The 72,089-nt window shown below is 36.3% G+C and overlaps 3 protein-coding genes across 8 annotated transcripts; 1 reads left to right on the forward strand and 2 right to left on the reverse strand.

Annotated features, from left to right (window-relative positions):
* Nucleotides 1–4,900: 4,900 nt before the first annotated feature.
* Nucleotides 4,901–21,193, reverse strand: nudt3a (nudix (nucleoside diphosphate linked moiety X)-type motif 3a). The gene is made up of 5 exons (XM_052091335.1): nucleotides 20,921–21,193; nucleotides 16,809–16,919; nucleotides 12,275–12,319; nucleotides 12,000–12,084; nucleotides 4,901–8,087 (listed from the first exon to the last, which is right to left on the reverse strand). The coding sequence occupies exons 1-5, from the start codon at nucleotides 21,017–21,019 to the stop codon at nucleotides 7,930–7,932; spliced, it is 498 nt and encodes a 165-aa protein (XP_051947295.1). The 5' UTR covers nucleotides 21,020–21,193; the 3' UTR covers nucleotides 4,901–7,929.
* Nucleotides 21,194–21,855: 662 nt separating this feature from the next.
* Nucleotides 21,856–41,764, forward strand: LOC127618726 (small integral membrane protein 29-like). 3 transcript variants are annotated; one of them, XR_007967486.1, is made up of 7 exons: nucleotides 21,856–21,965; nucleotides 24,777–25,028; nucleotides 25,386–25,411; nucleotides 28,211–28,316; nucleotides 35,278–35,360; nucleotides 35,732–35,854; nucleotides 36,069–41,764. XR_007967486.1 is itself a non-coding variant. In XM_052091337.1 (5 exons), exons 2-5 carry the CDS (start codon nucleotides 24,921–24,923, stop codon nucleotides 35,350–35,352), a joined length of 315 nt encoding a protein of 104 aa, XP_051947297.1. In that variant the 5' UTR covers nucleotides 21,856–21,965; nucleotides 24,777–24,920; the 3' UTR covers nucleotides 35,353–35,444. The 3 variants fall into 3 exon arrangements, 1 of the variants encoding a protein (XP_051947297.1); XR_007967487.1 differs by having other exon boundaries at nucleotides 24,820–25,028; XM_052091337.1 differs by lacking the exons at nucleotides 35,732–35,854; nucleotides 36,069–41,764 and having other exon boundaries at nucleotides 35,278–35,444.
* A 1,041-nt stretch (nucleotides 41,765–42,805) lies between these two features.
* Nucleotides 42,806–49,741, reverse strand: hmga1a (high mobility group AT-hook 1a). 4 transcript variants are annotated; one of them, XM_052091341.1, is made up of 5 exons: nucleotides 49,606–49,741; nucleotides 48,427–48,534; nucleotides 46,892–46,981; nucleotides 46,135–46,194; nucleotides 42,806–44,768 (listed from the first exon to the last, which is right to left on the reverse strand). In XM_052091341.1, the coding sequence occupies exons 2-5, from the start codon at nucleotides 48,514–48,516 to the stop codon at nucleotides 44,715–44,717; spliced, it is 294 nt and encodes a 97-aa protein (XP_051947301.1). In that variant the 5' UTR covers nucleotides 48,517–48,534; nucleotides 49,606–49,741; the 3' UTR covers nucleotides 42,806–44,714. The 4 variants fall into 4 exon arrangements, with proteins under 4 accessions (XP_051947301.1, XP_051947299.1, XP_051947300.1 ...); XM_052091339.1 differs by having other exon boundaries at nucleotides 46,892–46,984; XM_052091340.1 differs by lacking the exon at nucleotides 49,606–49,741 and adding an exon at nucleotides 48,820–48,941.
* Between the last annotated feature and the right edge of the window lie 22,348 nt (nucleotides 49,742–72,089).

Genomic DNA, 72,089 nt, shown 5'->3' on the forward strand with positions numbered 1-72,089 from the left:
GGAAGGCCAAGGAGGAGGTGGGAACTGGCTGAACAGTCAATATAATGTTTTTTGGGGGGATTTTCACCTCTTTTTCTCCCAATTTGGAATGCCCAATTCACAATGTGCTCCAAGTCCTCATGGTGGCGTAGTGATTTGTCTCAATCCAGGTGGCGGAGAATGAATCTCAGCTGCCTCCGCATCTAAGACCATCAACCCACGCATCTTATCGCGTGGCTTGTTGGGCACGTTACTGCGGCGATATAGCATGTGTGGAGGCTTCACGCAATCCACCACAGCATCCATGCACAACTCACCACACGCCTCACCAAGAGTGAACCATGTTATAGCAATCACGAGGAGGTTACACCATGTGACTCTAACCTGCCTAGCAACCGGGCCTATTTGGTTGCTTAGGAGACCTGACTGGAGTCACTCAGCACGCCCTGGGATTCGAACTAGCGTAAATATCATCTACTGTAGCCTACCATACCTTAATTTGGTAATTGAATGATTTCTTATACATTTCCACATAACTTATATCTATTATTTTGTGCATGTGATATGTGTTTGTTTTTAAAATTTGGTTATTTTTTGTACCTGTGCTAATAAACTGCAGTTGATACAGTCAGTCAGTTCTTGAACTTCATGTGTTGAAAGCAGGAAAATTGTGATGGCTAGATGACTGGGTCAGAGCGTTTCCAAAACGGCAGGTCTTGTGGGGTGTTCGCAGTATGCAGTGGTTAGTACCTACCAAAAGTGGACCAAGGAAGGACAACCGGTGAACTGCCAACAGGGTCATGGGCGCCCAAGGCTCATTGATGCATGTGGGCAGCGAAGGCTAGCCCGCCTGGTCCAATCCCACAGAAGAGCTAATGTAGCACACATTGTTTGCTGCGTATGGGGCTGCGTAGCTGCAGACTGGTGCCCATGCTGACCCCAGTCCACACCAGAAAAGATTTTCAGGAATGGCTTGCGGAACATGAAAATTTGTTGTTGACTTGGCCTCCAAATTCCCCAGATGTCAATCCGATTGAGCATCTATGGGATGTGCTGGACCAGCAAGTACGATCCATGGATGCCCTAACTCGCATCTTACAGAACTTATAGGATCTGCTGCTTGAGTCTTGGTGCCAGATTCCACAGGACACCTTCAGAGGTCTTGTGGAGTCCATGCTTTGAAGGATCAGAGCTGTTTTGGTGGCACGTGGGGGACCTACACGATTAAGGCAGGTGGTTTTAATGTTGTGGCTGACCGGTATATTATATATAAATTATATATAAATTATCAGTGGATAGGACTCTTCAACGGGAGGCATATCAAAAGATGTGTTGATGGTGGATTCAAATGGCCTGTGAAGCCATTCAATCTCCTCCTTCTTGGTAAGTGTGACATCTATCAGTTCCTCATGCTCCTGTGTCTCCTCAGTCTCTACACTGGCTTCTACCTAAACCTCATCTGCTACCTCAAGTTCTTCGGCTGAGCAAGGAACCTATCCAATGTCTCTGTCCTTCTCTAAACCAATGAAAAATAAGTGCACTTTAATAACTTTTAAACTATTCTCAATTTTAATATTTAACATTAGATATCTACTGCATTGTTCAGTGTATAGCATAAAGATATCAGACAATATATTCTGCTAACTTCTAAACTTGCCATCTATCTCACTCCTTGTCTCAACATCTGCCATCTGTCATTATCGGATAGTTCACCATTTACCAGAAGTTCAAGGAAGTCTACCACTGTATACTCTAAAAGTACATTAATAATAATATTATACATTTTAAATTGATGACAATAAACATGCTGTCAAATCAGATTTTATCTATGAAATGTGTCCACAAATGTCCCAACCTTGGCATACTGATACTAAATAATGAGGTTCCTTCTGACGTCTCTTAAGACCTGATGTCCATTGGGATGGACATTCATCTTTAAAAACATTCTGTGCTCTAAAACTTTGAATTATCTTCAAACTTACTTTAGACATTATTACTTGATAGTATTAAGATTATAACCTGTGCAAATTGATGAAGCTATCGTGGACATAAAATTGTATTTAAAAGGTGAAAAGGGTGCTTACTCCTTTACTTGTCTAGTCAGTGAGCCATGGCTGTGTTGTGTGATTCCTGAAGCTCTCTCAGATTAAGCTAGTGGTGATAACTTCATTGTGATTGGTTGATTAGGGACCAATCAGTGACCTGGCATTGTTCAAATTATTAAAGCATACATTTTTATTGATGAAATTTGACTGATCCTGCATTAAAAAAAACAAAAGAAAACCAAAACTACATCCAGTTTCATACAAACATAGCAAACAGCATTTTATAAACTCTATATTTGCATTTCTCACAGGCAAAGTAAATTCAAACACTGAATTTAAAGCAAATCTGCAACAATTAATATAAACAGAAACATGCTTAAATGTATAAACACTGAAGAGATATATTTTTTTTTACTATGGTAATAAACATTAATTTCCAAAAGATGTTGATAGTGCTAACATGTGCTGAACATTTCTATAATCTAACACAAGTAAGGGTATTCTCTGCTGGTACAAAAAGACATCTCATACTTTCTAAGCTTTAATGATAGTTCAAATTAAATGAAAAGCACTTCACTTTTATTAAACTTCCTACCTGGATTTTGAGTAAAATATACGAAATGATATAGATTACAGTACATGAAGTTTTAATGAACCTCAATCGTGAATGCAATAACTTTCCACTACACATAATATTGCATGAACGTAACAGTGATGTCAGGTACCACAATTATTGTAGTTTATCATTTTAGATTTATTTTAATCTTTTAGTAAGCAACCGTACACTACATTATATTACTGGATAGCGATCTAAAGTGCGGGTAATGCTCAAGTCTTGACGAGTGACAAATCTAAAATACCACAACAGGAAACATAATTCAAGATATACTTACTTATTTTATTCTTTGCAGCACAGAAAGTCTAGTCTGTAATCCTTCAACAGTGCAGATGTCTTCTCCTTTTAGTTGCTTGATAGGGAAATTTGAATCAGCGCAAATCCACAGTAATGGCCCATCCGTCTCAGCTCAGATTAAGCAGAACGTCATCATGCATCGGTGTTTCGTGCACATGCACATTGCATTAAAAGTTGGTGCGTAGTTGTTTGAGCATGTTATTTAAAGTTTTCAAATTCTGTTCAAGTTGAGGTTGTTGTTACTCATCTTATTGTGTCATGAGACAATGCAAGCTCACAGAACATGATTTCACAAAACAGATAGTCCATCTGACTAAAGCCCAAAATCATTTATTACAGAGTAGGTTTTCAAGGTCACTGCCCCAAGGTGGAGCTCCCATAGCATCAGCTACTGACGCAGCGTCTCGTTGCCTCCTTTCAAGGAACCAAGGTTACACTCGTAACTGAGATATTTCATCAGTATATAAACTAATGAGAGTGTGGAAAATTACGCTTTACTTTTTAAAACTTCACAGTGCTAAAAGGGGCTGAAGTTGTAGAAACACTCAAATATGCAAGTGTATTCCTAAAAGTTGTCAAAATACATTATTAGCAGACATACACATTTACAATTTACAGACTTACTCTTCTGGGAAAATCTATCTAAGTCTATCTAAAATGTTCTAGAATGAAAATATCCATCCCCAATACCACCTACAACAATAGCAAGTGACAAACCATGTTTCACAGCATTGATGTAAACTAAAAGTTATTGTCTATAAAAAAATACATAAATAAAAACGTGACAAACATTTTGTGTGTCATTTAATAAATAATCACTTAGAGCACCTTTAATATGTCCCACCATTCTATTTTTTAAAAGTAAATATGTCAACACAGGAAAGAAAACTGCTGTCATCAAGCCATTTGGGGTCAGTTATTCAAATTCAGCTAGAAGAGAACACAGACTTCTCCGCCACCTTTATGGTGTTCAACTACCAGTCAGCTGAGATACATGAACTTTCTCTTGAACAAGAGGGTCACAGTCAGGGAACTATGCAATCTTGGTTAGCGCTCTTCAATCCCGTAGCTAGCTGCTCTTGAGAATGGTTATTTCTGGCTGGTTTGGGTTAATCATTCTGTCATTTCCTTCAGGCGAGCTTGCTGTTCCAAGAGGGGAGAGAAGCTTTGTTTTAATGTAAAGGTTGATTTTTCCCATTCAAAATTGCCTTGTTACATGTGCTTTGGTGACACGTCTGGCTGAGTTGAGAATGCCAATTTTTTAATTCCTGGATCTGAAATGAATTTGAATTGAGGTTGCAAACATGATGTTATCAATTATAATTGGGGGTTATTATACAACATGTTTTCATATACACACCATATGGGGCTATTTCCAGGAACATTGCACTGAATCTTAGATCAAGTTAATAATGCTGACAAAACAACCAAAGATTTACTTGATTACTGTAGTCTTTTTTAGAAACACAAGAAAAGCATCTCAATGCAGATGTATTTTTAAAGTTGAATCATCAAGCACAGCAGGGGGTTGGATTAATGCATTAAAATTGGCCAACACAAAATATTTACATGGTTCAGTCCCTTTTACACTCTTCCCAGCATGCACTGTGGTATGAATAATATGGTTGCATTGTTGGACCATTCGCATGGTTTTATTTACATCGTTGTTGTTGATTTTATTGCAGTCAGTAACTTGTTGTCTTATGACTGTCTTATGAGGTCTGTATATGTGATTAAAGATGCTTCATGTATGTTTATTTCTCAAATGTGTCCGTGTAATGAGTAAAAATGTGTTGTCATTGGTTCAAGACAGCAACATTTCTTATAGCAATGTACATGAGATGCTCATAATATTGAAGTACACTATGCAAATAAAGGAAATGAAATAGGATGCTCTTAAGTTAGACAATTTAATCAGAATTAATAAATGATCTTAAAGTTACTTAATCTAAATAGGAAATGATTACAATGATTTTAAATCATGTCAGCTTAATTTCAATCATTTCAATAGATTTTTCACATTTCCAGGGTTTTAAATGCAGAAACTATTACAGGGTAAACTTCTATAGCATGTTATATATTTACACTAAATAATAATACATTAAAAAAGTTTACGTTGCTAAATATATATGACTAAATACAACACATCATCACAGTCTGTGCAAAGGAGCCAATTCTGAAATTCTTAATTTTGCCCACCCTGCTCATTATAGGAAGCCTCCAAAGCTAGTTACCTTGTTGAACTGCTTAAGCCTTCTATATTCTATTTTGCCTTGTTACAAATTGTTAATATACACTCACTGAACACTGTATTAGGAACATTGTGGTCTTAAGTGCCTGACGTGGTCTTCTGCTCTTGTAGCCCATCCGCCTCAAGGTTTGACATGTTATTCTTCTCATCACAATTGTACAGAGTGTTTATCTGAGTTATTGTAGACTTTGTCAGTTCAAACCAGTCTGACCATTCTCTGATCTCTCTCATCAACAAGGCGTTTCCATCCACAGAACTGCCGCTCACTGGATGTTTTTTTGTGTTTGGCACCATTCTGAGTAAATTCTAGAGACTGTTGTGTGTGAAAATCCCAGGAGATCAGCAGTTACAGAAATACTCAAACCAGCCCATCTGGCACCAACAATGATGCCACGGTCGAGAACACGGAGAACACATTTTTCCCCATTCTGATGGTTGATGTGAACATTCACTAAAGCTCCTGACCCGTATCAGAATGATTTTATACATTACACTGCTGCCACACGATTGGCTGATTAGATAATCGCATGAATAAGTAGATGAACAGGTGTACCTAATAAAGTGATCAGTGAGTGTATAACTACTGCTCTGATGGAAAATTAGCAATTGATTTGAACTGAATTGAGAACAATGGCACCTGTTAAATGATGTGCAACAGCATTTTTGTTTGTTGATATGTTTTATTAAATTGTGGACACAACCGTTATACAATCTTGAATCTAATTTTCCTTTGTGTGAATCCCCATATTTTGAATATTGTAAAACAAAATTCTTTCTGCAACAAAATCAATTATCTTCCAATAATGCTACATTTACAATTTGTAAACTCTAAATTAATTTAGTATATTTAACTGCCACAAAAATGATACTGAGTGTTTTGATCATTGTTTGAACATATTACACTAATAATGATTGTAATGATAAACCATATGATCTAATAATGAATCAACTGAATATTTGTTCATTTTAATATTGTTGTGCCACAAGCTTTAAGGTAATTACTGAGAAACATATTGGTTTATATACATACACATGAGACTGGGTTTATTTAGCTTACTAAACCACTAGAAAACAAAATAAATTTTTTTATATTATTAAACCAAGCCAACAAATATACTTGGAGCGGATTTTAGAAATTATCCACATCAAATGATCAATTGAGCTATCTGATTTAAAACATTTGTAAATACTGATAAGATTAAGATTCTGATTTAAAACCTCAAAATTACAGCATTTTTGTCTGAAGTGTATGTTTGTGAAAATCATGTGTACATCATATGCAACATTTTTCATAAATGAACTGAGATCTACAAAAGTGCCAAAGAAAATCAAAATGACACCATTATTATTAACAGTCACTGATAACAAGTGAGAAGAGGTCAGAGAATATCCAGTGTCTGAAGAGAAACTACAATCACATTGTAAACATTTTAAATGAAATACAGCCTCTTATGTGAGAGGCCATTTATTAGGCAGCTAACCTTGGCATCATGTCTTTTGACTTTTCACATTACTTCCAAACATACACAGAAACACACACACAAAACCTATGCTTGTAATCTATGAGTGGACAGATGATCAACTGACATGATCAAAACGGAAATAACTTGTGTATATTGTTCTGTGCATACTGACGTAAAACCTTGCAGGGTAAAAAAAAAATGATATTATGGAGGTAAGTATTTGAATCCCAATTTTGTTCATTTGCATTCTACTTGTTAATTGTCTAGAATTCAAATATGTTAGTCATAACTCCATACACTCAAACATCGACAGCAGCTGAGAAGATCATGTGTACAACTAAACCAATGACGGTCATCAAAATATCCTTTCAAAACATTTCTCCATTACGTCTTAAAAACCATAAACCTGGTACCGCAAGAAAACAAGTACACTCGGTACACTGGACTGACCAGCATGCTATTAAGCCACTTTACCTTTTTCACCATTTGGTATTAAAGGCCCAGAAACTCCACTACACCAAATACATTACTATAATTCACTACCCATCAATTTCCATGATAAATTAAGACCTGGATGATTAATGACAATTGAGTTCTTGAAAACTAATCAGATAGTAGCTGCATTTTGAGAAAGATTTTAAGACTGGCTTAACAGATTTGAACAGTTTTTGGTAAAAGGTGAAGACCTTTGTGTTGTTGGAAGGTTTCAAAAATAATGATCATCGATATGCAATAACACCACGCACAGCACTAAACAAAGATTAATATTAATCGAATGGCCCCATCCATTGCTGTTGCCAAGCAAACATTGACATTAGCTTTAGTTTAAATCACGTAAATCTAAGACTCCCCTGTATTTTAAGATCATTAATAAGACGTGCTCATGCAAAAATTCAACCAACTCGGGCATATAAACCGCAAAACACTGCAGAATGAAAGGGCCAAACATTACCACAATATCATTCCAAACACTTCCGACAGTTTTCTCTTTAAACACCTCCTATTATTTCAAGACACAATAGTAATAACATGCAATGATTCGTGAAAAATGAAAACATTTAAGAAACAGTCTTCTGATCTTTTATATCTCAAACATCAAGTGTATATTTTCCATCTGAACACTAAAAAGGTTAGTAAGGCTGTTTTCTTTCATCCTAACATGCTGCCATTTAAGTGCTGAAATAAAAAATTGTGCCGATAGTGGTTGCAGGAGTTCGGTCAGTAAGAAAAGGTAGAAAAACGTTGAGAAATGTTTCGATGTTTCTGTGTTTGTTGTAGTTATCTGATACTGGACAGAGAGTTTTGATTGATGTTATAAGTGCCGTTACTGCTCATACAGTCCTGCTGAAGAGCTTCAAAGTAAGACGCTTGCACAGGTTTATGACACTGCAGCACACGCCGAGCATCTTCTGTCTTAAACCATTCCCTCTTCCTACCTGTGGGTGAAAGACATCAGAAAATCAGGAAATAAAATGTCACGACTGCTTTGCAGTAATGCTCCATTCACATTGTGTCGGAATTACCGTAATTGGGATTACAGTTGGCATTACGCAAAAAATAAACATTTCAAACATTTGTATGCTACATTCATTGATGTCACATGACTTCATCACAATGCATGTTTTATTCAATGAGTGGCATTAAGCTATCATTTTGGTTATCAATAAATAGTTAGTTTCTTAATCAAATTTTGTGTTATATTTAAATGCTTATTAATATGATGTTATGGGTGTTTCTTTCACTTTGGGCACTTTTTTAATTTTTTTATTGATTCAAACAGTTAACAAAGAAAAAGCAAAACATATAGTCACAGAATCAACATTTAACCCCCAATATTGGAAAAGCTGTTACAGGGCAGTACACTGTCAGAGCCAAAGCTTCGGATTTAGACCAATTTACTCTGTATCCTGAGAACTTAGAAAAGCAATGAATAATTCTGTGGAGGCAAGGCATCCCAGGAAATTAGCAGTTACAGAAATACTCAAACCAGCCCATCTGGCATCAACAACCATCCATGCGATTATCTAATCAGCTGATCGTTTAGCAGCAGTGCATAAAATCATTCTGATACGGGTCAGGAGCTTCAGTTAATGTTCACATCAACCATCAGAATCAAAAATGTGATCTCAGTGTTTGACCGTGGCATGTTTGTTGGTGCCAGATGGGCTGGTTTGAGTATTTCTGTAACTGCTGATCTCCTGGGATTTTCACACACAACAGTCTCTAGCATTTACGCAGAATAGTGCCAAAAACAAAAAAACATCCAGTGAGTGGCAGCCATAACGGATGGCTTTTCGCCAGTTATGTGCGGATTTAAAGATAAATAAGCATATAATCAGAAAAATGTAACAAGTGAATGCATGAACATGCTGTATAAGGTAAATAAGGCTAAAATTACTCAGAATTCTGCTCTAAACGTCATAAGCACATTTTTGCGCTTATTATCTTTAAGTAAAACACAGCCGTAAGAACTGATCTATGTCCTTGTGAAATCAGAGACATTTGACAAATGGTCAAAAGAGACGACAAGGTGAGGCGGCGATGTCTCGCTTGTACATTTGTGAACGGATCACCCAAAATGCATCTTAATACCAGTGTAAACATTGCCTCAGGCAGGAAAGAATGGTCATGAAGTTGATACACTACAGTCCTGAAGTGTTTGCACAAGCACAATGAATAAATAAATAAATATTGGTTATCGATACCTGTCACAATGACCTGTAAATTATCAGATGTCAGCCCAGAAATTCCATATCGGTGCATCCCTATTTATAATGGATTTTCATAGTTTAATATTAAAAGTATTGGACAAGGCTAAAACAATAAAATCAGTACATCATATTAAAGGAATCTGAAATAGGGATGTGCAAAACTACCAACTGTACCAACAACTAGTCGGTGTTAAGGATAATAATGTAAAATTAGGCTTTGCTATGTTCACGTTACCCTGATCAGATGCCTTTTAGAGGGATATACAGACGCAGCACTTCAACCCCTGTGAGATAAAAGTGCTGAAGTTTGAGAAACACCCATATTTATGTAACAAGAAAAATTTTTTAAATAAATCACAGCTGTAATTACTCCCAATTTCATTCATCCCACTGGAATGGAAGGTGAAGTCAAGCATATTGCATTGTTTGATGAAGTATTCTGTCCAGTGTTCAGTTGTGAACAGGCAAATGTGAGCTGTTAACATTCTTTGATTTAGGAATTATTAAATACTTGTTTGCTAGAAATATAATTATTTGCCAACTACTATTTTCAACTGATGAGGCCATTTTGTTTGTTTTTACATGATGTCATAACGGTAAAATGTGAGGAGTCTGAGCTTTCATAACATTTACAAGCTAATCTCTTTCAACGAATGGTTTATACTAGAGGTCCACCGATATTGGTTTTTTCAGGCCGATGCCGATCTTTTGAAATCCGGGTCAGCCGATGGCCGATTAATGCTGCCGATTTATTTTGGCCGATATGTGCTTGTTTTTAACCTCTTATTTGAACCTTTTATTTGAAAGATAAAATGTAACACAAATAATTACTTAAGATAGACAATTTCTCAACAAATACATTTATTGAAGACTTGACCAATCTGCACTTGTACACTTAAAATGAAAAATGTATAATGTAAAAACATATTGTATAAATAATGTTTGTTTTATAATGTAAAACAAAGCAGGTGTTACGAACTGCTCCGAGACACGAAGGTTGAGATCCAAATGCAGCTTTAATTAAGGGGCAATCCAGACACGTAATCCAATATTCAGAGCATCCAAGAGAAGCACAGGCATAACTAGGGATGGGTATCGTTAAGGTTTTAATGGTATTACTATCTTACCGATACTGCTTATCGATCCGGTACTTTAACGGTATTCTTAACGTTCTTTTGTTATATATATATATATATATATATATATATATATATATATATATATATATATATATATATATATATATATATATATATATAAATAATTTTATTTCAGGAAGGTCTAACATTACTGTTCAGGTGTGGTCTAAAAAGAAATCTAATAAAGTAATCAATTGTAAAATAACACTGCATAGTTTATCATAGATAGATTAATGCTTATTAATGCAGAAGTTATTCATCCCAAAGTAGCCTGTACTTTGCTCGTCTCTTTGCGGTGTGTTTCGGAGCGCGCGCCGCCTTGGGAATGGTAGCCTATCTCTTGCGCTCTTTTTATTATTAAACGCGTCCCGCAATTTAGCAACAGTAGCATTTTACAACAATCACCGATCGTGCTGATTCTGACGTTAAGTTTGAGTTTTAGGGAGAAATGTCAGTGCACCGCTGTGAAGGGAAGGATGTTGTGCTAGACAGAATGCGGCTTATGTATAAATATTCTTTTTATAATCTTTGGAAGGCGAAATCTAAAATAAAATCAGACTAATAATCACAGATCTAAACCAGGCTATGTTTGAATGTTTAGTTCTGTCACTCATTAAGCAGGGCTCGTGTTTTGCTCGCTGTAGCACCGCGTGAGATATCAATATCTCTCTCTCTCTCTCTCTCTGACTGCGAATAGCTAATTGCATCACAGACAAATGGTTTCATATTATTATACATAGAAATGGCTGGCGATATAAAATAACTTTCTCTTTATAGCAATAATAAATGTATTTTCTTAATTTCTCCAGTACCGACAGCAGAACCGATAACGTCCGAGCTTACCAAAGCCAGTCCTTCAATAGCCTATACTGCGTTGGTATATTTTTATTACTTATTTATCTGCATTGAGTGACAACCCTCTCAAATATAAGACACACAAACAGAACAAATAAAACTCTCAGATTCACTGTCTGTAATTGCAAAATTCTTGCTTCCTTATTGTGACATGATAGCAACCCTTCTGCTGTGATAATGCAACTTCAACTACACTATCAATATCCAAAGTAGCCGAACGTCATGTCAACTATCGCGTTTGTCACGTTTTTTTCTTGAAGTTGGAAGTAACATATCAAAACTTTTTAATTAAATCTAAAGAAGTTATACAAATTTAACCCTTACTGTTTTCTCCAAGGAACTTAGCTCCTTCCTTAGGCACTGGATGAGGTCTGCTCACTCTGCTGGAAAATGACTCTAGGGGCAGCGTGCGTCGAACACGTGTTCCACAACAACACTAGGCTGCCCACAGATGCGCCTGCCTAATAATCGGCTTGATATGCGTGGATATTGGCCGATGCCGATTATGTAAAAAATGCAAAAAATCGGCCGATTAATCGGCCGGCCGATCGACCTCTAGTTTATACTACAGTATTTAGAAACTCATAATCCTGTGAAGGCTGCAAAAGTGTAACAAAAGCAATGTTTTCTATCATACTCTTACCGATATTTACTGAATCTTCCCAGTCTTCCAGCACTTCAGTTACGATGAGAACATAGACATATGTTCTGTGCTTTCGATCTCTGTTCTGAATAAATAAATGAATAAATAAATAAAACTACTTAATCTAACATTTTATCAACACAGCTGCTAGTTTAAACGCATCACAGGAAATGTTCAATCATGTGCTAATTATCGCAAAATAATATTCACATCGTATTCAGTGACAATTCATTTTTTACCCCCCTTTGCAGACATTACAATCCAGAAATACTCACCTCAAAAATGCCTACCAGTCTTCCTAACGTGCCTTTAACTCCTGCCTGTGGAAATTAAATAGAAATAATTAATCACCATCAGGAATTTTCTTATGTCATCTTGTTTGTCAAATATTGAGAAATGATTAATGTTATTAAATTACATTGCGTCAAAGTTTGGACACAATTTACAAAAAAAAATAAAACATGACCTTAAAAACCTTTCCATCTAAAGGCTTACACTTTAATAACTGAAATTCTTTTGAGGACAGATATACAGTGGCAAGAAAATGTATGTGAACATTAGCATAACATTAGCTGGTTTTCTGCATGAATTGGTCATAAAATGTGATCACAACTTCATTAAAGACACAAGTATAGACAAACACAATGTGCTTAAGCTAACAACACACAAACAATTATAATCTTTCATGTCTTTATTGAACACATCCCATTGAACATTCACAGTGCTGTAAAAAGTAAGTGAACCCTAAGATTTAATAACTAGTTGATCCTCCTTTGGCAGCAATAACCTCAACCAAGTGTGTCCAGTAGCTGCGGATTAGACCTGAACAACGTTCAGAAGGAATTTTGCACCATTAATCCTTACAGAACTGCTTCAGTTCAGCCATATTCTTAGGATGTCTGGTGTGAATGCTCTCTTGAGGTCATTCCACAGCATCTCTATTGGGTTAAGGTCTGGGCCCTGACTGGGCAACTCCAAAAGGTGAATTTTTTTTTATAATTTTTTTTAAGCTATTCTGTAGTAGATTTACTTTGACGTTTAGGGTCATTATCCTGCTGCATCACCCAACTTCTACTGAGCTTCAGTGGGCGTACAGCCACCCTGATATTATCCTGTAGGACATCTTGATAAACTCGATGATGGCAAGCAGTCCAGGCTACCAAGCAGCCCCAAATCATTCCTCCACTGTACTTCACCGTTGGGATGATGTTTTCATGTTGGTATGCCATACATGTTCTTCCCAACAATTCAACCTTAGTTTCATCAGTCCTCAAAAGCATTTTCCCAGTAGCGTTGTGGAGTGTCAAAGTGGCCTTTGGCAAACCTCAGGCATGCAGCAATGTTTTTGTTGGAAATCAATGGCTTTCTTTGTGGCGTCCTACTATGGATTCCATGCCTGCTTAATGTTTTCTGTATATTAGCTCATGAACAGAGATGTTAACCAGTTTCAATGATTCCTTCAAGTCTTTAGCCGTCACTCTAGGGTTCTTTTTTCTTTTACCTCATTGAGCATTCTGCGGTGTGCATTCTTGGCTAGATGGCCACTTCTAGGGAGAGTAGCCACAGTACTAAATCATCTCCATTTATAGACAATTTATCTAACTGTGGAGAGATGGATATTGAAGCTCTTCGGGATAACTTTGTAATCTTTTCCAGCTTTCCAGCAAGAAATCTTGATCTTAGGTCTTCGAAATCTCTTTTTTGCGAGGCATGGTCCACGTCAGCAGATGCTTCTTGTGAACGGCAAACTCAAAATGCTTGACTTCCTTTTATAAGTCGAAGTAGCTCTAACCCACACCTTCAATCTTGTTTCATAAATTGGATGCCAGGTTCGCCAACTCGTGACTCAAGTTAGCTATTGTAGACATCATTAGTTTAGGTGTTCACATACTTTTTCCCAACATACACTGAATGTTTGAATGAATTATTCAATATGTACAAGAATAATACAATAATTTGTGTTATTAGTTAAAAAAGATTGTGTTTGTTTGTTATTGTAATTTAGATGATCAAATCAATCCAGATTTTAAGACAAAGTTATACATAAATGGAGGAAATTCCAAAGGTGTCACACACTTTTTCTAGCCACTGTAAATGGTGCCTGCATATACATTTTTTTTACAAAACTAGAATTTCAACAAAACATTTCTGTAACTCTTTCCATTTCTTACCATTAGTAAATGCATTGTCTCAATAACTAACAAGCCTTTTTTATATTCTACATTTCTTATTTTTAATACATTTTTACAGCATATATTAATCTTGAATCAAATTAATTTCTGAAAATACAACCAAGATTAATAAGAGCTGTAAACATTTTGTTTATTGTTAGTAAGTGTTAACGAATGTAAGTAACTAATGTTAACAAATACAACCTTATTTCAAAGTTTTAACGAAAAGGTTTTTTAAAGGGTGACTTTTGCCAGATGGTGAGGAAAAAACAGCCAACATGTATCCAGCATACTTGACATAACAAAATAATGAATGCTTCGCATCAAGGTTTATTTTGCAAAACTGTCTGACTGCTCATTGTCCCCTTTAATGCATGACTACTTGCCAAATATATAAATAAATGGACACAAAACATTGATTTGAGTTGAAATTATTTTATCAGTTTACTTGTAGCAATCACAGGGTAATAGAAGTAGAAAAGTGACTTAAGATGATTGTTATTCAGAAATATCAGATCGCTAAGTGCCGTGATTGAAGAATCATAATCGAGTATTCCAGAGAGCTGTGGAATAATATTTAAAAAGATTCTCAGGACTCATCTCAAAGTTGCTTGAGAGAATGATCAGATTGCAAAGCTGTAATCCACACAAAAAATGGCAACTATGAAGCTGTTGAGAAGGTGTTTTCAAACAGTTGTAGTGTCTAGGGTTGCAACGGTATGAGATTTTCACAGTACGATAACAGTCTCATAAAATAATATGGTTTCAAAGTATTACACAATTATTATTATCAGTTACAATAACACTTTAAAGAGTGAAAATAGAAGGTTTTTGAACAAACGCTTTATTAAAATTGAAACTTGAAACCATTTCTTTTTTATTGAAGTATGTGGAAAAAAAAGACTCCCTTTTGAAAATAAAATAAGAAAGCTAACAGAATTATAATTATAAACCAAATTATAAACATGATAAAAAATATCATGTAACTATAACATGTTATATAACTAAAGCATGTTAGTTTACATGTTAGCATAGCATGTTAAATGAACTAATAAATGAAAAATAATAAATCATCTGTGTGAGCTTTTAAAGTAATATCCTATAATGAGAGGTCCTGCAAAGAAGAATGGGAGAAATTGCCCAAAAATAGGTGTGCCAAGCTTGTAGCATCATACACAGAAAGACTTGAGGCTGTAATTGGTGCCAAAGATGCTTCAACAAAGTATTGAGCAAAGGCTGTGAATACTTGAGTACATGTGATTTGTTTAATTTTTTATTTTTAATAAATTTGCAAAGATTTAAAAAAAAACTTCTTTCACGTTGTCATTATGGGGTATTGTTTGTAGAATTTTGAGGAAAATGAATTTAATAAATTTTTTAATAAGGCTGTAACATAACAAAATGTGGAAAAAGTGAAGCGCTGTGAATACTTTCCGGATGCACTGTATCCGGGTTGCATTTCCTTTTATGTTGCATAGTTTTGTTCATGGTTTTAAAGTACAAGGACATGCATCAAGTGACGTTATTTTTGTTGTTGATGTCAACAACAAAAATAATTGAAGAGCATATTTACTTTTATGAGCCCATTATTATCCCGTTTGTTTCCTAATTTCAAACCTAAATCAAACAGAACGTACAAATTACACTGGAGGAAAGGCTCCTCATTACCATGGTTAGGTCAGTGTAGCTAGTCTTAAATAATACTAATAATAGTATTTATGAAAAATAAATACTAGCTGAAACACATCTTGAAACTTTAACTACAACTGCCACTGTGGATATAAAATGAGGTCTAATAGAGTCTACACCTTTTAGATTATTTCATATGAAACTATAACATTTTGTCAAAATATACTTAACAGTTACTTTTACTCATGTAAAATCATGAAACAATTTTGTAAAGGTGATGATGTATAATGAAAATTTTTTTTTGCTCTTTTCCTCTTCAGTGTTGTTTGGCACTGTGCTTTGGGCTGCCTACCATTAGAGAGGTTCGACTTGACTTCCTCCGTAACGCGTTAAACTAGAAAAGTTTCACTAGAATTAAAATCGGTCACATCAGTTTTGAGGTCTGTGCTCCGCAATATCGAGGGAAGCCCGGTGGTTGCACACACGTCCCAGAGAGAAGAGTAGATCATGATTGCGAGCTGGTTCCAATACACTCGTGCAAAAGTGAGAAAGCTGATTGCGAGATTATCATTAAATCTCCCTCGGCAGTCCTAAATAGGCTATCACTTGGGCGGCCGAAATATCTTCAATGGGAGAACCATGGCATTGTTCTTTCCCTGCTGACCGACCCACGAGTTGAGAAACACTGCTTTAACTCACTCACTCACACACACAAAAACTCACTTATGTCAGACCCCCTCGCCCTTCTCTCTGATATTTTCTCCGCTGTATGTGTGTCGCAATTTGACGAGTCTGACAGGCAGATGAGGAGGAAAGGAGATGCGCATGCACAGGTGAGATTCTTCATCCGGTTGCACTTTTTTCTCAATACCGTAGATAAGCAAATGTACATAGTATGATAACTGTCAATTTTCAAACCGTGGTATCCTGTGAAACCGGTATACCGCTGCAACACTAGTAGTGTACATGCTCTATAGATATGCAGAAATGTGTTTTTAAAAATGCCTACCTCTTCACACACTTCCCTGACAGCAGCGACACTGGGCTCTTCCTCTGGCTCCATCCCACCTCCAGGAACAATCCATCTATCAGGATGACTGCTGCTGCTCACCAACAACACCTAACACACAGACAAAACACATGCATCAGGGTTTTGGTGGGCATTGGAGGGCAAAGTGCTCTCACTGCCCCACTCTTCCCATACTGTAACTTATCTCCAGTGTGCATGAGGCTACAATTAAACCGTTCTACATATCCTCTGAGCTTGTCTTGCATCTGTTTTGAAAAGGATGAGAAGGGAGATAGGGCAGTTCCCTTGGGTGACCAAAGGCAGGTGGAAATAAACTGGTATGGAGAAGGTGTGCCAGGGCAGAAACCCTCCAATCTCCAAATTTTGGGTGAAGTACCCCTTTAATACCAGGCGTAAATGGGATTTAAATTCCAACATCCCTAAATTTTTCCTTCACTATTCCAGATGAAACTGGAGTTTGGCATGTACTGTTCATTGAATCTGCTAGTTTAGGACATGTGAGGAGTTTGTTTCTCAAACTAGAGACTCTGATGTACTCGTCTTTTTGTTGTTGTGCACCTGGGCAGCCCATTTCTCTCTCTGTACTTGTCAGATCCAGTTTGCTTTCTTCTTTCAAGTCAGTTGTTGACATCAACCACAAAATAATATAATTCGATACATGCTTGAAAACCATGAACAAAACTACACAAGATGAAAGAAAAAGCGACCCAGGCTAAATTAAATAAAGGTTACTTTTTACTGTATTGGGTCGCCACTTGATGTCTAAAATAAAATCTGGTTTGTGAAGCATAGCCTGTTGAGAACCACTGCTCTATTGCGTTGTGTAAATAAAATCTAAATGAAGATATGACCTTATGTGAATATTAAACTGCAAAGGACTGTGATTTATTCAGTCTGCACCTGCTGCAGTTCACAACTCCGTTCTGAGTACACATGAGTTGTTTCTGTGCTCACTCCACAAACTTCATCACGTACACAGAACAACAGATTTGTTGTGCTCAAAAACATGCACTGACCATGTTATATTCACAGTAAGGCTGCAACTAATGATTATTTTGATAATCGTTTTAATCTAACAATTATTCGACGATTATTGCAACATTTAATCATTAGCTCTTAACGATTATTCAGCTTGTGCCCGACTTAAAATGTTGCATTAAACGTGCTTACTAACAATAAAGAGAATAAAATCATCTTTTAAAAATACCTCTAAATGACATTCACTGAATTAACGTGAAAACACATTTTCAGTAAAAAATACACTGCAAAATTCTATTGTTATCTAGTGTTTTTGTCTTGTTTTTCATTTAAAATTGTCTTCAAATCCTTAAAACAAGATACATTTACTTGAGAAGCAACATATAAGATATTTAGACGTGCTTTAAGACAATGTATCTTAAATAGAAATGTATTTTGTAAATGTGTATTTTTTCACTTTGTTATACTTCTGTGAGTTCAGTAAAGACAAAAATACTTACATTCAAGATCTATTCTTTAAAAGCAAATCTAAATATCTTATTTGCTGCTTCTCAGGTGAAAGCATCTTTTTTAAAGGATTTTTAGATATTTAAAAATATTGGTATTTATAATATTATATTCAACATTCTCAGATAACAATTTTTTCTAATGCAGTATTTTTTCTACAAAAGCTCAATGGAGTTAAGATCCATAACACTCTTTTCCAATTATCTGTTGTCCAATTTCTGTGTTTCTTTGTCCACTCTAAACTTTTCTTTTTGTTTTTGTTTCAAAAAGGGCTTTTTCTTTGCAATTCTTCCCATAAGGCCTGTACCCGAGTCTTCTCTTTACTGTTTGGAATGAAACTGGTGTTTAGCGGGTAGAATTCAATGAAGCTGTCAGCTGAGGACATGTGAGGCGTCTATTTCTCAAACTAGAGACTCTGATGTACTTATCCTCTTGTTTAGTTGTACATCTGGCCTTCCTAATATTGACCTTAAGACATGCCAGTTTATCATATACTGTGGCAACTCAAAGAGACAATGTTAAGCTTAATTTAATGAACCAAATAGTTTCAATTGTGTTTGATATAATGGCAAGTGATTTTCTTGTACCAAATGAGCAATTTAGCATGATTACTCATGATAGTGTGTGTTGGAGTGACGGCTGCTATTTTTTTTTTTTACATCAGTAATGTCCTGACTATAATTTGTGATCAGTTGAAATCCACTTTGGTGAATTAAAGTACATATTTCCTTCCAAAACCGCAAAAAATGTTAATTATTCCAATATTTTGGCTGCCAGTGTAATATATATATATATATACATATATATACACACTCACCTAAAGGATTATTAGGAACACCATACTAATACTGTGTTTGACCCCCTTTCACCTTCAGAACTGCCTTAATTCTACGTGGCATTGATTCAACAAGGTGCTGAAAGCATTCTTTAGAAATGTTGGCCCATATTGATAGGATAGCATCTTGCAGTTGATGGAGATTTGTGGGATGCACATCCAGGGCACGAAGCTCCGTTCCACCACATCCCAAAGATGCTCTATTGGGTTGAGATCTGGTGACTGTGGGGGCCATTTTAGTACAGTGAACTCATTGTCATGTTCAAGAAACCAATTTGAAATGATTCGAGTTTTGTGACATGGTGCATTATCCTGCTGGAAGTAGCCATCAGAGGATTGGTACATGGTGGCCATAAAGGGATGGACATGGTCAGAAACAATGCTCAGGTAGGCCGTGGCATTTAAACGATGCCCAATTGGCACTAAGGGGCCTAAAGTGTGCCAAGAAAACATCCCCACACCATTACACCACCACCACCAGCCTGCACAGTGGTAACAAGGCATGACGGATCCATGTTCTCATTCTGTTTACGCCAAATTCTGACTCTACCATCTGAATGTCTCAACAGAAATCAAGACTCATCAGACCAGGCAACATTTTTCCAGTCTTCAACTGTCCAATTTTGGTGAGCTCTTGCAAATTGTAGCCTCTTTTTCCTATTTGTAGTGGAGATGAGTGGTACCCGGTGGGGTCTTCTGCTGTTGTAGCCCATCCGCCTCAAGGTTGTGTGTGTTGTGGCTTCACAAATGCTTTGCTGCATACCTCGGTTGTAATGAGTGGTTATTTCAGGCAAAGTTGCTCTTCTATCAGCTTGAATCAGTCGGCCCATTCTCCTCTGACCTCTAGCATCAACAAGGCATTTTCACCCACAGGACTGCCGCATACTGGATGTTTTTCCCTTTTCACACCATTCTTTGTAAACCCTAGAAATAGTTGTGCGTGAAAATCCCAGTAACTGAGCAGATTGTGAAATACTCAGACCGGCCCATCTGGCACCAACAACCATGCCACGCTCAAAATTGCTTAAATCACCTTTCTTTCCCATTCTGACATTCAGTTTGGAGTTCAGGAGATTGTCTTGACCAGGACCACACCCCTAAATGCATTGAAGCAACTGCCATGTGATTGGTTGATTAGATAATTGCATTAATGAGAAATTGAACAGGTGTTCCTAATAATCCTTTAGGTGAGTGTATATATATATATATATATATATATATATATATATATATATATATATATATATATATATATATATATATATATATATATTAAAAAAATGTACATTGACAAATATGTTCAAAAACTTTGTTGTAAATAAATTATGTATGCTCTCATGTAAATGTTTAAGATGCAAGGGAAGTATTTTAATTGACACCACATGACATTTTAAAATAATTAAATCTAGTTTTTGTAGAACACGGCTATAAATGTTGTATGCATACGGAATAACTACCTTTTAATGTTTCAATGTATTTACATCCTCCGGGTACTTCCAAGAATAACATGGTACAAACATGGTACATGTGATGTAGCATGATAGTATCATATTACTTTAGATTATTTTAGCGACTGTTTGAAACGTAAACAACAGCTACCATGGTACATTTGACTAAAAGGTGAGTCTTTACCCACTCCAAAACAAAAAGCATTTGAGCCGATTCGACACCCTTCTACCTCAAATACACGCTGGACTTAAACATAACTTTCCTCATATATTTACAATAACTGTATTTAAAGCAAATAATAGATTAATGAAAGCTGCCTGACCTCCTCCTCGCGCTCGCTCCTGAAGCACAAGCAGGCCGCGCGCTTTTTATAGCCATCTCTGTCATACGTGCGAGTCTGGTTAGACTTCAGCTTGATCATCGCTCTGGACAGATGAAAGATCTCAACTACTGTCAACTCTGCTGCCTCTCACTCCAATCCCGCACCCACAAACCCTTCTACAAGCCTTTTGCTATCATAAATACACCCTCCGGCGCTTCATTTTGATAGTCTAGTGAGCCTGTCTCGAACAGACGCCATTACTCTGAGCTTTGCGCAAATTGCGTAGCGTTTTACACTGCCCACAGCGAGTTTCCTTCTGTGAATATGACGTTTCGCAGCAGAGGCGGAACCGGTTTAATGCGCCATATTTTACATATCTTTGTTAGTGTGAAATATCTTTTAATCTATTCTCTCTGATATTCAATATATTAACTGGCATTCACAAATGTATCTTTATTTTACTGAAGACAACATTTGTGGCTTTAGAACGTCATCACATGATATATTTAGGGGGGAAAATCTATTTAAAGGGTTCAATGGGGTATGGTCTTTCTGTGCCGCCACTTCTCCACTATGAGGCGCTGTTCTCACAGATGACCTTAGTTCAGTTATCAGCTCTTTTTTTTTTTTTTCAGAAAAGCTTTGCTTTTATTTTGGCATTGCATTCATTCTGTTACATTGTGGTGTAATTAAATTAGTTTAGATTAATTCAACATTCAGTCTTCAAGGCCTTTTTTCTTTTGTAGTACATTTTTACCAAAAGAAGGTGAAAACTATTTTTAATTGTTCTTATTATAATTCTGATCAAATGTATTATAAATAAGCAAGACTTGTACTATCGATGTGATCTGATCCGCAAGTAGCAGTATATTTGATTTGTTTGGTGACATCTGGTGGTCAATAGTGTTCATTGACAGTGTCGTAACCCCTTTCAGCGACACCACCGTCACCATTTCGTTTTCATTACTGGACTTTCTTTACGTAAACACTGATTGTGGAGTTTAATGACTTGTGTTTTATTAACCGGATCAGGACTCATCTTACAGTTAAGTGCAAATCATTCTGCTGTTTTGCGTGTATCTGTTTATTTGAATGCGTTGTCGATGAAGTTTGACTGGTCATTATGCTTTCACGTGAGTCAGCAGCAGACATCGCAGTGCTCAATAACGTTTATAATTACCTTGACACTAATGGTATCTTATCAATGCTGGTCACCATAGTAATGTAACAATGTAAACAGATGACAGCTGCAGCCGATAGCGCACAATAATAATAATAATAATAATAATAATAATAATAATAATAATAATAATGTCATCAAATGCGTCTTTTTCCTCATAGTAATAACATTGACGATTTGGTCGTTAATATTTTTTATTTAATGGGGACTGTGTTTTATGGGGTTTATTGCATGGATTTCCATTAAATACAATAAGATTATATGTTTCCATAATAAGAAGAAAATACCTTTATTTCGCAGAATACATGTCGTTAAAAGATTGTTTATTGTATAGTTATTCTGCATACGGTTCTCATTGTCAACGGATTTATTTTGGATACAGAGCTTTATTTTTGCATATAGTAGTATGCCTACCGTAGTATACTTGGATATACTATGATAACAATATAACTTCATCTTGAGATTTGGGGTATTTGCAAGGTTGTTGGGGGTTCTCAAATTGTTGTAACCTTCATGTAAAATGTATTAAAATACTTTCCTTGCACCTTGAGTACACAGGAGTGTGCATAGCTTAATCATTAATAATAATTAAAAAAAAAAAAAACATTTTCAAATATATTTTCAAGGAACATATATAGGCTACACTGGCAGCCAAAAGTTTGGAACGATGTACAGATTTTGGTCTTATGGAAAGAAATTGGTACTTTTATTTTCCAAAGTGGCATTCAACTGATCACAATGTATAGTCAGGACATTAATAATGTGAAAAATTACTATTACAATTTGAAAATAATGTTCCGATTTTCTTAAACTACTTCAAAGAGTTCTCATGAAAAAAATACTCCACAGTTTTGCAGATCCTTTGGCATTCTAGCTGTGAATTTGTCCAGATAATGGGTGAAATTTCACCCCACTCTTCCTGTAGCACTTGCCATAGATGTGACAATCTTGTCGGGCACTTCTCACGCATCTTACAGTGTAGCTGATCCCACAAAAGCTCAATGGGGTTAAGATCCATAACACCCTTTTCCAATTATCTGTTGTCCAATTTCTGTGTTTCTTTGCCCACTCTAACCTTTTCTTTTTGTTTTTGTTTCAAGAGTGGCTTTTTCTTTGCAATTCTTCCCAGAAGTCCTGCACCCCTGAGTCTTCTCTTTACTGTTGTACATGAAGCTGGTGTTTAGCGGGTAGAATTCAATGAAGCTGTCAGCGGAGGACATGTGAGGCGTCTATTTCTCAAACTAGAGACTCTGATGTACTTATCCTCTTGTTTAGTTGTTCATCTGGTCTTCCACATCTCTTTTTGTCCTTGTTAGAAACAGTTGTCCTTTGAAGACTGTAGTGTGCACCTTTGTATGAAATCTTCAGTTTTTTGGCAATTTCAAGCACTGTATATCCTTCATTCCTAAAAACAATGATTGACTGATGAGTTTCTAGAGAAAGCTGTTTCTTTTTTGCCATTTTTGACCTAATATTGACCTTAAGACATGCCAGTCTATGGCATACTGTTGCAACTCAAAAACAAACACAAAGACAATGTTAAGCTTCATTTAATGAACCAAATATCTTTCAACTGTGTCTGATAAAATGGCTAGTGATTTTCTAGTACCAAATTAACAATTTAGCATGATTACTCTAGGATAAGGTGTTGGAGTGATGGCTACTGGAAATGGGGCTTGTCTAGATTTTATCAAAAACATTTATTTATTTTTTTGAATAGTGATGGTGCGTTTTTTTTTACATCAGTAATGTCCTGACTATATACACTTTGTTCAGTTGAATGCCAGTTCAACTTGGTTTTTGGTTACATGACAACAAAATGGCTACCCACATGTTGTACGCCACACAACTTTGATTTGGTGGACAGAAGTTTTTAAAATATTATTCACATTAAAAAAATGTCCTTCGCATTTTTATAAGAAAGAATAATTTAAGATTATTCCAAACGACATATGCCAAAAATATATATATTTTTTTTCAAGAATTTCAGCTTTTTATGAGGCTTTGATTTTTACCATCTCTAGACGGTTGCACCACATGACATCGTTTTACTTTATGGCCCAGAAAAATTATAAAAATGAATATGAACTTAGTTGCTTTTATAATGTATTTTCAAATAATGTAAGAGATCTAGATGAAAGAATTAGCTTTCCCTCATTGGCACACTCACATGGTAAATGCCCAAACACCATAGCATAACCACTGTTAGTGACAAGCTGAATCTAAAAAAAAAAATTATTAGAAATCCAATTCCAAAAACAACTGATACTGAAAATGTTTAACAATATCAAACACATAAAGTAAGCACACTGTACATAGACATTTAATAGTATTCTCAATCAAAAACCATTAACAAAATCTCAAGTGCCTTGGAAATTTCTAGTGAATATACAGTCTAGAAAATCAATTAATTCTTGAAATCACAAACGACTGAAAAAGTGATGAAAATAATAGTTCTAAAAGGTTGAGAACCCTGAATACAGTCATTTGTTTGCTGCAATACACCATTGAATCACCAATGAATCTAACAGAAAAAACTCACTTGTGATGAAAATAATGTCAAAGTGCAAAAAAATGATTATTAACTATAGATAATATTAATTAATAATGATCTTATTTATTTCAGACCAATCTGATAGAAAATCATCAACACTATTTTGTCTTGCATTCCTGCAGGTGTCTTCATCCATAAATGACTGTGTTCTCTTGGATTTCACAGCCATTAGTGGGGCAGAGAGAGCATTTGGGAGTCACACACGGGCAGAAGATGAGTGGTAAACAGACGATTGGAGCATGGTCCGCCTCTGAGTGCTCTACAGTATGAACAGCACCACACAGCCCCCTCACATTATCAATGGAGATGTGGCCGTTAGCTATGTGCTTGTCCCGCTCTTCCTCATCATTGTGATCGGGATTGTCACTGCAGTGGTAGGTGCCGTATATGATGCATGTATAGGCGTGCATGATATAGCCTCTTCATTTGTAAAACTGTTTCACTGTGTGCTAGTGTGACGGGAGGAATGTGATGTTGCATGATGGTGTAATTTAATTGTGGAATATGTGCAAGGCATAAGGTCTTTATTATGGTGTGGACATGGTGTATTGTGCATATGCAAACGTTGTCTGCTGCATATTCCCTTGGCAAAAAATAGCTGCATGTTTTGACAACTGCAGAGTTATCATTATTATCTTTTATAGCATGTTAAAGGGTGTTACAGGCATTCATGTATAATTTTGTATATTATGAAAATATAGTAAAATGATAAAGTATCTTCTTTTTTACAGGTGACGTACATAAGAAGGAAACAAAGGTAAATAAACATTTTACACCACTTTTAAAAGACATTAAGATTTCTGTATAAGATGTCAACAACTCTTCAACCTTGCTTCATATTGGTAGCTGACATCATGAACATCTTTTTCAACATCAAGATTGTATTATGTGGTGTTACATGATGTAGTGGCGATGAAAATGAAGAGGCAAAATCGGCAATTCGATTTTTTTCTTTTCTTTTTTGCTTAACGTAGGCCTATATGGAATGATTTTTACGCATTTGATACTGTGACAAAACAGCGCTGTCCATCTTGCTGATGTTGTTTGATGTCTGATGTTGATGTTTTCAAAGTTGAATTGGCATAAGTAGCCTAAAATCCCCAAAATAGCTTGTATTAAATTGAGATAACGTTAGTAGCCTGTGGCTGTTAATGAACATGTTTCCAGTTTAGTTATTTGACCGTCGAGGGTTTTCTGTTCAGTGATCAGAAAATAGAGCTGTCCAGCGTGCTGATCTCGTTCTATGTCTGATTTTGTTGGCTCTTTGGTTATAGGGCTGTTGAGAACACTTTTTTGACTGTGGAGGATGCTGTTTAGAAAGCTAATTTTAACAGTTTCCCAATTGCTTGAATGTGGTAAAAATGTGTTGCAAAGTATGTTCACAATGTATTTTAAAAAGAAAGACAAACGTGTTTAAAATGTTTTGAAAAAATTAGGGCTGTCGATTTAACGTGTTAATAACGTGGGATTAATTTTACAAAAAATAACACGTTAAAAAAATTTACGCAATTAATCGCAATGCTTTCCTGAGAAATTCCTGAGAAATGCAAGCTTGTAGTACCACCTGTTTACATTCCTGTAGCAGAAGAGTTAATCATTGATAAGACAATATAAAAAGTGGCTTTAGAATACAATGTATTGTTTACTACCATATTATTGATCATAAGTCAATCATTGTCATACAGTTCACAGCAATCCATTTCACAAGTGAATTTGTCAATCAGTTCGAGATTTATTATGAGGGCTTGTTTAAGGACCTCAATGTACAGCTGTGTCAGACAGCTGCGTCAGACAAGTCAGGGGTATACATAGACCACAATACTACAGATATATTTTACAATAATGCCAAGACATTATATTCATTACAAAGTGCTTTCCAATGCTTTGGAGTTGTTGCAGGTACAAATAAGTATTTTTTATATTAACTTAAGTTATCAAAACTGTGAAAACCAAATAAAATGTCTTTATAAAGCAAAGTAAAACTAGTTAAAATAGAGGTACTTACAAACAAACAAAATTTTGGAAAAAAAAGCGTGGACACATTCCCAAAAAAGATGAGGGGCAGATTCATCTACAGCATTAAAGAAGGAGCAAAGTGTATTTATTTCAGGGAGCATGTTTCTTAAATAAAGATTGACTGGGTAAAAACGGTGTAACAGTTTAAAGGACACATCCTTATCCTTGTTGGTAATTAAATATTTGTGAGGTAAAGACCATACGACCTGCGTCAGACATGCTTGTGTCGCGACTTGTGTGTGTTGCGTCATAAAAATAAAATGTTTAGGTCACTGTGTCAAGTTAAATATAGTTTAATACTCAATCTTTAAACACATCTTGAGATTCCTTAGTTCACATTTGCGCTCCTTCAAGTATTTTGAACGCAAGAACGTAACGCATGTCTGTGTTGTGTGTCCGCTGAAGGGTTGTTAATGTTTTGTTCACTATAATAAACTATGTGTTGCTCACACATCTGAAATTTCACTTACTGCCCTCTGGAGTAAACAGGTGGTACTACAAGCTTGCATTTCTCAGGAATTTCTCAGGAAAGCATTGCGATTAATTGCGAACATTTTTTGTAAAATTAAATCGCACGCTATTAACGCGTTAAATCGACAGCCCTAATATATATTTATATAGTTTTTTAATATTTAAAGATAACTATGTATATTTATTTCATCATTATATATTGAATTATTGTTATATTTCTCAGCAAATATTTGTATATGCGATTAATCGTGATTAATAATCGGGACACCATGTAATTAATTCGATTAAAAAAAAATTACAGCCCTAGAAAAAATATAATCTATTTCAAAATGAAACTAAAATAAAAAGTTTATCTTAATAAAAGTATATTGATTAAATAAATTGAGTGGAACATAGCCTAGCAATACTAATAATAGTATTACTACTACTACTAATAGTAGTAGCCTAGTAGTACCAATAATATTAGCATAAGTAGTGGTTGTGTCGGCTGTTTTCAAGTTATCTAGGGGGAAGCTCACATTCACCCAATTTGAAAACCCCTGGTGTAAATAATTGTAAATATTACAAGTTATGCATGTAAACAATGTGAGCAAAATGGACATTATAACTGGAATAAACCCAAACGAATTGAAGTTGAATCAAAATCTAATCGAATCCTGATAATGTGTTATATCGATATATTGCAAAATATCAAATTGTGACATATGTATTGAGATGCGTGTCGTATCGTGAGGTGTTTGCTGATACCCTGCCCCAAGTACAGTATAAGGGAAAGTGTTACATTTTTTGTGCTGCAGCTCATCATAATTCTAAGTTTTTCTCTTTTTTGCAATTCAGTTATATGATCCTGCAGTGTGACAAATTAATTAGCAAACTAACCATATTTCATGAAGTCTCTCTATTAATGTAAACTCAGAAAAACTGCATGTAGAATAACTGTCCAAAGTCTGGACTTTACATTATTATTTAAAACATTACTTTTTACTGCCTTGAAACGGTCAAAGTAGTTGTTTGTTCATAGCAAAATACGATTTAAACAGCTTGTGTGCGTGTGCGTGTGTGTGTTTAGGATTGATAGACTTCGGCATCAGTTGCTACCGGTCTACACATATGACCCAACTGAAGAGCTGAACGAGGCAGAACAGGAAATTCTTTGGAAAGAGGAAGACACAAAGGTACTCCATCAAATAATTTTATCCTATTGCATCAAATGAAAAACACTGATGTCTAAGGCTGACATCTTCTTATAGAGTGCAGATGTGTGCATACTATACACCTTACCTTTAGAAGAAACTGATTGAATACATTAAGTGCATCCGAGAGCGTGCAAGAGGTTATTCCAAGCAATAAACTGTCTAAACTGAAGTTGCACCACCAGTGGGGCTGGGAACCAAGAATTGGTTCTTGTTCAGAAAATTTTGGTTTGATTTTCATGACCGTTCCCAAACGCGCATTCTGCCGAAGCAAATGTAGCACTGTATTGAAATAATCTGTAGACTGATTCCCGAACAAATGACTCTTATGAGCCAGTTCTTTTGAATCTACAGTTTGAAATGTAAAGATACACATGAGTTTTGTTGTAATCGGTAGAATTTTATAAAATAATAAATTAATGATTAAAATGTTATAAAAGTTTTTGTTGATTTAGATTTTTTTATTAATATGTAGTTGTATTAAATTTATCTCTGATGTATTATTTTTGTATAAATCTGAAATTATATCAATAGTTAGCACCAGACTGCTGAGGTAGTAAATGTAAAACAACTGCAATAATAATTTCCAAATAATTCTTCTTCTAAAGTACTAAAAGAATTGTTAATGGAACCTTTAAGGAATGGGAATCATTAAGAGGAATCAGCACCAGAATTCTCATCCCTACCCAATAGCCTGCCAGTATCAACTACTTTATTAATAGTATTAAGTATCAAATCAATATGACCCGTAACTCTGATATTTTCTGTAACAAAGAGCTTACATCTAATTGTCAAAATGTTGTCAACTATAAAAAATACTAAAACAAACTCTTCCTCATCAAACTCATTAAAAACTTTTACTTACAGCTTTCACTACTGTCGATAGGCCAGTTAAGGGCTCAACAAAATAATGACAAGACACTTGGGCCTAAAATCTATATAAACAACATTTTCAGTGTTCCAGGCAAAAATAATCTCTTGTAGCTCCTTGGGAGCACTAACATCTTTTGACAACATGACTTTGTTTAAAAAGAGAGCTAGCTTTCAAACAAAGAGCATTATTTCAGTTATTTGTCTCTTCAGTATTTTTTCCCCTGGGAATATCCTGAGGTTACATGCTTTGCTCTGTGGTGATGAGGATTTCACTAACTGTTTATGTCTCTCATACTGGGGTAAGAATCTACAATCTGCATTACGAGTTGAAACAGTGCGGTACCTTCCCCCATCACCCATCAGTCAGTCTGCTTCAGCAGTTTTCTATCACTATGGTGGTGAATTGGACCTCCGCCCTTTCTGAACTAACAGTACATATAGGCTATGCACCTTTATGTCAGCACTGTTGCTCATGGTTTTAGTCTGAATAGGTTGCCTTTGGGGTTTGTTGCTTATACTGTATATCAGCATTACTAGACCTACATTACCAGTCAAAAGTTGACTTATTCTTCATTATCACTTTTATCACATTTTAGAAAAATAGTAAAGTCATTAAAACTAAGAAATAATGGGAGTCTGCCATGCGAGGTCCAGATGTGTAAACATTGAGCTCTGCGCACTTTGCTAGTTTTAATACTTTTTATGTCATAAACCGGTGAGATTCGATACACCCTGATCCTTAACTGTTCTAGGAAGACAATATGTCAAAGAATTCAAAATCCTCGAGCTCTGGAGACATTAAAAGACACTTACGTGCTCAAGCTGACACCCCCGAGCAACAGGCCACAAGCCCGGGAGCTGATTTGGCAGCAGAAGTGAAGGAAATTCTGCGAAAATCGTTGAACGTGTCGGCAATGCTGACAAAGTTTGTTGCTGATTTGGAGGATCTTGCTGTAATACGTCAATCGATCACTGCCATGGAGACATAATTCTCTGAGGTGGTTACAAGAGTGGGGGATGTCAAGAAACGGCTCGATTATCTGGAGTCATCGGAGAGGGAATTAACTGCTAATCCGCTAGCGACCAAGAGGGAGACAGGCCCCTATCAATTCTGGTCAAATTTCTGAGATCATCCGATAAAGTTTTTGTGTTACGCGAGGTGAGGAGTAAAGGAAAGCTTTCTTGGAAGAACCACAGCATTTTCTTATTCCCAGACTTTGCGAATTCGACAAGAGAGAAACGTGATAGATTCAAGGAATGCAAGAAACTCTTACATCAACGTATGGTCGCTTTTGCACTGATATTCCCTGCCAAATTGAGAGTAGATGCTAAGGATGGCCGTAAAACATTGAAATGCCCACAGAAAGCAATGTCCTTCATAAAGTCAATGCACTGAGTAAGTTATTTTGTGGTACTCACATTTCAGCCAAGTGGACCGACTCACTGAACATCCACTTGACCGTCCGAGGAAGCTGAGCAGAGCGCCTTTTTTGTTTCTTTTTGTGCTGGTTCCGCTAGTGGCTGATGTTTGTTTTGTGGAGGAACACACCTTCGGTACAGTTATGTGGATGACTCTACGTGATCTTAGTGTTTATTCCACCTATTGGCTGGAGTTTGTTTTACAGATTATCTTCTGTTGTGTAATTCTGTCTCACAAAATTTGTATGGCAACACCGGACTTGAGCAATATGACAGCAAATTTGTTGCGGGGGCTCTCGTAAGTGTACATGGACTTTGAGTTTAGAGAGATGGACAGTTGGCACTGTCGTGTGTGGGATTTTAGTGCACATTTTTCTTTTTGACTCTAGAACAGATTTATTTTATATATCTAAGTCCCTCATTTCATCTGTTGTTGATTGCTCAATTGGAAACATCTTAGTCTCAGATCACGCCCTGGTGAGTTTAGAGGTGTTGCCACATATGGAGAAAAGGAAATCATATAGTTGGTGCTTTAATGTATCCCATTTGCAAAATCCTGAATTCCAACAAATGCTTAAGGCTGAAATCAATGTTTATATGGAGACCTACTGGTCCTCATTATCCTCTGTGGGTGTGGCTTGGGAGGCACTTAAGGCGGTTCTTAGGGGTCGGATTATATAGTATGCCTCATTCATAAAAAAATGCAAAGCACGTGAACTCGTGGAGTTGGAAGGGAGTATTAAAAGTGCCTTTCATTTCATGTCATTTCTTTTATCTATGATTGGGAAGGTTAAAGTTATTCAAATGAATTGTATTCCAAAATTCAACTACCTGCTACAATCAAATCAAATCAAATCACTTTATTGTCACACTACCATGTAGTCATGACAGTGACGAGACATATACCAATTACAGTAAACAACATACTTGCACAACACAATTTACATATCAAATGTACACATACTTACACAACACAATAATTATATACAATGTACAGTAGACAATACACACAATATAGAATACACAATATACAATAAGTAAAGAGTATATGAAATATATATATATATATATATATATATATATATATATATATATAAGTAGTTGTATTGAGGAGAATATGTTGACAGTCCAGTGTGAGATTATAGATGAATAAAGTGCAGTGCTAATTATTGATCCTGATAGATCAAGTGTTCAACAGTCTGACTGCTTGGGAGAAGAAGCTGTCATGTAGTCGGCTGGTGCGGGTCCTGATGCTGCGATACCGCCTGCCTTATGGTAGAAGTGAGAACAGACCATGACTCGGGTGACTGGAGTCTCTGATGATCCTCCGAGCTTTTTTCACACACCGCCTTGTATATATGTCCTGGAGGGAGGGAAGCTCAACTCCGATGATGTTTCTGGCAGTTCGCACCACCCTTTGCATGGCTTTGCAGTTGTGGGCGGTGCTATTGCCGTACCAGGCGGTGATGCAGCCAGTCAGGATGCTCTCTACAGTACTAGTGTAGAAACGTGTGAGGATGTGGTGGTTCATTCTAAACTTCCTCAGCCGTCTCAGGAAGAAGCGGCGCTGGTGAGCCTTCTTCACAACCATGTGAGATCCTCAGTAATGTGGACACCGAGGAACTTGAAACTGCTGACTCTCTCTACCGGTGCTCCGTTAATGGTGATGGGGCTGTGTTCTCCGTCTTTCTTCCTGAAGTCCACTACAAGCTCCTTGGTTTTACTGACATTGAGGGAGAGGTTGTGCTCCTGACACCAGCGTGTCAGAGCGTGCACCTCCTCTCTGTAGGCTCTTTCATCATTGTCAGTGATCAGACCTACCACCGTCGTATCGTCAGCAAACTTAATGATGGTATTGGAGCTATGTGTTGCCACACAGTCATGTGTGTACAGGGAATACAGGAGTGGGCTGAGAATACAGCCCTGCGGGGCTCCAGAGTTGAGGGTCAGTGATGAGGAGATGTTGCTGTCCATTCTAACCACCTGACATCTGCCTGACAGGAAATCCAGGTTCCAGCTGCACAGCGAGCTGTTTAAGCCCAGAGCCTGGAGTTTCTCATCAAACTTGGAGGGCACTATGGTGTTGAATGCTGAGCTGTAGTCTACAAACAGCATTCTCACATATGTGTTCCTTTTTTCCAGATGGGAGAGAGCAGTGTGTAGTGTAGATGCAATGGCATCATCAGTGGAGCGGTTGTTGCGGTAGGCAAACTGCAATGGGTCCAAAGAGGTGGGCAGAACAGAGCAGATGTAATCTCTGATTAACCTCTCGAAGCATTTGCTGATGTTGGGGGTCAGAGCAACAGGACGCCAGTCATTTAAGCAAGTGATTATAGCTTGCTTCGGTACAGGCACAATGGTTGATGTTTTGAAGCATGTGGGGACTACAGACAGGGAGAGGGACAGATTGAAAATGTGCGTAAAAACACCAGCCAGTTGATTCGCGCACGCTCTGATGACGCGGCCCGGGCGGCGTTATTGTCCTCGAAAGGAGCATAAAATGTATTAAGTTCGTCCGGGAGAGATGCAGTGTTTATGGCGGAGTCTTTATTCCATTTGTAGTCTGTGATGGTGTTAATTCCCTGCCACATACTTCTGGAGTCAGTGGTGTTGAACTGACCTTCAAGCTTGTGCCTGTACTGGTGTTTGGCTGCACTGATAGTGTTACGGAGGGCATAACTGGCTTGTTTACGCTCCTCCGTGTTAGAAGAATTAAAAGCGGAGGTCCGCGCAATGAGTGCCGCGCGAACATCGCCATTAACCCATGGTTTCTGGTTGGGGTATATCTGTATTGTTTTGGTCGGAACAACGTCCTCTACGCACTTCCTGATGAAACACGTTCAGCGTAAACCTCGATGTCGTCATCAGAGGCGGACCGGAACATCTCCCAGTCCGCGTGATCAAAACAGTCTTGTAGCACAGAGTCTGATTGGTCCGACCAGCACTGGATCGTTCTGAGGGTGGGTGCTTCCCGTTTCAGTTTCTGCCTGTAAGATATGGCCACACCTAATGTTTTTGCTATCTCTCTGATGGGTTTGTTTTGATTTATATTGACAGCTCTTTGGATCTCATATTGAGAGTTGACAGCAACAGATTCCAAATGCAAATAGCACACTTGAAATGAACTCTGGACCTTTTATCTGCTCCTTGTAAATGGGATAATGAGGGAATAACACACACCTGGCCATGGAACAGCTGAGCAGCCAATTGTCCCATTACGTTTGGTCCCTTAAAAAGTGGGAGGCACATATACAAACTGATGTAATTCCTACACCGTTCACCTGATTTGGATGTAAATACCCTCAAATTAAAGCTGAAAGTTTAAAGCACATCTTGTTCGTTTAATTTCAAATCCATTGTGGTGGTGTATAGAGCCAAAAAGATTTGAATTGTATCGATGTCCCAATATTTATGGACCTGACTGTATAATTTGATTCCATATTTTATGTTGTGTTTGTTTGTTTTATAACTGGAATCAATAAAAATGGTTAATAACAAAAAACTATGAAATAATATAAATGGGAATTATGTAGTGAACAAGAACATGTTATTATTTTGCTTCTCAAAATTGTTTTTGTTTTTTTAAGAAATTCACATGTAGGCACAACTACTGTAACTGTAATAAGATCGTAAGAAACATACATTCAATCAAGTGTGTCCAACATTGTATGTCAAGTTTTAGAACCAGCTGAGCCCCTATGTGCCAAAATACATTTACTCTGTAAAACCAGGAAGTGGAAATTGTGATTTTCTTTATTTAATTTGCTTGTTAGCTTTTATAATTATTTATTCATGTTCAAAAGGTACTTTATCACACGTGCCATTGGAAAGAGAATTGAGAAAATTACCGGCTATAAATATTTCTTAATGGCCCTGAAACTGCCATCTGTTAAGCATTATTTATATTGAAGTATATATTTTGTCCTAATTACTATAGAACTTTTTATTTCACTGCTTATTGCAATATATAAAGTGGCAAAATGCACATTCCAGTGCTAAAGTGTGATATTACGACCAGTGTTGTGTGTAATCTGATTACAAATTAATTAGTAACTGTAATCTGTTATACATTTTTATTCAAAAATAGTGTAATGCATAACATTTTTTAATTCTTATAATCAGTGACCTTCCCTAAATGTAATAATGTTTAAGTATATTACTAGAGTAGGACACATACTCTATTTCTTAAATAATATTTTCTGCGAAAAATGTTTTAGAAAAGGAACTATAAAGTCATTAGTAATGTGATAACTTTCTAACGAATTAGTCATTAAAGTAATCCGATTACACATTTTTAGAAGTAATTTATAATGGATTACCTTTTTGTTTAACCAACACTGATTTACGAATGCATGTTTTTAATATTTTAAATAAAAAATCAGATTTTAATCTTTTCCTATTTTATAAACATACACAATATAAAGTGACTAAAAAAAAATTAAGCAATGATTTATCACAATTACACACTGCCAGCATTAATGCATATTTCCTGCAGTATGTCATTGCTCATTACATCAAGTTTAAAAGGGGTATTTTCTTTTTACTTGTATGTAATTCTATGCAAACATTGTGATGTGTAGCTACTGTATGCTCTATAATAATTTACATTTCATGAATGTGAACATCGATCAGTTATTTTTTTTCTTTCTAGGTGGTAAAGGGTTGGATGAGGACATATCAGCAGCGGCGAACCCTTGACCCGCTGTCAAAGGATCCTGACGCATGAAAATGAAGGTTTGCTGCATGAAAGACCCATTTCCGTGTAACAAATTTCTCTATATTCATGTTTTTGTGATTTTGCACACAGTCTGGGAGCCTTGTTAATAATTAGTCTTTAACTATAATTAAATGTTGTGAAAGCAGCTATAAAAGTAGTTTAATGACAGTCAAGCTACTAACAAAAAAGTAGTTAAATGACCAAAGTTCTGCCAGGAAACTTTGTGGCGTAAGCTGATTGGTTCTCTGAACTTGTTATCTGTTAGCCAATGGCTCACTAACATGTGACTTGTTAAGCCAATCGGCTTGCATTGTGTAAGCTGATTGGTCCTTTGACATGGCTAACCAAGCAACTTGGTCTCTCTCTGTCTTACATTTATATTGTTCAGTTTTGCAGATAAGGTGGTTTCTCACGCTGCAAGAGTTTCTCACTAAAAACCCCACCTCCACCCCAGCTTCACATGTCTAGATATGCTACATGGGGAGTCAAAGTCCCTTATAAAATGGTTTAGGTGAGTGTGTTTGATTTCTCCCTCAAGGCTGCAGTGCTACTCATTGGAAAATGTTGGCCATTTCTGGAAAAACTACTGTACAATTAGCTACTGTCATGCTACTGAAAGTTGTTAATAGCATCGCTCCTTTAAGTTAGTTAATCCCCAACACTGCTATAACTATAATATAATGTCTAATAACATAATTGTCTCATGGCATTTGCCTGTATTGCAGATTTAGAAGATGGAGAATTTTGAGCAATTATCTACTAATTTACATTTGGCCATTTGAAGCGATGAGTCTCAAACATCTTTTCAGCCCCTCTGTGTCATGAGAAGTCTACAGGACGCTGGTGACTCCTCACACAGCGTTGGATGATTTCACCTCAGGTTACTTCCTGCAAATATGGTCCAATATAGTGCCACAATTTCACCTCTGAAGAGCAGCAAATTTGTTGTTTGAACAACTCTCGGTTTACTAAGACTCAAGAAAGACGTTCACTGTTATGTTTCGTTATTTATTCTAGTTTTATGAATTATTCTGATGTTCTGTGCTTTTAAATCCCTGTCCGAGCCATTTCATATTAGCCATATTGATTATGCATGAATGTAATGTGTTCTGGAGTGTAAACCAAAACCATGCTGGTTTACAGTGGCTAGCTGATCCTTTAAACCAGTTGTTTTCAACTAGTTTAGCTGTAAGTCCCAAATATTAGAGTGCCAAATTTCACTAGCTTCAATGTCCAAATGATGTGATTTTAAAATACTGAGCAGTTTTATTTGATGCACTGCTTTACAAGTCATCAAAGATATGGAAAGCATTTCCTTCTCCCTTTTTAAATGTTACTGATAAGCCTATTTATTTTTCTATTCTTACACTACGTGTCCACTGGTGTGAAAGAATTTCACTCAATACCACCCGAAATGCTAGAGGTCAGTCGCCGGGGATGTGTGTTGGTAAAATGTACAGTTGTGTGGGTATGTTTAGTCAGTACTTTCCATGTACATTAAAAGTTTGATTTCGTCAGACTAAAATAATAATTTGAAAATGCGATTGTAGCGACTTGAAAGCTCGTGTGGAAATCCTCAACAAAGTTAATGATAAGCATTCACTTTTAAGCATAAAAGAGCATTACATGATAATAAAACTTGTTTACTACACGTTTGCAGAGATGGGTGTGTTATATACTAGGGATGTCCCGATATCATTTTTTTTGAGAACCAATACCTTTCTGATATTTTCCGATACAGTTTTTTCGATTATTTCAATTTTATCATCAAAATGGTGTTTAAATGAGTTAATTTATTTAAACTTTAATCAAATTAAAATCTTAATTTTCAACATAATGTTGTATTATTTTTTATCAAATAAAGTGCTTATATACAGAACCTCACAGCACAATCCAAATTACAGCATCGAGTTCTACTTTGTCAAATAATGTGCTGCATATCAGAGCATTGCAAATGTAATATATTGCTTAAATATAATACAATTACCATTGATTTATTATTATTAGTAGTAGAAATACAGTGAATATTACATAACTTTACAATAGTGATATATTTCTTTAAAAAACAAATTGTATTTAAATTGAGCTTTTATTTTGAAGTGTTTTTGTGTGATAATGTTTTCTTTTCAGTCCAGAAAAGCTGGTTGCTACATGACTCAAAGTGATTATTAAACTGCAAAAGCCTGCTACTTAATTAAATAAGTATGTACTCTGTATGTGCCTCCTGCTACAAAGTGAATTTGCGCTCTGTTCACTGTCATCACAGAGCGCTTGATGCTCATGATGGTATTTTCCCAGTATGAGCCAAGAAGAAGCTTTAAAATGTACGTGCGGTGCAGCTGGCGTCGGCACAACACATTCACTAGTGCTCTGCTCACATTTGAAGCACGCTGCACATACAAAGTAAACTATACATTTATTTCATTAAATTGCAACTTTTGCAGATAATAATCTCACTAGGACATAACTTGATTAGAATTTGCACGCTGATTGTTTGACATTCGTACGTCAGATTGTATTGGTTTTTGGTATCAGAGCATTTTTACGAGCAAAGAGTACATGAGTGTATTGTTGGACCCTATTCAGATACTAGTAGCAGATACTAGCGGGACATCCCTATAAAATACGGAAATGATCATCTCTTTTGATAATCATACACATGTAGAACAAATGTAGCATTGCTTATCATAGTTTTTTCTCTGCAATTTGGTTGCTGGGAGATGATTCCGCTGACAGAGCTAACACCTGCTAAGCTAATGGAAGCATTGCAGTCATGTTTCCCTATTTGTCGTCTTGGGCAATGGAATGCTTGTTTGGAAATCGGAAATATCATGTAAGAATATAACACATCCGACTTTGAATGGAACGCGGCATAAGATTGTTTCAGTACAGTCACTAAAATCATCACATATGCATGTTTGCAGTGGAAAAAAATACTTTGTCTCCGAGTGTCCAACGTATAAATATTAAATTTATATTAACCAATGTAACTTTGGTTAACTAGTCTAAATAGTCTATACCATGTGAGAGCATGCTAACTGCATTTGACACAAAAATCCAAGTTAAGAATGTAATTTATGCGAAAAATCGGAATACCTCAAAACCAATTTGCGAATAAAGCAGCATTTCCATCCCATTTGGTCAAGTCACAGCCACTGTGGCTAGTTTATATGAAATAATTGTGGTTTAGAGCGTGCAGACAAAATCCACTGACGAACTTCATGTTTGCTAGCGTTCAACGGCCAATGTCTTATATCTTGAGCGAAATCGCGCCACGCAGTTCTGGTAAGTAATAGTAGCCAATAATTTTGATGACAGGCTTTTATTATGTTAGCCTGCTGGCTAGTTTAGTTCTGAGTGAATTATTCAGTCACATGACTTGAGGCTATTGTGACTTTTTTGATGAGAATCTTTGAATTTATGTGTTAAATGTGTTTCCAGTTTATGCGCATGTCTTCTTTTTGAAAAAATAAAATGTATCCACCAGCAAACGTATATGTGTTTTATGCGCATTTTTGGATCTTGGTGTTTCCAATCAGCATTTTTCTGTTATATCCCAACATTTGCATGAAAATACATGGATTGAAAAGCAGAAAATGGGATTTAAGAACTGAATACAGCAAGAACTCAAGCAGTATCATCCAATTTTTTTAACTCTTTTGACCGACGTCGCTGCCTTTTCTACACAGGCGTTTTTCGCTTGTCATTTGCATGAAGTTAAGCATTTCTCAACTTTTGACGCCATTCGTCCCTCTCTGCTTGCAATCCCTCACGCGAGCGTGTCGCTCAGCTCCCATTGAGAATGAATTTAAAATGCCTGCTCACGCCGCACCAGTGGACACATACTGTAACTATTTAAGTTTTTATGGTTAATTTCATTTTATTATTTGCATTTAGCATTGCGACCCTAAACGACCTGCAACCCATTTTTTTGCCACGACTTATGACCCACCAGTTGAGAACCACTCTTTTAAACTCACAGCTCTCTGAAAATTTTACTTTTGCCTGCATGAATGCCTGCATGTGATTGAGATTTTTACCACAATGGGATAGTACAAAATGACTGGGCAATATTTATTTTCAGTTTTTTGTTTATTTGGACAAAATGCAATGTGTTTAGTGACCTGTTTTACAGTCGCTAGAGTGCACTTGCTGTTAAAGATGTGTTACTGAGTGAAGATAGTGGTTGGATTGTTTAGATTATTCGAACATACTGAAGATACGTTCCACATTTAGAAACCTCCTGCCCATCATGTGCAAATGTGTTCCACACCTGGTGGTAGGAGGTCAAAACAAAGCGAAGCCAATGAACTCTACTTGGCCAAAAGTATATGGTAACCCCTTCTCATTAACATGTTTGGCTATTTTTAGCTACACGCTACTAACAGGTACATACAATGAGGTATACAGCCAAGCAAAAAGTAGAATGAGGAGTACTGAACAGTTCAGTGACTTTTAACATGGCACTGTCATAGGATGCCATCAGTTAAATTAGTCTGATGTGGAAGAACTTGACTAGCCTGCACAAAGTCCAAACCTGAACCCTATTGAACACCTTTGAAACAGTGACTGTGAGTCAGATCCCATCACCCAAAATCAGTGTCTGAGTGTCTGACCTCACTGATGCTCTTGTGTCTGAATGGGAGCAAATCATTAAGAAGAGTGGAACTTTACAGTAAGGAACTTACAATGGGAGTGAATGGGGCCAGTCCATAAACTTTAAAATAGTAAAATGTTTAATACATAAACATTTAACGTATTAACATGATTGTGTGGGATAGAATATACTTCTGTTACATGTACCTGCTTACAGGGTTTACCAGTGTTGCTTCGTCAATATTGGATACAACTTTACCAGACTGATGGTGCATTCAAGTCATGTTGGAAAGATCCTATTTACGAGCGCACATAAACGTTTGCAACAAAACTACATTTTCCATCATTAAATGTGGTCGCACAAGAATGATAAAATAGGTAGATAAAGCATCAATTGCACACCTAATGCGTGACTTTCCATTTATTTTGTTGCATTGGTGCTTAAAAAGCTTTCTGCCTACACTATGTGAAAAAGTAACTTAAGTCCTGTTGAAATGAGCTTGCATCAACCAGTTAGAAATCTGTAACGGGGTGTTTTATTGTTTCTTAATGATCACAGAAGTATTGTGGTTCTTGTATTCCAAAAAAACAATTATTTTTACAATTGTGAATGTGCCAGTGGTACATGTAAGGATGGATGTTTATATTCAGGAGTTTCTAAAGGAAGTTGGAGTTGGTTCACTGTATGGAAAGAAGAGTTGAAGTCGATAAATTGGTTGCAGGCAGGTGTAAAACGAGTCCGGATTTTGTAATGCTGTACCAGGTTTAACCCATTTGAACTTGGACTTGTTAGGCAAACTATATGGGTCCATCTGCAGGACAGGTGAAACTTCTGTCAAATATCTCAAAGCTGAAACGTTTTCATGTCCACAGTTGTGAGATCCTCTAGTTCAAGTGTCAGCTAAAAAAAAAAAATGGTGACACACAGTTTGCATATTTTAAGCTACCACCCATGTAATGATAACATTTTTATTTTTACAAGCCTATTTGTGTATTTTATGTTGAATCTCTATTATTAAAGTTGTCGCTTTATTAAATCATCTATTTTATTGAGTTAGTCTAAAGGGACAGTTCACAGAATCTATTCATTTTTATTGCAAGTTGGCGATTTGAGGAGACTTGAGGGATAGCGACCATTAGGCAATGTGACAAAGTGGAGTAGATGAGTGCAGACAGTGATCTGCTGCCTAACAATAATCTATTGACGACCAACAGAACACACTTGGCGGCGCTTCGTGAGCTCTTGCAATTGCATCGATGTAAGGGGGCATTATAGACCTTATTCACAGGAGTGTCATTTATCATTTTTACTCAGATTATTGTAAAGTCAAAATGTACAGTAATCTGCTTTAAGGTTCTCTCTTTCTTTCTCTTACTGTAAGACCTGTACAATTTTAACTTCAAGCGTTTAAAACTGCTTTAAACTTTTAGACAAGGTTTGTTAAACAAACATTATAGTTTGTCTCTACAAACTATACATTTCTAGGTCAGTACTTTTAAAAAGCTTAACCCTATAAAGCCTATATGAAATAATAGTCAGAAAATTCATTTTTAGAGTGGTTCCAAAAATATTCAGTTAGAATTATTAAGGCAAAAGGGTCCTATTATCTGGCTGGGGCCCTCATAGTCACAGACAGGGTTGGGAGGGTTACTTTTGAAATGTATTCCACTACAGATTACAGAATACATGCTGTAAAAATGTAATTTGTAATGTATTCTGTTCGATTACTGAAGGTCAGTAATGTATTCTAAATACTTTGGATTACTTCTTCAGAACTGGTGGATTTTTTTCAATTGTTTTTTCTATAAAATTCTGTCCATACAGTAAGACAAAATAAACATGTTAAAAATACATTCTCAGAATTTGTAGATATTTTTACAGGAAAACAAATCAAAAATTCTCATCAAGAATATGATTTTTGCCCTAATATCAAAGATCTTACTAGAAAAAAGAAATTATGATCCAACGTGAATTTTCTTGATAAATAAATATGATCGTGTCTGGTAACATGTGCATGTAAAATGGCTAGAAATAGCATTTTAGCTTCACATAAAGCTGACAATTTACACAAGGATTATTTCTATTTATTCTGCTCCAAACTTCAAACTTACTTCAATCTTACTTCAAACTTACTTCTCTATCTGCTCGTATGAATGTAACACATCATAAGAAAGTGTTTCACCGCTGTTCAAATGCACTTTGGATCGCATCATTTATATGTATCAATGTTTTCCATCTGAAAGCACTAAATATTAAATGAAACAAATTATAATAAGTAATCAAAATACTTTTTAAATGTAACTTCTAATTACCAATTACTTAAATTGTAACTGTAGTGGAAGTTATCTTGTATTTTAAAAATGTAATCCCATTACATATATTCTGTTACTCCCCAACACTGGTCACATTGCCCTATTGAGTGGGCCTTGTATAAGATGACAGCTGTGGGGGCCACATATTCAAGCGTATTTAAACCGGTTTTCAAAGTTGATGGTCTGCCAGACCTTGCAGATTACTTTTTAGTAAGTTACCCAACACTGATTCGCTGCAGAAATACACATTCTTGATATCAAAAATGGAATTCCAACTAGTTAAAGCAGTTATTTTTGATCGAACTGAAGGTTTTCACTAATGCACGTTATTGTAACCATAAAGCACACCTTCTATCATAGCTTTAATACTCTTACATTTATAATCATGGTATAGAGTAAACCATGATTTAAGAGGTTGTTTCAACCATACATACACATTTAGACAGTTTTATCAGGACCCCTGCAGTAACTTAATGGACCCCCAGGAATCCACAGAAGAAAATGTTAAAGGAACAAACTTTTTTTTTTTTTAAAAAAGACATCATACACCAAAATATGTACGAATCCTTTACTTTATTACCATTTTGAAAATAAATTCCTGCAGTCTACAATAGAAAATGCAGAGTGCATACATTGAAAAGACTGATCCCAAACCAGTTCTGTGCATGGGCACATTAAAAAGACATCAGTATTGAGGGGGCATGTTAAAAAAAAAAAAAAAAAACTTAAGTACCATAATCTATTAAATGGTGGCTCAGAGCTAAGCAACTAGCAGGATGTAGTTTATTACAAAATGAGGAGCCCTAACCTTTAGGTGCGACAAAATCATTTTGTCCATAATACATCAAATTAAGAAATTAATTCAGTGCACCAAATGAGTAATGTATACAAAACACAAACTAAAAACCTATATCTATACCACAGTCTGTGAACATGTTTTGAATCCCTTTGACTCAAATGCAGTAATTCCTGTGGCATGTCCAGATGGATATATATGCAAAACAAAGAGTTTCTGTTCATTAATGTGTACACCACTGTAAGCAAAACCAGTTATAACTTAAAGACAAACTGAAAACCACACTAAGAGAATGGATCAGACACTGCATTTGGAAAGAAACAAACACTCTTGCCAAAGGCTGCACTGAGACCAGTTGAACATCGTCAGGTAAGAAGAGGAGTTAATCCATCATAGGCTGTTGTACAGTGAGGTATGAACATGACGGTCAAGTCCAGAGTAGAACTGACCTGGTTGCAGTATTCCGGGTTTTATTAACCATGTTTGTAGCAGCAAAGTTCTGAGAGGAGACCCAGTCACTGGACAGATCAGCGTTCCCTGACATGGAATTTAACACGTCAAACAAGAACAAAAAAAAAAAAAAAAAAAAGCTAAATAATCAAAGCTGTCTGAGTGGACTGTAAGAGGACAGGAGTAATGTAGCTGGGAGGTTATAGGAATTTGAGCAAATGGAATGATTTAAAAAAAAAAAAAAAAAAAAAAATCTTGGTTTGTCGGATCTCAAATTAGGGACCGATGTACAATTAAAAATCATTGCTGGTGTCTAAAATCACTTGTGGTGCCTTTAAAAATGAAGATTAATCTGCTATAATTCAATCTCTAAATTAAAAAGCGAACGTCGTTGCCAAATTCAACATTTCCAAAAATGGCCAGATAAGCAAACGGTTTCCTAGCATATCTATTAGGCAAAATCTGATTGTGTCGAGAATGAAGGGGAAATAAATATAGCATTTGCGCACCACCAAAATGTATCAAGAATTATTGAAATCTTCATGGTGACTGGTCAGCAGAGGGTGATATGAAAATCAAAACAAAGCATTTAATAATATGTTGATTACAATGAGTTAAGTCCTCTAGAGATTATGATCACACAAAAGTACACAATTTTATTTCTAGCTCGAGTCACAGAGTAGCTAAAAGGTATATTTGGAGACAGAGTTAAAAATCGCACACACAACCAAAGTAAAAACAAACGAGTAGGTCAATTCACCTTTGTCCAGTACACAATGACATGAATTTCACTCAGCCTGCAAGATCTCGTAAAAATAACGAACTTGAATTCTTCCGACACCTGGAACTTTTGTACAGAGAAAAAAAAAAAAAACATTCTCAGTATTTCGCAAGCATTTTATGTCAGGTTGCCATCGGAGCATATCTTTGTCCAGTATAAAATGACAGATGCTTTCAACCAATTACCTAGTGAGTGCAAGACGTTTGCATGCATCCGTGAATGAACATACAGTATTTTGAGTCTTTTTTTTTTTTTCCAGTGGTGTTACACAGAAGGTGCAGGAAGTGTGCTGGGCTCCCTGACACTTGGGGGCACTAGAGCGTACAGGTGAATTGGAGAAGGAGGGTTTGCACTAGTGTAAGGGGGAGGGATTCAGTCCAGCTCTGGTCTACAGGAAGAAATAACGTTGGATTGTGAGGTAGCGTGAGTTGCTATTTACTGTTCCTCTTCCTCCTCCTCAGAGGACTTAGATGGCTGCTCCTCCTCCTCCTGGAAAGAGAGCAAAAACCCAAATCAAATGAGAAAACATCTATACCTGCATTACAACACGCAAAAGCCATACAACACGGGATGTAATTAATGTGCAATTAATTTTTAATGTAAACCTTTTTCTGATCTTAAAAGTTTAGAAGTGAATATGAAGACCATTAAAGAAAGAGTCTAATTGGTGATAGTTAAGGAAATCCCACGATTCGACTATTTACCAAAACTCTTTGGGGCAGAAATAGACAGACCTAGCAATATACAATATTATACTGATACCTTGGTCATGATAGATAATACTGCGATTCTCTAGCGTATTGCGATCCAAAACTGATCACAACTGATCCTGTTTCTCGTTCATCTGCATTGGACTTACACTTTGTGCAATTATATTCTTAGCTCATTCCGATTTTGGTTTGGACTTGCTCTGAGCAGTGCTCACGCGAACCATTTACTTAAATTTAATGTGAAAAATTCAACTAAAAATATTGAATCTTGGGAGTGAAAATATTTTGATGGCATTTCGAGGGAAAATAAGTAATTGTACATCTTTCAAGTACTGACTTCACCTAACCAAAATAATTATAACATGCATTAAAAAAAAATAACCGCATGGAAATCACCCTTCATGACGGAGTCACTGACTTGACTTTCTCAGGTTTCCCCTGATCTCCAAGCAACTAGGCTAAACATTGTGTAAATGCCCACAAGACTTGTGCTAAAACTTCATGAATAAATCTAAAGGTGAGCTGTTTGGATGATTAAAGAAAATGTTCTGGCTTTTAAAATGTGTCCATGATGAGCAGTGAGACTCAAAGCGAGTGGTTTCTGGGAGTCAACTCGCAGGATTCCTGTGGACTATGTTTGAATGAGGAAAACCTCTGCCAGAATTGTGCCTCATGTGACAGGAATGCAGGGCCGATGACTACATACTGAGCCATCTAGGAAACAGGGGGCGGCACTGGGTTCTGCCTGATTACATGCCAAACTGACAAAACATCAAAAAGTTTGAGACATTTGATGTGTTCTCATAAACAAAACCTACAAGATATACAGAGTCATCATCCTCTGTATCTCTTGTAGGTTTTGTTTATGAGAACACTTCAAATAAATCCCTTGTTATAAGGAGCAAAATATTTTTTATTGTTGGCTTTGGCAACTCCCAAACACAGAATTTTTAAAAAGCTTAACACACACACACACACACACACACACACACACACACACACACACACACACACACACACACACACACACACACACACACACACACACACACACACACACACACACACACACACACACACACACACACACACACTCTCTCTCTCTCTCTCTCTCTCTCTGGGTGGAGCACAAGCAAGATACTCACCACTTTCTTGGGTCTTCCACGGCGTTTCGTCCCTGCAGGTGCCGAAGCTGCCGCTGCTCTCTGAGAGAGAACGAGAATAAAAATGTAAGAGTGCTGAACTTGCAAATGAGCACAAGAGGCCGCTGCTGAGCTCATGTTGGCAGGTGGCCCAAGGGCAGCGGGTTCATTGGCCATTATACTGGAAACGGACATGAGCAGCACGCAGTGAACTCCAGTTTGCAGGCCACCTGGCCCAGAGCTGAGAGACAGCTGGTACAACCGGGTGAGAGAGACACACACACATTAGCAAAAGGCACTGTGCATATTGGGGTGGGGGGGGCAGCTGTTGTCATGACAATAGATGGAGGGGGAAGGAATAGTGGAAGAGGGGTTATCATCTCGAAAACTGCTCTGCTGTCTGTGCACCTGCAATGCACAGCGCTTGATATGCCACAGGAAACTAGCATGCAGTCAGGAGTCAACCGGAACAGAGAAGTGGGTTTTTACAAAAACAAGACTGCGCTGATTATAGTCATTTTAAAGAGAAACCAAATAACAATTAGGAGCAGCAAAACATTTAGATGCCAACATTTGCTTGTAAATACTAATGCCTTAAATTTTAAAGCAACAAATTTAGAATAATAAAAAGAAAAGCCTGCATTGGGGGTAAGTTGAGGGCCAGAAACCAAGGTAAACAAATGTATGGCAGTTGCTTTGTTGTCTTTAGATCCATGTAGTTGCTGTACGGTCATATAGCAGCTGAGAAACGTCTACTCACTTTGCTCTTGCTTACAGCGCCACTTGGCTTGTTTTTGCTGCCCTTTGGTCTTCCTCTGGGTCTCTTCGGTGTTGGAGATCCACTTGGTTCCTGCTGCGAGAAGACAGCACATGTAAATTGAGATTCAAACACTGAACAAATAACTCCTGATATTAAAGGAGGATAAATAACCGTCATCAATACCAGTTCAGAGGTGAAATGGAGTTCAAACAATTCTCAGGTGATCAGTTTTAAAAGTTAAGCGAGCAACCCAGACACTGTGTAAAGAATAGGTCTTGAAAGATATGATAACCTGAAACATAAGGGTTTTTCCAAGCTCATTTGTTACCTCAAGAACAGGAAACCAAGTTTACATCAATGAGTGAACAAGGAATATAATTTAAAACAATGAGTTTGTGAAAAAATTGCACACATTAACAATGAACATCATGCATACCATGCTAAAGTGTGGGAGGAAAAATTTTAGTTGTTGCACAAGTGTAATTTTTTATTTTCTTAACTGCAGCCCGTTTTGCATCCTGAACCACATTTCAGCTGCTCCAACTTGTGTTTTTACATTTTTACCTGCATCTACCGATCTTGTTAAGCCAGTAAGTGATGATAGGCAATATCAAAGGTTTGTCTCCTTTTATATTACTAGATGTTTAAAGCTGTAATCTTGAATCTTGCATGCTTTAAGTGGAAAAGGGTTTCTCCTCAAATAGTAGTAGGTCCTCAGAATTAGTGCAATTAAACAATATTTTAGCTTGTGAAGTGTGGACATTGCCCACAGAGATAAAAATCAAACCACTCATTGGCTTTAATACTGCTTAGAGCACAAATTGTAGTGACACTATTGATGTTGGAGCTCAAGACAAGTTTGGCAAAAATACACTAGTTTGGAGCAGTAACTAGCAGTAATATATCTAGTTGTCTGATTGTGACCAAGGATTACTACTCACAAGCTCTGATTACACTGGTGAGCAATAGAAACCTTGAACCCAATGCCCTTGTGAGCCCCCATGAGTGACTGCTGGTGGGCCAATCAGGCACTGGCATTTCCCAGCAGCCAATAAGGGAGCATCTGAAACAGTGCAAGTGGGTTACTTCTGGTTTAAAGAGATCATGTTTCAGGCCTCAGCTATCCTGCCACTCCAATGACCATTACACACATGAAGCTCTGAACGTGACGCGTGTGTGCAATGCTGAATGAATTACAAGAAAAAAATATTCTGCATGATACATACAATATTTCAAGTATATATATATAAAATAAATGCTCTCAAGATCACAAACCATGAATAAAGAAAGAGACCTATATTATTTCTCAAGGAATTTCCAGGACTTGTGAAAATCATAATTTTTTAAACTGCCAGGTTGTCCATGACTATGAAAGCCAGCAGGTTTAGGTTTCCTCATCAGCCCATGTGCAGGAACGCAATAAAAACCAACACACACACACGCCTCATTTGAACCAAAACAGCAGCGTATTTATTGCACCAATATGCAAAATAGTTCATTACGGAACAGAATGCTTTCAGAAAACATTGCAGTACCTGAGGGGTTTTTCGTGGTCTTCCACGTCCTCTCTTCTCTGCTCCATCTTTCTCTTTTTGAGCCACAGTGTCCTTGCCAGAATCACTCATGTTGTTTTACTGGGAAACCTGCATAAAGATTCAATCGATTAACATACAATATAATGCGATACCTGTTTGTTTGGCTTTTTTTAATACAAAATTATCAATAATACGCGACGAGTCCGTAGTTGTTGGGTGAAAATAAAACTTTACATTAAGGATAAAGGAAGAGCGCGCGGACCGACCGGCTTCTCGTTTGTTTACAACACGCGTTAGGCCCGAACTCGCGCGCAGAAACCTCGGCGTGTATTCGTTTAGAAAAGACCAATTTCAATCGCCGTGGTTCCGTTTAAATAATCGGATTTATAATACCTTCAACGTCAGAAAGGCGATCCCTCGGAAGTTCGCTGCGCTGCGGCGGAGCTTAGAAAGCGAAAAGCGGTTTCTACGGAAACCCCGCAGTTCCAGCACGAACCGGAACACGAACACACAGCGCGAGATTCGCGCCCTTTTAAATCCCCGTGCGCGTGAGAACGCCGTGAATCCGTTATAATATTACAATATTACAAATGCCAAGAAAACTGAAACAATAACACAGTTTCAATGAGTCTCCGAAAGATTGTTTCAATAAAGAAACAATTGTTGTTGTTTTTTTTATAGTCGAATATGTTATAAATATGTTATAAAAGTTTGAGTAATTTAAATAACTCATTATTGGATTGCTTAGTTTTTCCTCTCTTAAACAACCCATCGTATAATAATGCATATATTTAGTTTATGGTTAATTGTTCTTCAGTTTAAAGAAGAAAATATTAAGCCAGAATACCTTACTTTTGAATAAAATTAATGCGATCAATTACTTTGAAAATGGTCTAAAACAGAAACAATGGATAATTTGTATAATTAATAATAAAAAAGTGTTCTTTCTTTTCTATGCAGAGGAAAGTTTCTTTGTAAGGGATCTCGTCGCGTAAACAATAAACAGTAGCCCCACGAGCCCGCCAATTTTAAAAAACGTGACCTACTCTCGCCTTTAAAACGAAACTATTATTCTTCTTTAATTTATTTATTTATTTATTTTTTTTTTTTTTTTTTTTTTGCAGAGGAGACAAAAATACTAAACAAAGCTTTAAATCGAAAGAAAGATTGAGCACTTACCCCTTTAGAAAAGAAGAGCTCCAATGCGTGTAAAAACACGACGCGGTGTGAATGCTGCGAATGAAAGAAAGACAACAATCGCTTTCGGGAGATTCACGGGCTCTTCCACACGGGAAATACACGGACGGTGGGCGGAGACTATATGTGTTTGAATATTCAATACCCCACAAACTTCATTAGTGGATTTTCCTCTCAATCAGTATGACGCAACATAGCGTTGCGTTCTTAGATTCAAATAAATAGATTTTTGAAAAATAATAATACAAAAAATATTTATACAAATATTTAAAAGGGCAAAACTTTTAAATATTATATACTTAGCCCTGTGGAAGTTAATTATGACATATATATATATATATATATATATATATATATATATATATATATATATATATATATAATTATTTTTTTATAATTATTAGTGTTTTTTTTTAAATATAAAACAAAGATTGAATGTACTTTAACATCTTTATTTTTTAACTAAATTTTGTATTCCTTGATAAACCTTTTCAATCTTTCACATTTTTGTAAGGTATACTACAATTTGCTTTTTTATATATATATATATTTATTTCTAAGTATAATTTCTATTTCTTTCTATCTATTTCTAAGTATATAAATGCAGGTGTTAAACTATACTTATTACTCTTTACAAAGCTGTGTGTGGGTTAGTAGGTAACCATTTGAAAACCACCTGTGTGAAAAGCTGAAGCTCAAAAGCTAATTTATTTACACCGACAAATCATCTACCATTTTCCTTCATCTCCACAGGTTTATTTTATTATGCCTGTTGTCAATTGTTATTTTGGTGGGATCTGTATGGTAGGCATCCCGTGGGAGCACTATACTAACAGTTATCTCAAACTGTAAAAAATACAAATAATTATAATATAAAATTGTTTAATCAACATACTGTAAGCTATAACTGTAAGTTTTTACTAATCTTACTAGTTTTAATTAAGTTACTGTATCTCTCTAAATCCTAAAGTTGTCATTAATAAAAACATTTAAGTGGTCCTAATTGACCACTTCATGACTTGAACAAACTTGAAATGTCACATTTTGGAATCACAACTCATATATATGTTCTTTAAACTTTGGCTTTGAGTACTACTACCTCAAAAACTTATGCGCTTGAATAAATTATGTATGTATGGATGGTAATAATTAAAAATAATAATTTGTATTTAAAAATGTATATATAGTATTAATTCCTATGACTATTGTTGTTATTTTGTTGTAGTTGGTTGATAGTTGTGATTTGTGTGAAGTCACTCTTAGGGTGATACCTAGTGAAGTTGGAGCCTGTTAAATTTGAGCCATTCTTCTTTACTCAGTAGTACATTACGAAAGTGTGGGTTTATGTGCACTAAGTACTGAGTAGAATCCAATGTGCCATATGGCTAACCTAGAGTCCAGTCATAACTTCACTTAATCTGTATAAGACGTGCTATAAACCAGTTTAAATTTAATAAAAACAATAATACTTTAATCACAGATAAGTTGTTTACATCTGTAACTAAATAAAAATACTTAAAAATTAAGTTCACTTTACTTGAGCTTCGGTCTTATAAGTTCTATATTATGGTATAATCATGGTTCCAATGGTCATAGAAAGACTGGAAATATTAGGAAAACTTTAAATTGTTATTTCCATGCCTAGAAAAGTCACACAAAAAAATTCCATCTCAGAAATTTCTATAGTGATTATGAAGTTCTATTTATGCTCACCTCTAAATACATAATCTAGAAATTGCTTTTTGTGGGTGAAATGCTTACAAAAATAATTGTTTTAAATCCTAATTCAATAATCACAAATGACTGGAAAAGTCACGGAAATTCACTGGTCATAAAATGTGGCAACCTTAAAGTAAAAATACACCTCAAACACAATTCTCAGCAAATTCAACAATGGTTACATGAACATCTGGATGGATTCAAATGCCTTCTATTACTACACAGCAGAACATCTCATAACTTTAGAATGGGAAATCCAGAGTTAAGCATTATTTTCATCTCCTTCATACATCAAAGTATTGTGGACTTTTTTATCTGGAAGTGCAATATTTCACCACAGTGTTGTAGCCAGGTTGTCAAGTAAATTTAAGGTACTTTAATGTTGGTGTTCACACCATTGGCAGATATGGTTGCAAATTCAGTCTTATTTTATATGCAACTCAAACTAAAATCAGATAAAGAGAAAAATCATGTGACTGTCTGAGAGGCAGGAAGGCAATAGGCTAGACTTTCTTTACATTTACAGGACAAAGCAAGTTGTGACGCTGCAGCAATTGCCCCACTGCTTGAGTCAATAGGCATATTGTGTTGCAAATGCATGTATAAGCACAGCATCATTTAGCGCCTCTGGAGCATATTAATGACCAGTCTCTTTACAATGGGCATTTGGTCAATCGAGACATGTTTTAAATGCAAAATCCCATACTTACCACCCTTACTATATCCCATGCAAAGTAAGAGTACGCATTTCCTACATGTTTGATTAATTCCCTAATGCTGTTTACAAACAAGTCTATACAAAACAGAGCTTACTACTTTGTTGCAACATTGTTGTTACATTGCCTCATCGTGTTGTGTTTTTAATTCAGTCAGTGATGTAGATTTAATCTCAGAAATAAAAACAGTTATTCAAATATAATAAAATCCCATTTATATATCACATACATTACGATATTTTACATACATTACATTGTACAGTTGTAAAAGTGAGTGAAAATCGTATGTGCTTGCTCCACAACTAATAGCACGAAGTAAATGTAAACTAAGTGAAAATGAAATGTACATATACAGTCTAAAGTCTAAAATTAAATATGGAGTGTGTTCATCGTGGAAGTCAGTAGGAGCTAGGCAGAATCCTCCATAGAAGCTTGGTGATGAGAGAGATGTCCAGCGGACAATGCGAGCAAAAGCAGAAATGTAGATCCCAGGCAAGTGGGCATAGAGCAGAATTCTTTGTGGATTGCCGGGCTGAACTCAGTGAAAACTGGAAGGCAAACCACAACCGAACAACGTGGGCAAACCAACAGAGTGACAAGACAGGACCAGCTAGACAAGGATAGCAAGGTTAGTACTCAATTTAGCATAATAATCTGGCAAAGAAACAGAGAAACAGAGGGCATATGTAGGGGGTGCATTCAGGCTGGAACAGGTGTTGCTCGTCAAGCAATCAGTGGCATGATCTGCACCACCCTGCAACAATGAACATTCCCATGGAAATACCGATCATGCCAGTCGAGTGTGCCTGAGTAACACGAGGGAGAGAAAATGACAAAATAAACCTGCAGGCCTACCAGAACAGTGAAAGTAAAACTATTTCAGTAAATAAATTCTCTAAGGGCTCCATAAAAATGTATTTACCTTTGGCTGTTCGATCAAAAAATAAGCTGAGAAAGTTTGTGAGATACTGTATTCAGTGCAGTGTGCATGTTATATACTCCTTATTACTGGAAAATACAGTAGTAGGTCATCTGGGTATTCCATGGATAAAAAATTTTGAATACTATGCACAGTATTCATACTATACACTGCATAGTATGAAAGTGTGGTAGTATGCTGTTCAAAACATAGCTTTAAGTCATTATGTATCTATTACTCAAATTATTTATTACATTTTTTCAGCATGAACTACAAAGGAGCTGTTTTGGAATTTGAAACTGGAGGAATTTTATAATAAGTTAAAGAGGGTGTCTTGATGATAAATTACTTGATTCATGTTGACTCATATTTGCGCTGTTTTTCACCAGCTTCCTGTACAACTAAATATAAACAGCTCTTCTTTCCAAGGCAATTGTCATACAAACATCTATACCTCTGGCAAAAGGAAGTGGCATGAATGAACAGCTGTACTGTTTTTTTCCCTCAATGGACACTCTGCTCAGCATGTGCTCCTCTGGCACACTAAATACTCACTTATGTTTTTCACACATTTCCTCAAATTCTCTTCCTGTACTCCATCCCCCTACACCCCATTAAACCACACTGCACACAGTCAATTTAGAAATATTCTTCCTCTTGCATTTTGTTTCTGTTAAACCTTCAAATGGTAACACGTTTAAAAAATATATATTTTTGAATAAATGCTTTCAATAATAACAAAATAAATAAAAATTTAAAATTCTCCAGAATGAAAGACATTTCTTACTTTGTTCAGGTTGTCAAAACTTTTTCAAATATTGACTTTCTTTTTCAAAGCTAAAGTGTTTGGAGGGGACAGTGTTTAGAAAAGCATTTACATGAGTAACACACTGTCCTGACATCAGTGTTAAACCAATGTGACATTAAAATGTGTTATCAAGGAATACATGCCTCATTTTATAAATACACACAAGATCAATAAAATAAGCTGTTTTGAGCACTCAATGATGATTTAAAGTTAGATATGCAGTAGTTATGTTTATGTTCTGGATTCATGACGCTAATGCTAATACACTATACATGGCCATAATATGCAAAGGTTGCCCATTATATTGTATTTTCCGATGGATTTTGTGAAAAGAATCCTGAAATATGCCTTTTATAAATGTTTTATTCACTGAGTCACACCCACCAATGACATGGGTGGCAGTTTTACAACTGGCAGGAGGTTTTTCTGAAAGTTTGTTTTGGCAAGATGTGTCAGACTGAAAAACACCATAATTCTGGCCAGATTTGTCTCAGAATGACCCATTCTTTGTTTTGCCTATATCGTCCATCTTTGTTGAGGGCACTTTGGTGGAGGGAAGACAACTTTACACAACTTATCAGTATGTGGTTTCATACAAAAAAATAAAAAGCATTAAAACATATACATTACATTTATAAACGCAGGTACAAATGAGACAGAAATAGTGGTAGTAGTTAATAACATTTTAAAAACAACATTTACTAAATTGTATACTTTATGCTACACTGGCTGGTATATAAAATGCATATTTCATGATCTTACATAGATTCTTTTGCCAAAATTAATTCGAAAATACAATATCAGAGGATAACCTTTGCATATTATGAATAAAATCACCAGCAGTATTAGGCGATATTAAACAAATAAGGTGTTAATTAGGCGAGAAGGATAACAAAGAGGTATATACTGTAGATACTCATAAATATCTAGTAATAAAGATAATACTGTTAAATCATCCCAACCAATTGTGAATGTTGTATTGCACTTTATGCTTAATATATTCATACATAAATCAATAACATGCTTCACTTATTTTCACTATCTGATTATAATAAATAACTTATATCGAAAAGCTTTCCTTGATGTCATAATTAAGAAAATATCCAGATTGCATGGGCGGGGTGTCGGCTCCTGAACATGATGAACTCTGGGATATACAGCCCTGAAAGACCGCTCCGAAGTGGTATTCGTGCTAGTGTAGATTTAGTGTGGATTAAGTGCACTGAGCTTTGGCATGTTTTAGACATGGGACAGTCTTGAACACTTACTCAGTGTCGTGTGCACACACAATTCAGTATCAAGACCGCAAATGTGGGTATTGGGACAGGCCTTTACACCAAATTGCATGTCAAGGCAAGTCAGTACAGTCAACGGCCATCTTGGGAACGTTCCCAGGCAAATGTTTTCTATGAATGTTTTTCAAGAAGTACAGCTCTTACCTACTTGAATAGGGACAGACAGAAATCTCCAAAACAGTTGGTCAAGATTACATATTTTTTATACATATTTGAAATATTAAATATTTCAAATCAGTAGTAAAATATGACAACAATGTTATCATAAATTTTGCTTCTTTATCTCATATCATGCAAATAACACTATTTTCCTGGTTGGTCTATCTAATGCAATTGCACATTCTGAAGTTAAATGTCAGGCGATGTCTGTATCTGAAAGGTCTTTGTCTATTGGGGTTCCAATTTCTCCATTCATTTTAAAACAAGTGCTGCCCTAGCTAAACAGTCTCTGGTCACACAAAATCTAAAGCCTCCTAATTTTCATTAGCTGTAAGAATGTGCATTTTGCTTGAATAATGGTCTGGTTACAGGATAACAGGGGCTGCCATGCTGACCAGATAAACCTTGACCCAATTTGCATTTACTACCTTGAAAAAGAAAAACACTCATATTTAGAATTTGTTAGTTATTTGAAAAAAGTTAAAGTATACAAATTGATTTTGAAAATTGATAATTAACTGCGTTTATTAGCATTTGCATGGCCTTGCGTCCAATGTTGAAAGGAAGAGGATTGTACACTGAAACAAAGGTCCCTCGGCTGCAGGAGATTGTAAAGCTAATGCACACATTTAGAAAATACATAATGCTAAATAATTTGTCTCAAGCACAAAACAAGTGATATATCCATCCATAAGAGATGTATCTGTAGAGTAAACTTAAGCTGGTTTAGTTAAGATCATCACAGCTATTTTCTCTTGTCCTTTGTTGGCTTATGAGATTGATCCATTATCTGTATCTGTGCTTAGGCTCAATGCTAATCACAGACGTCTGCAGGCTAACCAGCAAACAGACGTAGGGCAAATCAATCCCGCTGGATCTAGACGTGACGTGAGTCACACATTAACATTCATTCACAAACACGGTGGCCTGGCACACGGACAGAAAGCGAGAGCAGCATGAGGTTTTGACGGGAGGAGAGGTGTGCCGTGAAGCCATTATCTGTATCTGTCTCTGTATTCAGATAGAACCGGTTGTGGGCGGGGATTAAACCAGAAGCGCGTCAAAACTAAATGAAATGACCATTTTAAATGTTACTCTTACATATTTAGTTTCTATTAATAAAATATGCCTTTTCATAATAATAGCCTAATTATACAATTATTATTTAAAAAAACTTTATTTATTAAATGTTATTCTTTTTTTTTTTTTTTTTTCCTTGTATATTGCTGAATTTGTAGGCTACATTAACTGTGGAATATGTTGTGGTTTCTCCTGGTTTTTCAGATATGAATTTCTGCACGTCTGTGCATGTATTACAACATTATTCTGAAGACAGGAGGTGTCAAGCAAAATGTGAAATGACAAGCACACATTTTTCAATGAATAATAAATACAAATTCAAAAATTAAAATAAATTTATATAAAATCAATATAGCCTACAAACAGGTGAAAGTCCAGTGAGGACTTGGGATTTTTACAATAGGACACAATTATTTAGTTAAATAATAATTTATATAGTGCTTTACCAGAGTTCAAGAACACTTAACATTTCCAAATGTAGCACAGTTTAAAGAAGAAGGAGAAAGAAAAAAAAAGACAAGGCATGTTTCAATTTCTTCGTTTTACATAAGGAGGAATATTCCTAATAGATGAATACTCTAAGGAGCATTTGAACCCTTTTTCGGAATTATGTCTTAACCAGTTAACCTTAATCGCTGATGTGGATATAAATGTTGTCAACTTTAAGAGACGGAAAGACGAGCTCTGACGTTAAATCACTTCAGGTTAGGAATTTAACATCGCGCTCAGGTTTGGATGATAAATAAATACATGGGAATCATTACGTGTGATACATTAACATAGACATTTCAAGAAGTGTAAAGTGTATATGATATCGTATTTTAGGCCTAGTCCACACTAATACGTTTTCGTTTGAAAACGCTGTTTTGGCCTTCCGTCCACACTGAGACGGCGTTTTTGTCCGCGAAAACTGAGCTTTTTGAAAACTCACTCAAAAGTACATTTAAAAATGCCGTTTTCGCGTTGTAATGTGTATCCGCCGTTTTCAAATTTATCTGGATTAATGTAGACGCAGCCTAAATTAGCGTTCCACTTGACAAGCTCCAGACATACAGCAAACGGAGTCGAGACCACGCCCATCTGACCTCAAATCACACCGTGCATTTTCATTCATAAGGTTTACTCTTAAAAAATATTGGCTGCACAGATTTATAAATTCCTTGTAATTTTGGATATGCTTATTTAAAATGTCGCTTTATCCTTTTTGGATAATCAGTCATTATTCAGAAGAATCCGTTATTTTTAAGTCATTATTCGTGCCTTTCCGAACAAGGTTTTCGGCTTCAGGCACATCCCTTGTGGAGAACACTAATATTCTGAATGAAGACAGGGGAAGAAGGAAGGAGGGACTCCCCCGCCATTTTTTAAATCTGATTCACTGTTTTGAGTCAGAGAAACACATGCTGTTACTCTCATTACTCACAAAATGAGTAAACTTACATGTTTATTCCAAATTACAGTGCACGGATTTAAATAGTTGTACAGACAGGTAAATAAATATTTACAGGAGGCTACTCACTTTACGATGATTAATCATCAGTGTAACTACTCAAGTGATTCAATATGCAAAGAGAATGTATGAAAAGCCACATCCACTACCAGTCAAAAGTCTGGACACACCTACACCTTTTTATTATTGCTATTTTCCTTTTCCACATTTTAGAATACGGTAAAGTCATACAAACTATGAAATAACTCAAATTAGTATAGGAAATGAAGTAGTGACTATATTTTTTTAAACCAAAAATATCTTTTATTTGAACGTATTCAGGGTAGCCTAGACATTTTTGTCTAGATCAGGGGTGAAAAAACATTTTTGCAGTTCAGTTCAAATTAATTTGTATTGCACTTTTAAATGTTGACAAAACTCATTTGCAAGCATTTGGTTGATCTCATTACCTCGAAACAGATGCAGGTCTCTAAACAAGTTTAGAGTGCTCACAAGCTTTTTACTGACTTTTAATATATTGATTAGTAATTCATGATTCCCAGAGAAAGGAGTGTATTTTCTGTGCTTAAAGTTATTTTATAATTTTTTATTATTTAAAGTCTTTTTATAATGATACAAAAATATCTGGTTACCAACATAAACACCAAAATTGTAGTCCACACTGTAGACTGTACTACAGTATATCTATAAAATTCAATGCACTGCCAGTCTGCCACATAGAAAAGCATAATATGTGATTTTTTTGTTGTTGTGCTAAATATGCCGAAGATAGAACTTTAAGTAAAGGATTTGTAGGTTGATTTGCCTGTAAAGTGTCACTGACCACATTTACATGCACTGCAAATGGGGGTTGGGGGGTGGGTTCACTGTCCTTTTCTGCTTATCGCGGCCCATTCGGCACATTTCGCAGCCGAAGTGGCTCTGTTGCAGCATTATTTAAAATCAATAGTTTTCAGTTTCAGATGCCATTGTATAAATGTAGTATTCATAGTCAGTCATGATTAGTTTATCGATGAGTGAAAGTGTCAAATAACAGGACGGTTACTGAGATTAAGCAAGTAGTATTTGGCTGGTCATGTGATTCTAACATGGCAGCCCCCATGTGCAGACCCTCTCCATGTAGAATAAAACAGCTTTTATAAGGTTACTGATATGACTTACTTTTAATGTGAGTGCTCATGATTTCCTACATATATTGCAACATTACAATTCATGTCTTTAGGAGTTTTTTAATGTGTAGAAAATTACTAATTGCACCTTTAAGAAAATAAAAACAGCAACATCTTTGGAATACCAGGAAATAAATTGAAGCAACTGAGAATAAAATAGCGAAATTTTCCTTGGATACCATGTTTGTTAATTACACAAGTGTTGCAGGGAATGTGGAGAAAGCTACTGACAGAGCTGCATGTATACAGGAGTAATGTGTATGCCGCTTATAGTGCAACTAAATTGGGATGCTTGCTTTCTTGCAATAAGCTGCAGTCGTGGTGTCCATGTAAACATAGTCACTGTGTCTCTATTGTGCTATAAAATATTGTTCTGTTTGTTTTAGCATCCCGATCAGCCAGACACAGCAATGCCAAGTATGTTTACATTCACAATATTCATGATTCACATACACCAATTATGCTGAATAAGCCAACATGTGTGGTCATTAAGTGGCTTTCCCAACCGAACTGACGAGAATTCATCACAGTATTTGAAGTACTGTATATAACACCTTACACTACCCAGAGCGGAAAGGTGATATTAATGTTAAAGGCCCTGATGTGTAATATTGAAGAAAGTGACCACATGTTTATGAAGCGTATATGATTGGTTGATGAATAAGTAGGACGAATTGGTACAATTTCACCTCCCCGTAGTATTGTGATGAAGACTATGTTATCTTTCAATCCTTGAGGTAATGGTTTACGCAAAAGCAATCAACACAGGTAGATTTTTGCCCATTTACCTAATTTCGCGTTGCATGAACACACTTTTACCACCGTTCTTTCTGGCTTACCCAATGTTATGCTATGTTATGCTAATGACTGTTTACCTTTTGACATCAAAGGCAGAGAATAACCAGATAATTAAAAATCGTATGTAAAAATGGATTTCTTGCATTGACTGTTGTTTTTTTTCAGAAATCTTTACACATGACTTTGCTTTAATATGGAATTTCAGAATGCTAAAAAAAAAAAAAAAAAAACACTTTAAAACTCTTAGACTCTATGTATAAATTTTAGATTCATTTTTTAAATATGGGAAACACTTACATTAACATAAAGGATTGTTTGTCAATTCTAATTTCTTTGTTTATAAAAAGACTGTTCATGAATTTTTAATTGTATTGGCTATTTATGAACTAACTTTAATCATACCTTATAATGCTTTAACATGAATATATCAAACATGTAACCTCAGAAAGGGCACCTTAATGCAAAATGGACACCTATGTTTTCACCAGTTAACCATGAACCATTTATTACCAACATTATTAACCTATGAAAATATATTTGATATTTATCTAATTTATTAATGAGTTACAAACGTTAATACATGAAAATGTGTAATGTAAATTGATTATCTTTGAATAATTTATTAATGAGTTACAAACATTAGAAATGAAAATGTGTACTTTAATGTAAAGTGATTATCTTTGAATAATTTATTAATGAGTTACAAACATTAGAAATGAAAATGTGTACTTTAATTTAAAGTGATTATCTTTGAATAATTTATTAATGAGTTACAAACATTAGAAATGAAAATGTGTACTTTAATGTAAAGTGATTATCTGTGAATAATTTATTAATGAGTTACAAACATTAGAAATTAAAATGTGTACTTTAATGTAAAGTGATTATCTGTGAATAATTTATTAATGAGTTACAAATGTTAGAAATGAAAATGTGTACTTTAATGTAAAGTGATTATCTGTGAATAAATTATTAATGAGTTACAAACATTAGAAATGAAAATGTGTACTTTAATGTAAAGTGATTATCTGTGAATAATTTATTAATGAGTTACAAACATTAGAAATTAAAATGTGTACTTTAATGTAAAGTGATTATCTGTGAATAATTTATTAATGAGTTACAAATGTTAGAAATGAAAATGTGTACTTTAATGTAAAGTGATTATCTGTGAATAATTTATTAATGAGTTACAAACATTAGAAATGAAAATGTGTACTTTAATGTAAAGTGATTATCTGTGAATAATTTATTAATGAGTTACAAACATTAGAAATTAAAATGTGTACTTTAATGTAAAGTGATTATCTGTGAATAATTTATTAATGAGTTACAAATGTTAGAAATGAAAATGTGTACTTTAATGTAAAGTGATTATCTGTGAATAATTTATTAATGAGTTACAAACATTAGAAATTAAAATGTGTACTTTAATGTAAAGTGATTATCTTTGAATAATTTATTAATGAGTTACAAATGTTAGAAATGAAAATGTGTACTTTAATGTAAAGTGATTATCTTTGAATAATTTATTAATGAGTTACAAATATTAGAAATGAAAATGTGTACTTTAATGTAAAGTGATTATCTGTGAATCATTTATTAATGAGTTACAAACATTAGAAATGAAAATGTGTACTTTAATGTAAAGTGATTATCTGTGAATCATTTATTAATTTGTTACAAACATTAATAAATGAAAATGTGTACGTTAATTTAAAGTGATTATCTGTGAATCTTTTATTAATGAGTTACAAACATTACTAATGAAAATGTGTACTTTAATGTAAAGTGATTATCTTTGAATAATTTATTAATGAGTTACAAATATTAGAAATGAAAATGTCTACTTTAATGTAAAGTGATTATCTGTGAATCATTTATTAATGAGTTACAAACGTTCGAAATGAAAATGTGTACTTTAATGTAAAGTGATTATCTGTGAATCATTTATTAATTAGTTACAAACGTTAATAAATGAAAATGTGTACTTTAATGTAAAGTGATTATCTGTGAATCATTTATTAATTAGTTACAAACGTTAATAAATGAAAATGTGTACTTTAATGTAAAGTGATTATCTGTGAATCATTTATTAATGAGTTACAAACATTAGAAATGAAAATGTGCACCTTAATGTAAAGTGATTATCTTTGAATAATTATTAATGAGTTACAAACATTAGAAAGGAAAATGTGTACTTTAATGTAAAGTGATTATCTGTGAATCATTTATTAATTAGTTACAAACGTTAATAAATGAAAATGTGTACTTTAATGTAAAGTGATTATCTGTGAATCATTTATTAATTAGTTACAAACGTTAATAAATGAAAATGTGCACCTTAATTTAAAGTGATTATCTTTGAATAATTTATTGAGTTACAAACATTAGAATTTAAAATGTGTACTTTAATGTAAAGTGATTACTGTGAATCATTTATTAATGAGTTACAAACGTTAATAAATAATAATGTTTACCTTAATTTAAAGTGATTATCTTTGAATAATTTATTAATGAGTTACAAACGTTAATAAATGAAAATGTGCACCTTAATTTAAAGTGATTATCTTTGAATAATTTATTAATGAGTTAAAATATTAGAAATGAAAATGTGTACTTTAATGTAAAGTGATTATCTTTGAATAATTTATTAATGAGTTACAAACATTAGAAATGAAAATGTGTACTTTAATGTAAAGTGATTATCTGTGAATCATTTATTAATAAGTTACAAACATTAATAAATGAAAATGTGTACTTTAATGTAAAGTGATTATCTGTGAATCATTTATTAATGAGTTACAAACGTTAGAAATGAAAATGTGTACTTTAATGTAAAGTGATTATCTTTGAATAATTTAGTAATGAGTTACAAACATTAGAATGAAAATGTGTACTTTAATGTAAAGTGATTATCTGTCATGTTCTCTGTTGTCTTTTGTTTTTGTGCTTTTATGTTGAAGTTTAGTTTAGTTCCTGTTTCCTGTTTGGTTTTTGTAGTCCTTTGTAGTTTCTTTTTATGGTTGGTTTCCCTCTGATTGTTTCTCCTTCCCTGATTGCTTCACCAGGTGTCCCTCATTCCCTTGTTTGTTCCTGTGTGTATTTAAGCCCTGCCTTTTGTTCACTCCTTGTCGATTGTTAAATGTAGTTGGCACGTCTGTCCTGGTATGTGTTTTGATCCTGTGCCTCACCAGTGTTAATGTTTGCTCCTGTTAATTTCAGTTTCCCATCGTGGATGTTTAATTTGTTCCCGTGTGTACCTGTTTTTGTATTTATTTATAATTTCATTAAAACCTTTAACCGCATCTGGATCCAGCCTTCTTGTCTTCCCTTCTTCTGTCGTAACAGAACAATCGACCACCAATGGATCCAGCCGTCCAGCAGGCTAACTACCGGCTGCTCAGCCTGAGGCAAGAAGGCCGACCTATAGAGGACCACATCCGCGACTTCATTGAACTGGCGAGTGTCGCGGACTTCCCTGAATCCTCCCTTGTGGCCTTCTTCAGGGGTAATCTGGACGGTTCGCTGAAGGATTGGCTGCCACAAGCGACGCGTGGCTGGACTCTCCGCGACTTCCTGGTGGCGACCCTACTGGTGTGTGACTCACCGCTCTCTGTGGGCGTTGCTGTGAAGGACCCTACCACACCATCCACAGTGGAGTCTCTTCAGCCACCCCCGGCGCCCCCTATAACACCAGCCCCACCTGTCAGCGAACCGACCCCCACGCCAGTCGCGCTCCCAGAACCCACATGGTCCACTTCGTCTGCCCGGAGGAGGGAGAGAAGACGGGCTTCCGCCTCCCGGCCCACGCCTGCCACGGTCAACGAGCCTGAGCCCTCTTCAGCCACGGTCAACCAGCCTGAGCCCTCTTCAGCCACGGTCAACCAGCCTGAGCCCTCTTCAGCCACGGTCAACCAGCCTGAGCCCTTAGCCCCCGATGTCAGTGAGCCAGCGCCTGTAGCCTCGACCGTCCCTGAACCAGCGCCTGTAGCCTCGACCGTCCCTGAGCCAGCGCCTGTAGCCTCGACCGTCCCTGAGCCAGCGCCTGTAGCCTCGACCGTCCCTGAGCCAGCGCCTGTAGCCTCGACCGTCCCAGAGCAGCGCCAGCAGCCATGACCGTTCAAGAGCCAACGCCTGCCGAGCTTTCCAGAGCTCCACCTCCCGAGCTTTCCAGAGCTCCACCTCCCGAGCTTTCCAGAGCTCCGCCTCCTGAGCTTTCCAGAGCTCCGCCTCCCGAGCTTTCCAGAGCTCCGCCTCCCGAGCTCCCAGAGCTCTGCCTTCCGAGCTTCCCGAGCTTTCCAGAGCTCCTCCTCCCGAGCCTCCCAGGGCTCCGCCTCTCAAGTCCCTCGAGTCTTCCAGGGCTCCTCCTCCCGAGCCTTCCAGGGCTCTGCCTCTCAAGCCTTCCAGGGCTCCACCACTCCAGCCTCTCGAGCCTTCCAGGGCTTCGCCCCTCGAGTCTCTCGAGCCTTCCAGGGCTCCGCCCCTCAAGCCTCTCGAGCCTCCTAGGGCTCCGCCTCTCGAGCCTCTCGAGCCTTCCGGGGCTCCGCCTCTCGAGCCCCTCGAGCCTTCCAGGGTTCCGCCTCTCAAGCCTCTCGAGCCTCCCAGGGCTCCGCCTCTCGAGTCTTCCAGGGCTCCTCCTCTTGAGCCTTCCAGGGCTCCGCCTCTCAAGTCTCCTGAGCCTCCCAGGGCTCCTCTCGAGCCTCCCAGTGCTCCGCCTCTCAAGCCTCTCGAGCCTCCCAGGGCTCCACCACTCAAGTCTCTCGAGCCTCCCAGGGCTCTGCCTCTCAAGCCTCTCGAGCCTTCCAGGGCTCCGCCTCTCAAGTCTCCCGCGCCACCCAGGGCTCCTCCTCCAAGCCTCCTAGGGCTCCGCCTCCCAGGGCTCCATCTCTCAAGTCTCTCAAGTCTGCCAGGGCTCCTCCTCCCGAGATTCCCAGGGCTCCGCCTCCTGAGCCTCCCTCTGCTCTGCCTCCTGAGCCTCCCACCGCTCCGCCCCCTGAGCCTCCCGAGCTTTCCATGGTTCCTCCTCCCTCTGCTCTGCCTCCTGAGCCTCCCACGGCTCCGCCCCCTGAGCCTTCCGAGCTTTCCATGGTTCCTCCTCCCTCGGCTCTGCCTCCTGAGCCTCCCACGGCTCTGCCCCCTGAGGCCTCTGAGCCTCCAGAGCCTCCCTCGGCTCCGCCTCCTGAGCCTCCAGAGCCTCCTACAGCTCCACCTCCCGAGCCTCCTACGGCTCCGCCCCCAGAGCCTCCCGAGCCTCCTACGGCTCCACCTCACGCGGCTCCGCCAGCCTCCCCAGTGGCCACTCCTCCTCCCAGGCCCCCTGAACCGGCCCTTGCCCCACGGCCAGCTCCTAGGCCCCCAAAACCGGCCTCTGTCCTTTGGCCATTTCCCAGGCCCCCTGAACCGACCCTTGCCCCGCGGCCATCTCCTAGGCCCCCAAAACCGGCCTCTGTCCTGTGGCCACCTCCTAGGCCCCCTGAACCGGCCCTTGCCTTTTGGCCAGCCCCCGGGCCACCTAAACCTGTCCCTGCCCGGTCGATACCTCCCTGGCCTCCTAAACCTTTCCCTTTGTGTCCCCGGGGACTGCCTAATTGGCTCCGTGGACCGTCTCATTTCCCTTTTTGCCCCCGTGGACTGCCTAATTGCCCCTTGGGCCCCCATGGACTACCTAATTGCCCCTTGTGCCCCCGGGGACTGCCTAATTGCCCCCTGTATCTCCTTGGACTTCCCGCCTGCCCCCTGTGCCCCCTTGGACTGTCTGTCTGCCCCTGGTGCCCTCATTTTGTTTTTTGTGGGCTTTTTTGTCTTTTATTTTTGTGCTTTGGGATCGTCTGGAATCCGATCCTTTGAGGGGGGGTTCTGTCATGTTCTCTGTTGTCTTTTGTGCTTTTATGTTGAAGTTTAGTTTAGTTCCTGTTTCCTGTTTGGTTTTTGTAGTCCTTTGTAGTTTCTTTTTATGATTGGTTTCCCTCTGATTGTTTCTCCTTCCCTGATTGCTTCACCAGGTGTCCCTCATTCCCTTGTTTGTTCCTGTGTGTATTTAAGCCCTGCCTTTTGTTCACTCCTTGTCGATTGTTAAATGTAGTTGGCACGTCTGTCCTGGTATGTGTTTTGATCCTGTGCCTCACCAGTGTTAATGTTTGCTCCTGTTAATTTCAGTTTCCCATCGTGGATGTTTGATTTGTTCCCGTGTCTACCTGTTTTTGTATTTATTTATAATTTCATTAAAACCTTTAACCGCATCTGGATCCAGCCTTCTTGTCTTCCCTTCTTCTGTCGTAACATTATCTGTGAATCATTTATTAATGAGTTACAAACATTAGAAATGAAAATGTGTACTTTAATGTAAAGTGATTATCTTTGAATAATTTATTAATGAGTTAAAAACATTAGAAATGAAAATGTGTACTTTAATGTAAAGTGATTATCTGTGAATAATTTATTAATGAGTTACAAACATTAGAAATGAAAATGTGTACTTTAATGTAAAGTGATTATCTGTGAATCTTTTATTAATGAGTTACAAACATTAATAAATGAAAATGTGTACTTTAATGTAAAGTGATTATCTTTGAATAATTTATTAATGAGTTACAAACGTTAGAAATGAAAATGTGTACTTTAATGTAAAGTGATTATCTGTGAATAATTTAGTAATGAGTTACAAACGTTAGAAATGAAAATGTGTACTTTAATGTAAAGTGATTATCTGTGAATAATTTATTAATGAGTTACAAACATTAGAAATGAAAATGTGTACTTTAATGTAAAGTGATTATCTTTGAATAATTTATTAATGAGTTACAAACATTAGAAATGAAAATGTGTACTTTAATGTAAAGTGATTATCTTTGAATAATTTATTAATGAGTTACAAACATTAGAAATGAAAATGTGTACTTTAATGTAAAGTGATTATCTTTGAATAATTTATTAATGAGTTACAAACATTAGAAATGAAAATGTGTACTTTAATGTAAAGTGATTATCTTTGAATAATTGATTAATGAGTTACAAACATTAGAAATGAAAATGTGTACTTTAATGTAAAGTGATTATCTGTGAATAATTTATTAATGAGTACAAACATTAGAAATGAAAATGTGTACTTTAATGTAAAGTGATTATCTTTGAATAATTGATTAATGAGTTACAAACATTAGAAATGAAAATGTGTACTTTAATGTAAAGTGATTATCTGTGAATAATTTATTAATGAGTACAAACATTAGTAACCACTGAGAGTGAAACTTATTGTAAAGTGCACAATAAAGATAGTTTATTAAACAAGTTTCCAACTTGATCACTCCATTTATTGAGTGATTTTTAATACTTCAAGATTACATCATTTATCATACATATTATTACAGTCATAAATTAACAGACATCATGTAATATAGTCATGAATATTAAGCAATGGGGGCACAACATTATGTTTTTAAAAAGAAATATGTTTGAATAAAACCTAAATGTATACATTTTATTTCCTTGTTTGTGGTATCCTTTCTGAGGTCAAACTTGTAAACAATGGTGTTCCCCAGGGAATTAAATGGATCCTCAGTTGTTTTTATTATATTAATGATATGCAAGCTGTTTGTGATTGTAACTTGTTTTATATGCTGATGAATCTGTGCTATTGGTTTGATATAAGTATGCTTGTAAGATTCAGGAGTAGTTAGGTTAGAACTAAATACGTATGTAAGGGATTGGCATTCAGAAAATAAACTTTTACTACATTTAGGCAAAACTGAATCAATATTATTTGGTTTATGATTATAGCATCATGTTTAGTGCAATGTCATGTTGATTATGCTTGTAATTTTGGATGTTTCATTTGTCTTGGGTGTGGATGGGAATGTTGCAAGTATCTCAGAATTTGATTTTGATTTGATTTAAAATCTTTATTTCGAACATGGAAAAGAAAGTATATAAAAATATAAAACAATGTTTAAAAACATAAGAGAACAAAACAAAACAAATGAGAAGCAAAAAAAAAAAAATATATATATATATACTTCTTTCCTGTTGACATACTTCTATTACATGTGCGAAAAGGAGTAGGAAGAAGTAAAACTTATATACTCCTACCCCCTTAATTCTTACAGTCATTCAATTTACAATTTTTATATTATTATTATCATATTGCTCTATACATCCATACACATACACATATACACATATAAATACATACACATACACACATCCATACACATGCATACCCACATACACATCATTGTGACCACTGACAAGTATTTATTTCTCTAACCTCAATTTTGTACTTATTCAAGCAGCATAAAAATAAATAAATAAAAAATAATAATAAAAAATAAATAAATAATAATAATTAAAAAAAAAAAACATCCAAAAATAACAAAGCAAACAAACAAAGAAAAACAACATAAACAATGGAGCACTCCTACTTTCACTACAGTGCTTCTTGATACCTCTTGAAAATAATTTCTCTATACATTTTTTAAATAGGAATATGTTTGAGCATTGCTTTAGTTTATCATTTAGTTTGTTCCACAATTTAACCCCACAAATTGATAAACATAATCTTTTCCTTGTTGTTCTAAATCTATTATTCTTAAAATGTCCCCTTCCTCTTAAATTGTACTCACCCTCCCTCTCAGAAAACATCTTTTGTATATTCCCAGGCAACAGACTATTTCTTGCTTTGAACATGAACACTGCAATTTGGTATTCGATTAGATCTTGAATTTTTAACAATTTAGACTGCAAAAATAATAAATTTGTGTGATCACGAAATCCAACGTTGTGAAAGATTCTCATGACTCTTTTTTGCATTATAACTAATGGCTGTAGTGAATGTTGATAAGTGCTTCCCCAAACCTCTACACAATAATTCAAATAAGGTAACAATAATGAACAGTACAAAATGCGAAGTGATTTAAGCTCCAGTATGTGCTTAGCTCTTGCTAAGACTGCAGTAGTTTTGGACAGTTTGGTTTTGATGTATTTTATTTGAGGCTTCCAGCAAATCTTCTCATCTATGATCACTCCAAGGAATTTATTTTCATGTACTCTTTCTATTTTAACACCCTCTATCTGTATCTGTGCTTGATGATTTGACTTACTATCTCCGAATACCATGAATTTAGTTTTACTCAAATTTATTGATAACCTATTTATGTCAAACCATTGTTTTATTTTCTTGAATTCTGAAGTGATTAATTCCAAGAGTTGCTGTAAGCTGTCCCCTGAACCAAAAATATTTGTATCATCAGCAAATAATACAAAATTCAATACTTCAGATACTTTACAAATATCATTGATGTACAATAAAAACAACTTTGGTCCCAACACTGACCCCTGGGGGACACCACAAGTCATGCCCAGACATTCAGACGAATAATCTCCCATCTTCACAAATTGTTGTCTGTCTCTCAGATAACTAATTACCCAGTTTAGAACTACCCCCTGATCCCAATTCGTTCCAGTTTCCTGATTAATATTTCATGATTTATTGTATCAAATGCTTTTTTTAAATCAATAAATACCCCAACTGCATATTTCTTTTTGTCTATAGAGTTTGTGATTTCTTCAATGAGTTCCGTTAGTGCTAGTGATGTTGAACTATTTTTTCTAAATCCATATTGGCTGTCAGTGAGTAGTTTATTTGTATCGATGAATATCTCTAATCTCTTGTTAAATAGTTTTTCTAAAATTTTAGAAAATTGTGGCAGTAGAGAGACAGGCCTGTAATTTGTGAAGTGGTGTTTATTTCCAGTTTTGTATAGAGGAATGACTTTTGCTATTTTCATTTTTGTTGGAAATTGACCGGTTAGAAATGATAAATTGCAGATAGTCGTTAGTGGTTTGGCGATCCCCTCTATTACTTTTTGTATAATTTTTATGTCTATTCCATCATGATCAGTGGATGGTTTGTTTTACATCCTTTAACAATATCTATTATTTCTTTTTCATCAACTGCTGTCAGAAATATTGAACTGGGATTTCTTTCTATTAAGTTATTATGTCTACTTTCTAATGTTTGTGGAACTGGGATTTGTTTAGCTAAGTTTGGTCCCACGTTTGCAAAAAAATTATTGAAATCATTAACCACATCCTCCATATTATTGATATTTTTATCATTATCAATAAAGTAATGGGGATAAGTAGCCTGTCTAGTATTATTTTGAATAATATTATTTAAAATGTTCCACATACCTTTAATATTGTTTTTATTCTTATCTAATAGTTTTGTGTAATATTCTTTCTTACAAGTTCTCATAATACTGGTTAACTTATTCTTATATTTCTTATATCTATTTTCGGTCTCTGTAGTTCTGTGTTTTATGAATTCTCTATAAAGTGTATTTTTCTTTTTACAGGCGTTTTGTAATCCCTTGGAAATCCACGGTCTATCATTTTGTTTTTGTTTCCTACTATATATTTTAATTGGGCAATTTTTATCATATAATAATTTAAATATAGTTAGGAATTCTTAATATGATTTGTCAACATCTTTTTCATTATTAATAAACTCCCAGTCTTGTCCTAGCAGATCAGCTTTAAATGCCTCCATTGTTTCTTCTGTTCTGACCCTTTTGGAAATTGGTTTATTCCCATGTCTGTTTAAAGTGTAGTTACTGTCATACACTATAAAAATTGGTAGTCAACTGTTCATCAGTGTAATAATGGCAGTTATTGTTGAAGTTAGCAAAGAAGTTGTTCACAGAATAAATCGATTTGATTTGTTTTAGGGATCCAGCGCCACAGTCGTGAGCTTTTTGGTTGCCAGTTGAATGTAGATCAGTTCATCTTAAACTTAATTTAGTACATAGAATAATTAACAAAAGAGCTTCAGTCTATTTTAATACTTATTTTTCAAGGGTTAGAGAAAAACATGGTTATAAAAACAGGCAGAGTATAATGGATCTTAATTTATGTTGGTTTATTACCATGTTTGGCCAGAGGTCTTTTGGATACTCAGGAGCACTTGAATGGAATAATTTACTGATGCATATCATGTGCATAAAAAATATGACTGGTTTTAGTATGAAAAAAATTACGAATTATTAGATAAATTGTCTTAGTGATGAAATGTATGTATTACATATTATGTACATGTATATGTGTTTTTGTATAGCATTTGTTATATTTTTTATACATGTGGTAAAGGTCAGTCATAATCAGTGTCATTAATGTTATGTAAAGAAAACATCTGTCAAGTACCACAATGAAAATAACTTTTTAACTTTATTGTGTTATCTCATTGACAAATGAGTTGTGATTAATTTTTTCATTTATTGTCACATAAAACCCAGATATATATTGCACTGCAAAGACAAAATGCAATAATTTAATCAAAACTGAGTAACCTATAACTGAACTCAAACATAAACTCATTTTCAGAGAAAATTCTCACAAACTGTCACGAACCCCTTTCCTCTGCCCCATCTCCGCTTCCTCGAGCACGCACCCATACACTCCGCGAGCATGCTCGCTTCCCGCTCCCTCGCTCCGCCCCCTTGAGCGCGTACGCTCTTTTTCCTCCCTCGAGCACTCACGCTCCTTTTGCTATTACAACTCTCTCCCCCCTCTGACTCATGCTCGCTTCTCACGCGCACCAGCCTGAACATTATGACCACTTGCACTCACGCGCTTCCTATCCCCACACATTAGATTCACCTGCACTCGTCTCGTCACCTTCATTGTTCACACCTGCACCTTCCCCTATAAATACCCAGCACTTCCGTTTCACGGGTGTTGGTTATTGTATTGTATTTAGTTCCCCGTATCGGTGCCCTGCTAGTCTCGTCTAGTTTTGACCTCCCTACTGTTTTACCTCTTAGCTTGCCAACTTGTTCCCCTGTCTCCGTTCCCACTTGTCCCTAGTTGTTAACTGTTTTCCCGTCTACGACCCTCTTGTTTATATCATTGATTCCCCTGCTCCGACCTTACGCTCCCCCTTGACCATTCTCTCTGGATTAACCCTGTTTGTACTTCTGCCTGCTTTTATTACGAATAAAAGCAGTTTTTCATCACATTGTGACTGTCTCAACTTGTGTGTGTGTACTCGGGTTACAGAATAACCAACCTCACCGTAGACAGTCACAATGCGTCACGCGGATGTTTCGCGCAGCTCACTAGGGCGGAGAGGCACGTCACATTCGGCGCAAGGAGCTACAGTTTGGAGGCAGGACCAAGCGCTCACGGCCCAGGGGCAGCAGGTATGTGCGTTGTCTGATTTATGTCACACTGTTTCACCTGTGTCTGCCCCTGAGCCCGTTTATGCCTCCAGCGCATTTCTGAGCGCCGTGAGCCTTCAACCCCTGAGAGGTTTGACGGCTCTTCGGACGCTGACCAAGGGGTTTTTCTGCGAGGCA

This window comes from Xyrauchen texanus, chromosome 25 (assembly GCF_025860055.1).
Source record: "Xyrauchen texanus isolate HMW12.3.18 chromosome 25, RBS_HiC_50CHRs, whole genome shotgun sequence".
In the NCBI taxonomy this organism is placed as follows: domain Eukaryota; kingdom Metazoa; phylum Chordata; class Actinopteri; order Cypriniformes; family Catostomidae; genus Xyrauchen; species Xyrauchen texanus.

What these genes read in the sequence shown, in the direction of transcription:
- nudt3a (XM_052091335.1), bottom strand. Translation starts at nt 21,019, where the DNA reads ATGATCAAGCTGAAGTCTAACCAGACTCGCACGTATGACAGAGATGGC. An exon ending in GGAGCGAGCGCGAGGAGGAG is followed by an intron (nt 16,920 to 20,920) that starts GTCAGGCAGCTT and finishes TCTGTGTGTTAG; the next exon opens with GTGTTGTTGGTGAGCAGCAG. An exon ending in GGAAGATTCAGTAAATATCG is followed by an intron (nt 8,088 to 11,999) that starts GTAAGAGTATGA and finishes TTTCACCCACAG; the next exon opens with GTAGGAAGAGGGAATGGTTT.
- LOC127618726 (XM_052091337.1), top strand. Translation starts at nt 24,921, where the DNA reads ATGAACAGCACCACACAGCCCCCTCACATTATCAATGGAGATGTGGCC. An exon ending in TCGGGATTGTCACTGCAGTG is followed by an intron (nt 25,029 to 25,385) that starts GTAGGTGCCGTA and finishes TCTTTTTTACAG; the next exon opens with GTGACGTACATAAGAAGGAA. An exon ending in GGAAAGAGGAAGACACAAAG is followed by an intron (nt 28,317 to 35,277) that starts GTACTCCATCAA and finishes TTTTCTTTCTAG; the next exon opens with GTGGTAAAGGGTTGGATGAG.
- hmga1a (XM_052091339.1), bottom strand. Translation starts at nt 48,516, where the DNA reads ATGAGTGATTCTGGCAAGGACACTGTGGCTCAAAAAGAGAAAGATGGA. An exon ending in GACCACGAAAAACCCCTCAG is followed by an intron (nt 46,985 to 48,426) that starts GTACTGCAATGT and finishes GTCTTCTCGCAG; the next exon opens with CAGGAACCAAGTGGATCTCC. An exon ending in GTGGAAGACCCAAGAAAGTG is followed by an intron (nt 44,769 to 46,134) that starts GTGAGTATCTTG and finishes CTCTCTTTCCAG; the next exon opens with GAGGAGGAGGAGCAGCCATC.